This window comes from Salvia hispanica, chromosome 2, assembly GCF_029641045.1.
Source record: "Salvia hispanica isolate PSC_SH4W2 chromosome 2, Shi_PSC_v1, whole genome shotgun sequence".
Lineage (NCBI taxonomy): Eukaryota > Viridiplantae > Streptophyta > Magnoliopsida > Lamiales > Lamiaceae > Salvia > Salvia hispanica.
In genome coordinates, this window is record NC_142693.1 from 39496270 (window position 1) to 39568358 (window position 72089).

At 36.0% G+C, this 72089-nt stretch overlaps 5 protein-coding genes, 1 non-coding gene and 1 pseudogene across 10 annotated transcripts; 5 read left to right on the forward strand and 2 right to left on the reverse strand.

The window, feature by feature from the left end:
* Window positions 1-16619: 16619 nt before the first annotated feature.
* LOC125201667 (protein NUCLEAR FUSION DEFECTIVE 4-like) lies at window positions 16620-19500 on the forward strand. The gene is made up of 3 exons (XM_048099875.2): window positions 16620-17023; window positions 17106-17923; window positions 18755-19500. Exons 1-3 carry the CDS (start codon window positions 16694-16696, stop codon window positions 19227-19229), a joined length of 1623 nt encoding a protein of 540 aa, XP_047955832.2. The 5' UTR covers window positions 16620-16693; the 3' UTR covers window positions 19230-19500.
* A 1939-nt stretch (window positions 19501-21439) lies between these two features.
* On the forward strand, window positions 21440-24070 carry LOC125202051 (endo-1,4-beta-xylanase 5). Its single transcript, XM_048100368.2, has 7 exons — window positions 21440-21709; window positions 21786-21820; window positions 21957-22101; window positions 22216-22388; window positions 22507-22611; window positions 22675-23460; window positions 23561-24070. The coding sequence occupies exons 1-7, from the start codon at window positions 21643-21645 to the stop codon at window positions 23894-23896; spliced, it is 1647 nt and encodes a 548-aa protein (XP_047956325.2). The 5' UTR covers window positions 21440-21642; the 3' UTR covers window positions 23897-24070.
* A 7269-nt stretch (window positions 24071-31339) lies between these two features.
* LOC125201360 (auxin transporter-like protein 2) lies at window positions 31340-34294 on the forward strand. The gene is made up of 8 exons (XM_048099436.2): window positions 31340-31542; window positions 31610-31795; window positions 31877-31989; window positions 32047-32230; window positions 32475-32572; window positions 33214-33421; window positions 33515-33772; window positions 33890-34294. Exons 1-8 carry the CDS (start codon window positions 31384-31386, stop codon window positions 34175-34177), a joined length of 1494 nt encoding a protein of 497 aa, XP_047955393.1. The 5' UTR covers window positions 31340-31383; the 3' UTR covers window positions 34178-34294.
* A 1464-nt stretch (window positions 34295-35758) lies between these two features.
* Window positions 35759-37813, reverse strand: LOC125201362 (eukaryotic translation initiation factor 4B3-like). The gene is made up of 2 exons (XM_048099440.2): window positions 36731-37813; window positions 35759-35958 (listed from the first exon to the last, which is right to left on the reverse strand). Exons 1-2 carry the CDS (start codon window positions 37669-37671, stop codon window positions 35901-35903), a joined length of 999 nt encoding a protein of 332 aa, XP_047955397.1. The 5' UTR covers window positions 37672-37813; the 3' UTR covers window positions 35759-35900.
* Window positions 37814-43758: 5945 nt separating this feature from the next.
* Window positions 43759-46920, reverse strand: LOC125201361 (putative magnesium transporter NIPA6). 5 transcript variants are annotated; one of them, XM_048099439.2, is made up of 10 exons: window positions 46486-46615; window positions 45894-45963; window positions 45592-45648; window positions 45421-45511; window positions 45153-45313; window positions 44945-45072; window positions 44691-44828; window positions 44503-44595; window positions 44318-44435; window positions 43759-44226 (listed from the first exon to the last, which is right to left on the reverse strand). In XM_048099439.2, exons 3-10 carry the CDS (start codon window positions 45599-45601, stop codon window positions 44135-44137), a joined length of 831 nt encoding a protein of 276 aa, XP_047955396.1. In that variant the 5' UTR covers window positions 45602-45648; window positions 45894-45963; window positions 46486-46615; the 3' UTR covers window positions 43759-44134. The 5 variants fall into 5 exon arrangements, with proteins under 5 accessions (XP_047955396.1, XP_088920306.1, XP_047955394.1 ...); XM_089064180.1 differs by having other exon boundaries at window positions 45592-45724; XM_048099437.2 differs by lacking the exon at window positions 45894-45963 and having other exon boundaries at window positions 46486-46920.
* Window positions 46921-48296: 1376 nt separating this feature from the next.
* On the forward strand, window positions 48297-49812 carry LOC148932383 (uncharacterized; annotated as a pseudogene).
* A 14518-nt stretch (window positions 49813-64330) lies between these two features.
* Window positions 64331-64414, forward strand: TRNAL-CAA (transfer RNA leucine (anticodon CAA)). The gene has a single exon. It is a non-coding gene; the product is annotated as a tRNA-Leu (tRNA).
* Window positions 64415-72089: the final 7675 nt, after the last annotated feature.

Consider the following 72089-nt stretch of genomic DNA (forward strand, 5'->3'; position numbering starts at 1 on the left):
CATTAAAAGGGTAAAGCAGTAAAATAACACACTACACAATCAGTTTCGAAACGGCAGGTCCGAAATTTACGCGGCATTTTCATCGACCTCTCAACTCCCCTCTCTCTCACTCCATCCCATCAACTCTCTCTTCTAAAAAATTCTCCCCCAATTCCACAAAACCCTAGCCGCCGCCGCGAAATCAAGTTGAAATCAAGTTCTACCAACGCTGCCTGCCGCGAAATCTCCGTTGGTGGACCATTCCCGCCGTGGAATCTACGTCGGTGGACGATTCCCGCCGTCAAATCACTACGCGCTCTCTGTTGAAAAGCGAAGCGTCGCCTTCCAAAAAAAAGGTTTGGTTCTGTTTTTTTTGTTTGGTAGGCAAAAACACTCCTAAACATCGATTGAAGTCAGAAACACTCTTAAACAGCGATTTATAGTTTATAATCGTAATAATTCACAAAAGTGTTTGGCGCGATTTTGTTGGAAAAGATGAATTTGTGGTTATTAGAGTTAAGGTTTTGCTCATACTTGCTATAAAAATTCGTTAAAACCCAGTTGGATCTGGGTTTCATCGATTTAATTTACAGTTGGTGTAATGCACAAAAGTTGTTGTTTTTTTGTTGGAGAAGTCGATATTGTGAGCATTTCTATGTACTGAATGCTTGATTTCTGGCCAATATGTACACTGTTGGTCATTTTTTTTGGGCGATACCACACTGATATATGGTTGAAAACTAACCGATTTTGGCATTCTCGTCGCGCAGATATAGAATGAATAAAAGAGCTCGCGCCTACAAAAGCCAGCCAGAACCCAATCAAGGTTATGCATCATTCCAACATTTTTTATAGGTGATTGTTCTGTTCTGTAGGTTATTGTTCATTTTATTGGTTGGAAAAGGTGTTCATTTTCTGTAGCTAGTAATTGAGTAGTATAACTAGGTTTGTACATTAAATCTTCAGATATGTGCATTGTTGAATAGAGGTCGTGCATCACTTGTCTTTAGCTTAGGTTATGCATCATTCCAACATTTTTGGTAGGTGATTGTTCTGTTCTGTAGGTTATTGTTCATTTTTTTGGTTGGAAAATGTGTCATTTTCTGTAGCAAATAATTGAGTAGTATAACTAGATTTGTACATTACATCTTCAGATCTATGCATTACTTACTGTAACACATAGATTATTTGTTGTTAACCATTGTTTTTCCTGTTCTGGACAGGGTCTAAGCACCATCGGATTGAGTTCGAGCAAGCAGTTGACGATGTTATTCCCTTAGCATTAGCTCAGAAACTTCGACAAAGGTTAGCCGCGGAAGAAGCTGGAACAAGTTTACGCAATGAAAACGTGGATAAAAAGAAACCGAGGGTGAAGAAAGCCGACCACCTGTATTGTCGACAGAACCCCACCGAGTTCATTTCATGTAGACAGAAGCTGACTTCCCGGCAAAGTGAATGATGCATAAAATATAATATTTAATGCATTGATATAAACGTGGTAATGCACATTAACAAATTTATCCAGTAATGGAATATATAAATCGAAAGATGCATAGGATATAATATTTAATGCAATGATATAAACGCGGTAATGAACATTGACAAATTTCTGCAATAATGGAATGAATAAAGGAATTGATGCATATAATATAATATTTAATGCAATGATATAAACGCGGTAATGCACATTAACAAATGACTCCAGTAATGGAATAAATAAAGGGAATGATGCATAGAATATAATATTTGATGCAATAATATAAACATGGTAATGCACATTAACAAATGACTCCAGTAATGGAATAAATAAAGCGAATGATGCATAGAATTTAATATTTAATGCAATGACGTAAACGCGCAAATGCAATTTACGTACTAATGTTTCAACAGCGTTTTTTCTGGACGATGAAATATCTTCAACGGAGAAGAAGAGAGAAAAGATTGCACAGAAAATTTGGGTAGAATCGTTTATTTCTGTAGAAAAAACCGATACAATCATGAGAAGAGAAAATCAAGGACTTACCATAACTAACTATATTGTGTATTCCTAATCAGCCCTTTTCGTCAAATTCAATGATTAAAAATAAATAAATCAGCCTCTATTTTGGGCCATTAGATCTCTAAAATGGAAGGCCAAGATTAAAAAGGACAATAGAACATAATATTAGAAAAGGATATGAATACATCCCTATAAAAGTGAAACTCATATCTCATTAACTTATTCAACTCATTTTTCTTTACATTTCTTAAAACTCGTGCCATAACTAAGACGGATGGAGTAGTATTTAACTGTTTAAAGTTTTCATATTTAAAAATTAATTTAATTTTGACTATCCAAAATAATAAAACTATTCTATTTTTGTGGACGGTAGGAATTTAGAGCATCCGCAACGCTGCCTCGTTGCGGACTCGATCTCGTCTCGACGAGACGAGACGGCATCAAGACAGCGTTGCGGCTCCTGTCTCGTCTCGACGAGACGAGATGTCTCGACGCCCGACACGTCCCGGCGAGGCAAGTCTCGAGCTCGCGAGACACGCGCCCGGCGCCACGTGGCGCGCCCGGGCTGCTGGCGTGACGCCCACTCGCCGACCCCCGAGTGGGCGTCGGATTTATGACGTCATAATTCAATTTTTTTTTTTAAAATCAGATTTTTCAAAAAAAAAAAATTAAAATAAAAAACGGTAATATTACCGTTGAACGGTAATATTTTTTTTTTTTTTTTATATATTCTATATATACTCTTCTCCATTCTCCATTTTACACACAAACACACATTTATTCTCTCATCTCTCTTTCTTTCCTCTCCAATCACTTCTATAAAATCATTCCTTTATTTTTTTCTTCTCCCAAATTTAATCAATTATGGATCCATTTGAGCAAATGCGTCGAATAATGGAAGAATCGCTAGAAGCAGATCGACGTAGGGAGGAGGAAGCCGCCGCACAAGGACATACATCCACCGTAACCGGGAGGAAGCCGCCGCAAGGTTGGAACGTGATTACTTCAGTCCGAACCCGGTGTGGGGAGATATCTACTTCCGTCGCCGTTTCCGTATGTCACGCCCGCTATTTTTGCATATCGCGAATACATTGGCGGCACGGGAAGAGTTCTTCAGAGAAGGGTTCGACGCTGTTGGCCGTCCTAGCCACACGACGCTCCAGAAATGTACTGCGGCGATCCGTCAGCTTGCTACTGGACAAACGGCGGATGCGTTCGACGAATACCTGCACGTCGGAGAATCCACTGGGCGACTTTGTTTGTTGAACTTCTGCAAAGGCGTTCGGGCAGCCTTCACCGCCGAATTTCTGAAGAAGCCAACCACCGCAGTTTGTCAGTTTCTGCTCCGTCTTCACGAACAAGTGCACGGATTCCCCGGGATGCTCGGGAGTGTCGATTGCATGCATTGGCAATGGAAGAATTGCCCTGTGGCGTTGAAGGGGTCATACACGAGCGGCCACAAAGGCACCCACCCCACCGTTATACTCGAGGCCGTCGCCGACTACCGGCTATGGATTTGGCATGCGTATTTCGGGGTCCCCGGCTCGAACAACGACATCAACGTGCTCAACAACCCCGACCTCTTCGCTGAAGTTCTTAATGGTAAAGCGCCGGCCATCAACTTCGTCGCTAACAATCGCCAGTATAAAATGGGGTACTATCTTGCCGACGACATCTATCCAAAGTGGCCAACCTTCGTGAAGACGTTCAATAGGCCTACGGATGAAAAGCAGTCTCTTTTTGCGCAGAAGCAAGAGTCTGCTCGCAAGGATGTGGAGAGAGCGTTCGGGGTTCTCCAAGCTCGATGGAACATTATCAAAGCCCCGGCTCGACAGTGGTTTATAGAGAATATGGTCGACATCATGTATACGTGCATAATCTTGCACAACATGATTGTCGCCGACGAAGGACCTGAGGCCGGAAATTGGTTCGACCCTGAAACCCCGGGAAGCTCAACCGCAAGTAGTCCGCCTCGAACGGGAGTGCATCCGTCTTTGCAAGAGCGGTTGTCTATTCGGGCAAGGACACGTGATTCTACCGCCCACGCCCAACTCCAGGAGGATCTAATGGAGCACATTTGGGCAAAATTTGGCAACCATTAGATGATCGTCACTAGAGAACTCCTTCTTCTGCTTCTTTGCCTCCATTTTTTTTATTTGAGTTTAAGTGTGCAATTTGTAATTTCTAGTTTTTTAATTATGTCTTTTTTATTTTTTTATGTATTTTAAATTGTAATTTTATTTTATTTATAATGAAGTGTGTTTTTTATTAATTGAATTTGTTGGAATTAAAAATAAAAAATGAAATTGAATGAATAGTTAAGAGATGGTTAAGAGATGGAGGGTTGCAGGTGTTGTCTCTTAGTTAAGAGATGAGCTGAAAAATACAGTGGGGCCCATGAATAGTGAAGAGATGAGACGGTTAAGAGACGGATAAGAGATAGCGTTGCGGATGGCCTTATGCTTAACTATATTTTTCATTTCGTTTAATATTGTTGAAGCTAATTTTTGGTTTATAATATATTGCAAATGTAGAAATTAAATTTAAAAATATCTCTATTCAACTACAAGTGGCCGTAGTTGTTGAAACTTGAAACTGAATTTTCTTATAAGTTGTGGGTCCTATAAAATAATTAAAGACGATAAACAGCATATATCACCTAATAGGACCAGTGTCTTATCATCTCACTGTCATTATATCTTGTCCAAGTTCTCATAACTCGCTAAAACGACAACGGCTTATATTTTGGTGTTAAACCAATATCATTATGTCAACATTTTCTGCTTAATCAACCTACTAAGTACTAAGAATATTTCCATTATGCTATATTAACATTGAATTGCATCAACGGAGATACTCAATTTAATATAATCGAGTTTACAAATTTTATGTATAGTAAAATACTCTAAACAAATATCCTTAAGGCTTAAAAAATTATTCCTATATGGAGTAAATGCTATTGCACGTATCTTTTAAATAGAGATCTAAGATATTTTATTTTTTAAAATGCACAAAAAAAATACACCCTCGGTTCTATTTTAAGTGAAATACTTTATAGTATTCAGAATGAGATTTTATGTTGTTTTAAATTAGAGATACTTATATTTTTATTTAAAAATGTACCCCCTCCGTCTCATAATAGATGACACACTTGGGAATTTACACGAGAATTTAGGTAATGTTGTTTTGTGTGTTAGGTGGAGAGAGAAAATAATATATTTATATTAATGTGAGAGAGAGCTTTATCCAAAAAAAAGAAATGTAATATCTTTTGTGAGACAAATTAAAAAAGAAAGTGTAACATCTATCTATTATGGAATGAGGGATAAAATGTATCACTTATGTTGAGATAATGATAGTTACACTATGCACATGTACTTAAGAATAATTTTATATGTAACTTACATGTCAATAAGAACACTATTTTTTATAAAAATGATTTATATATTAAGATAACTAATTTCATTGTTACTGCATTGATTTTTTTATATCTTATGGTGATTTGCTTTAAAAAAAATAATGAAAAAATGAAATAATCTTTGGAATAACACAAAACATAAATAAAAAATAGTTATTAAATTATAAAACAACTATAACAAAATTTATGAAAATATATAGAGTACTAGTACTATATTAAGTTATAAAATAACTTTACAACTAAATGTAGTAAATAAGTTATGTAGTGTGTTACTTAATACTACCATAATTAATCCATAATCTAAATCAATGATTTTTTTTCCCTATCTAATCCTTCTCATTCTATAAATATATAAACTAGAAAAATAAATGCAAACATAAGCACCATTCAGTAAATATGCCAACATGGTTTTTTATTTGCAGGTTTTTTATGATATAGCAGTAATAGTACAATACATTAGATGACAACTTTAATTGACTGCGTGCAAATAATGATTGCACTGGACTTGAAAATATACAAAGCACCTGCGTAAACAACAGTGCGAAGTTGTTTCATTTTTACGAGTGGTACGCGGTTGCTGTGGGTTGTGGCGTTTGTGCTAGTGTAAGGTTGAGTAGGAGTTGTTTCTTTGTCTCGCTATTTTTGCTTGGTGTGCGTATATGCACACCAAGTGACTGTGATCTGTTATTTTGTTTTCTTTGTTTTTATTTTGTAACTCTCTGCTTGCCTCTTGGGGGGGAGGGAGGGTTGAACTGGTGCATCTAATGCACATATCAATAAAAAAAAGTGTGAAGTAATGGTATACTGAATTACTGTATATATATATGAAGAAAAATGACATTAGATGATGAACTCAATGTAAGTTTTGTGTCTCACATATGTGACATGTGATAGAATCCTAAATAGAATTGGATTTTAGTATAATATAATATTTGGTATAAGACACATTTTATCCTAATTAATTGACTATCAATTAATTATTGTCACATATCAATTAATTAAATAATCATATTATATTTTTCCAAAGAGAATATATGTTCATATATATATATATATATATATATATGCCGATTGATTGCCAATGATTGGAAAAGATTGATTACATAATATTTTTATGGAATGAATCTTCATTCCCCTGGCCATCAAGTAAAGAATCGTGCGTATATATCATTAAGATTTGATTAGAATGATCAAATAGTAATATTAATAGGCGGAAGATTATATTCTTGGTCAATAAGAAACGTATTTACTAATTATTTTGGGCCTCTTTGATGGAAAGGGCTTTTAAGGTTTCATAATTAGGGTTTGTCCTCTCTCTGCCTATAAATACAAGTGTGGTGATCCCATCAAATCACACACATTAAGAGAACACATAAACGAGGGAAAGAGAGAGAAACAAATCCTTGGAGTTGCGCCACCACTACGCCTGAAAAGGTTCAAGGAAATCGTCTCCTCCTTCCTCAATCGCTTCCGCTATGGATCGCCAAAGTATATTTCGATCCTATTATGCTTATGGTTTACGTGAAATACATATTGTTCGAAGATCTTGCTTTATTTATATTCAATTATGTAATCTTGAATATATGATGATAAATAATGTCCAACATGTGGTATCAGAGCATGGTTGAGAACTCATGTATTTTTGTATTATTGATACCATATTTTTTCAATTTATTTTTGATAAATTATTATGAATTGAATCGGTAGTTTTAATATGGTCAGCATGTTGCAAATTGAAATTAGTAAATTCAATTAATGTATTACGTGACTTTAATGAATTCATATGCTTAATTGAGAATTATGTATTATTGTATATTTGGTTTCGGTAAATCTCTTTCGGCATTTTAATGGATTGTGAATTCAGTTGGTTCAATTCGTGTATTACTTATTTTTATATGTCTAATTATGTACACTTATCAAATTGAAATTTAAATTGAATGCTGGTTATTTGATGCCATAGATTCGAGAGAATATGTTGTACAGTAAATGTGTATTTTTAATTCTCTTAATTTCAATTACCAAGAAAACAGTTTAAGAAAAATATATATATGTTTTCATATAATTATGCACGCATCATATGCATATTGATTTTGAGGATTTATGTTTAATCAAAATCTTGTTTTCATAGTTTTAATCATGGATATTTTTAATTGATGAATTGTCAATTTATATTTGTATGTTCCCTATCGTGAACTAATGGTTTCCCTTCCATGTTTGAAATATATTGTTTCCATATTGATTCTATTTATGTATGTGGAATTGATTTGGGTATTTTGATTGTGTATATACTTTATGTAAATTGAGTTTGAATATATGCATTGATGAACTGAGATTTCAATTAAATGTTTCATGATTATGAATCTACCGAGACGGTGGAATGAATGATTATATAATTCAATTCTCGTTTTAATATGTATTTTGATTATATTATGTTTATTTTGCAATCACCAAAGTGAGGCAAAATAAGGAGAGTCTATAATCAAACTCATATTAAAATTTGTTTAAGCAATTAATCTCTATATGTTCTTGATTATATTATGTTTATTTTACAATCACCAAAGTGAGGTAAAATATTAGGAGTTTATAATCAAATTAAGTAAAAACCTGCTTAAGCAATTAATCACTATACATTCTTGATTATATTATGTTTATTTTGCAATCACCAAAGTGAGGTAAAATAAGAAGAGTTTATAATCAAGTTGATATGAAAGTCCATTTATGCAATTAATCATCATGCCTGTTGTGGCTATTCATTATCTTAAATAGTTTGTTTGTCATAAAAGGTCTAGATTCCCAAAGGAAATAGTCTTTGCGACATAATGAACACTAATGGAGTTAATAATTTAAATCGGTGTCGATTACCCAAAGGTAACGCCAATTTATTATTACTCAATTATTAAACTAAGATATGAATATTAAAAGCATGATGTTCATTATCATATGAAGACTACCCAAAGGAGTTTTCATAGTTTCTTATGATATGGATTTTCAAATTAATGTTTGTGTTATTATTCAAAGCTTTTATATGTGAGCATTCATTTCTTAATTGCTCCTATAATGTAAAAAACATATATTTTTTGCTACTAGTATGTTTACCTCAAACGTTCCCCAACTTAATGGAACCAACTTCTTTGCATGGAAAGAGAAACTTAAGTTCACTCTTGAAATAATGGACTTAGACCTAACACTGTTGAATGATAAGCCAATTATTTTATGATCACAGTAGTTGGCTGATTACCCATAATGCTAGGGAAAAATCTAACAGAACTAAGTTTACAGTTCATTAGAATGTTCGTTGCAGATAAAACCTCTCAACGAATGACATTGCAAAAGAATGTTTGTAGAATGTTGAGCATCGCTTCACAACTGCATATAACTCTCTTGCAGAAAAACTTATGAAGGATCTCATAAGCATGCAATATGATGACTATGTACGAGCATGTGATGAACATAAATAACATCTCTTCTAAGCTGGAAAAGTTAGGATTACAGGTGGATGAAGATTTCTTTGTCCAATTCATCCTAACTTCCTTACCTCCTTAATATAAACCATTCCAAATTGATTCACAATACAAGATTAGTGGACTCTTAAAGAATTGGAAAACGTATTGGTCTAGGAGAAGCATAAGATGAAGAAGTATGGAATGGGTGCATCTCATGCTCATATTGCAACCGAAGGAGCGTCTAAAGGATAATATTCATTTGAATTTATCATTCTTATGGCATAAAGGAATTGGATCATACTTCTAGTGAAAGAATTAAGAGGCTTACAAAGGATAATATTCATTCGAATTTAGACTTTACAAAGCATTACCGTTTGTGTGGATTGTATTAAGTCTAAACAAACCAAACACAATAGTAAAAATGCCACAAGAAGCAATGAGCTCCATAAAATTATACATACAAATATTTGCGGACCTTTTGATGTCTCGACTTTTGGTGGAGAAAAATATTTTATCACCTTTATTGATTATTTTTTCCCGTTATGAATTTATTTATTGTAAGAAAAATCTCAGGCACAGTTGAACATTTTTTTTTTACAGTTGAACATTTCATGACTAAGGTTGAAAGGCAATTAAATAGAAAGGTGAAAATTATTCGATCTAGAGGTGGTGAATTTTATGGTCGTACCACTAAAATAAGTCAATTACATGGACCTTTTGCCAAATACTTAGAAAAGCATGACATTTATGCTTAATATACTATGCCAAGTACGTCTCAGCAGAATGATGTTGCTGAGAGACGAAACCGAACTCTCATGGAAATGGTTAGAAGTATGTTAATTCTACCTTGCCCTTATCGTTGTGAATTTATGCTCCTAGAACCGCTATTTATGTATTAAACTGAGTTTTTAGTAAGGTTGTACCAAAGACTCTCTTATGAACTTTGGACAGGTAGAAAACCCAGTTTGCAGTACCTTCATGTTTGGGGCTGTCTAGCGGAAACTAGAGTATACTCTTCGCAAGAAAAGAAATTAGATTTTGGACAGATAGTGGTTATTTTGTGGGTTACTAGAAAAATCCAAAGGGTATCGATTTTATTGTCCTAATCATAGCATGAGAATTATGGAAACTGGAAATATATGATTCTTTAAGAATGGTGAGATCAGTGGGAGTTTTAACACTCATAATGCGGTCATTAATGAAATAAGGGTATAACCTTCTTCCCTCATTTCCTCAAGAATTAAGTGTGCCAAATATTGTTGAACAACCTAACAATATTTGAATGACCAACCACTTAATGATGATGCCAAAGTCATTGAACATGGGTGTGGAAGAAGCATCTACAGAAGTGCCATTTCTGATGACTATGTGGCATATCTCCAAGAATCCGAATGTGATATAGGAATACATAATGATCCAGTTTCATATTCACTAGCCATTAAGTGTAATAATTCTAATAAATGGATTGATGCATGATAGATGAGTTAAAATCTATGTATTAAAGTCTGGGACCTTGTTGAATTACCCGATAAACAAAAGTGTATTGGGTGTAATTGGGTCTTCAAGACCAAATTCGACACAAATGGTTTAATCTAACGATTTAAAGCCAGACTTGTTGCCAAAAGTTATACTCATAAAAGATAGCATTGATTATAAAGAGACTTTCTATCAAAGAAGGGCCCACTTAGAATCATTTTGGCACTTGTAGCCCATTTTGACTTGGAACGACATTAAATGGATGTGAAAATTGCTTTTCTAAATGATGATTTGGAAGAAGAAGTCTACATGAAACAACTTGAAGACTTCATTAAGAAGGAAAATTTGGTCTGCAAACTTAAGACATCAATTTATGGACTGAAACATGCTTCTCGACAATGATATTTTAAATACCATGACACTATTACTGCTTTTGGTTTTAAAGAGAACACCGTTGATCGGTGCATATACCTCAAGGTTAGTGGGAACAAGTTCATATTTTGGTTTTATATGTTGATATATTGCTTGCTAGTGGTTACATTGGATTACTACATGACACTAAAGTTATCTCTCTAAAAATTCCAACATAAAAGATATGTGTGAGACATCCTATGTCATAGGATAGAAATATCTTGTGATCAATCACGTGGACTTTTGGATTGTCTCATAAAAGCTACATAGATCGAATCTTTTAGAGAGACATGGAATGAGTGCATGTTCTCCAAGTGTTGTTCCAAATCATAAAGGTGACATTCAGTTTGGATCAATGTCCAAAAACTGAATTGGAACGTAAAGAGATGGAAAATATTCCTTATGCATCTATTGTGGGAAGTTTGATGTATGCTCAAGTCTGTACTAAACAAGACATCAACTTTGCAGTTGGAATGCTAGGCCGTTACCAAAGTAACCCTGGTGTTGAACATTGTAGAGCTGCAAAGATAATAATTAGATAGTTAAAGGAAACAAAAGATTTTATGCTCACGTTAAGGAAATATGATCAACTAGATATGATTGGATTTCCATTAAAGCTAAATTTATGGCTTGCTTTGAAGCATTAATGATTGCAAAATTTTATTTCAAGCCTTGGTATTGTCTCATCAATATCCAAGCCCTTGAAATGTATTGTGATAATAGTGCAATCGTATCTTTTTCTAAGAATGACAAGTATTCAAAGGAGCTAAACACATGGAATTAAAGTTTCTTGTCATGAAAGATTAAGTTCGGGAACAATTAATATCTATAGAATGTATAAGCACACAACTTATAGTTGCTGACCCATTGACTAAGGCGTTACCGCCTAAGACATTTATGGAATAAGTTAACATAATGGGTCTTGGGTTTGGAAACGTCTAATTTTTATGTTTCCATGTTGGTTCAGACACTTAAGTTATGGATATTTTGAATTCAATAAAGTTGTTTCCACTTTTCCTGTATATACTTATTATTTGATATGCATATATACGTTTTTAGTATTAATGCAGGAGGTCTTGAAATAAGACAATTACGGACGCGGTGTCACTTATAGATTATATTAGAGTGGATATTGGTGATGTGGTACATGGAAGGAACTATATCGATTGAATGATATACGCCCGCCATGACCCACATTAGTAGTCTCTCTAATATAATACTTATGTTTACCAGTGATGAAAGTATTTATAAAGTCCAATATTATGCGCGCCTTATCTTTATTATGTCTATTTTATTGTGGCTCTGTCAAGTGTGACAAGTGGGAGAATGGAAAGCTTTGTGTCCCACATGTTCGCCAAGTGGGAGAATGTAAGTTTTGTGTCTCACATATGTGACATGTGATAGAATCCTAAATAGAATTGGATTTTAGTATAATACATTATTTGGTATAAGACACATTTTACCCTAATTAATTGACTATCAATTAATTATTGTCACATATCAATTAATTAAATAATAATATTATATTTCTCCAAAGAGAATATATGTTCATATATATATATATATGTGTGTGTGTGTGTGTGCCGATTGATTGCCAATGATTGGAAAAGATTGATTACATAATATTTTTATGGAATGAATCTTCATTCCCTTGGCCATCAAGTAAAGAATCGTGCGTATATATCATTAAGATTTGATTAGAATTGATTGTGATCAAATAGTAATATTAATAGACGGAAGATTATATTCTTGGTCAATAAGAAACGTATTTACTAATTATTTTGGGCCTCTTTGATGGAAAGAGCTTTTAAGGTTTCATAATTAGGGTTTGTCCTCTCTCTGCCTATAAATACAAGTGTGGTGATCCCATCAAATCACACACATTAAGAGAACACATAAACGAGGGAAAGAGAGAGAAACACTACGCCTGAAAAGGTTCAAGGAAATCGTCTCCTCCTTCCTCAATCGCTTTCACTATGGATCGCCAAGGTATATTTCGATCCTATTATGCTTATGATTTACGTGAAATACATATTGTTCGAAGATCTTGCTTTATTTATATTCAATTATGTAATCTTGAATATATGATGATAAATAACGTCCTAACAGTTAAAATTACTGAATTACTACTAATAATCCGCGCAGTGGAGTTGTTAAATTGTGTACATTTGGTTTTCCCTATCGACGCTATACAATCTCGTGTTAAGGATCAAAATTTTGTACTAACACAAATACACAATAACGTAGTTTTGAAGTCTGGAATGATGACACGATGATAATAATACCATGAAATAAATATGTTTTGTAATTTATTTGTTCTGTTTACATGTTAGACACGTTATTAAGTTAATTGTGAATCATAAACGACCCCAAAAATAAGAAAATGCATAAACATTATATATCGTGTTGAAATAGAGTTGGAATAATTGAATAACAATTATATAAAACTTTTTGTGATGATTAACCGAGAACGACAGAGAATGAACATTAACTGTAGAGCGAAACCGTACCTTAATCCATATTGAATTGAAAGTTAGAATTGCTTTGCAACGGTTATGAATTTTTCAAAAGACCAGAGACGTTCTTCGCAACAGTCTGTAGAGAGAATACAAAGATATCGAATTGTTCTTCTGACGTATGGGGACCATATATAACCCTATCTTATATTTATATAAATATAAGACCCTTTATTTCTTATTCTGTCCCTCAACAAATAGAAAATTTCATATAGTATCTACGTACATTTATTTCCGTCACAAATAAATACTACACTTTGACGCAAACTTTAATCTTTATTGGATCACTTTAATTAGACAACTGAAAAATAAGTGTACATATTAAATTAGTCATGTGGAACCCTAAATTTCTAACAAACGCACAATAATAACTCGATCTTATCACTTTGCTATGATAAGATCATCCATATGGAGTAGGTTTTTTCTTCATGTATATATTAGGTTAGAGTTATATATAATTACTAAAGAGTTTTTCTTTTTGTAGATTAACGCTCATTTATTTATATATATTCTCCTAACATATTGTACACGTACAATTAAGCCATTATTTAGGGATTATTGCCATTTAAAAGCTTTGGATTATTTTTAGTTAATCTTATAATTTTTAAAATCGAAAAATAAATTCTACATGAATAAACTATTCGATGAAGAAGTGAACAACATAAATTTACATGCACACAAAGCAAACACTATTAGTGGTGGCGGTAGCAAAAGGAAATTGAGTGAACTACAAAAATAGTCCATGTACTATGCGTTTATCTCGCCAATGAACCTTGGACTTTAAAAATATCCTCAGACAACCCTGGACTAAGCGTTTATCTTGAAAATGGTCCTTTTTCACTGTTTCGTGATGAAAATACCCTTTTGGGAGATTTGGGCAATTTGGTATTTTTACATTTTAAATCTGATATTATTTCAGTGATGTACTAAATATGATATTATTTCAAAATTATCATTCTTCTTCCCTTTTGTCATCCTTCACTTTATTTCTTTATTTTAATATTAGATATAATTTTATAAAATTCAATTTTAAATTTTGATTTTTAAATATTAATAAATTTTTTTATTATTAAAATTACTATTAAATAACAAATTAACAGTTTTAATCAATATTTGATAGTGTCTATTATTTAATCAATAAGGTACGACATACGCCTTAGTTTTAATCAATATTTAATAGTTTTAATCATAAATAAATCATATAACACGATTTATTCTGAAATAAATGTGCATCTAATGTAAGACTAATATAGTTTTCGTTTATTAATTTGAAACAATCAAAATTAACTAGAAAATTTCAACAAAAATTCTCTTATATCAAATTTTTAGTCAACTTCATAATATTTTTAGTCAAATTCTACTATACATTGGATACATATTTATTTCAGAATAAATCGTGTTATATGATCTATTTATGATTAAAACTATTAAATATTGATTAAAACTAAGGCGTATGTCGTACCTTAATGATTAAATAATAGACACTATCAAATATTGATTATAACTATTAATTTGTTATTTAATAGTAAATTTAATAATCAAAAATTTTTATTGATATTTAAAAATTGAAATTTAAAATTTAAGTTTATAAAACCAAATCTAATATTGATATAAAGGAACAAAGTGAAGGATGGCAAAAGGGAAGAAGAATGATAATTTTGAAATAATATTAGATTTAGTACATCACTGAAATAATATTAGATTTAAAATGTAAAAAGACTAAATTGCCCAAATCCGCCAAAACCCTCCAAAAGGGTATTTTCGTAACGAAACAGTGAAAAATGACCATTTTCGAGATAAACGCTTAGTCCAGGGTTGTCTGGGAATATTTTTAATGTCCAGGGTTCATTGGCGAGATAAACGCGTAGTCCAGGGACTATTTTTGAGTTCACTCAAGGAAATTAGGAATATTGGGGTGACAAGAGGTCATCCAATGGTCCGTAGAATGGTGGTGATGGCGAATCGCCGCAAGTGACATTTGTTGGCGATCGTCGATGTAGTATGTCGGACGGAAAAGTAAGTGTAAGGGGGAAATGAGTGCACCAACATGTGTTTTTTTAATCTTTAGTTTCCTAAACTAATACATAGCGCTGCCTCATTAAAATTCGTACACATAATTAAACATTGAAAATTACTGATTTAAATTTTGGATTTAAAAAATTACGGGACTGAGTCGACTAACTATATCAACCTAAAATTATGATATAAATGTCAAGTATTTATTTAATTTATTTGCTATATTAACGTTATTCTTTTATAGCAATCATGAAGTATACAACTATCTAGAATCAACGGCTGGTACCAGTTTAAGCATAGTATTATATATTGCAACTCGACGATTTCTCCTAAGGTGGTCCGCCACCAGTATTTGCAAGTTGCATTTTGGGTTTTGACTATACATAAAAGTTACTCCACTATAAACAATCTGTGTGTAAAGAACCCAAACATTTTTACGTGTGCTTGCTATTTCCTAGTCAAATAATATGTGAACGATGAAATAAACTTTATATGTATGTACGTTGAAACTTACAACAAAAGTCTACATTTATTTGGCTGATGATTGATATACACACGTTACGCGTATGTATAAATACCCTCATTTAAATCAATAAGATTGTAAAATACTTGTGGTATTTTTTTGCTTGACGCTTGATGAAAACTTAAGAAAAATATCAAATCAATCATTTTTTCAGTAAAGTCTTATCTGTTTATTTTGAAATTCTACTAGAAGACATAAACTACTACACTATTTAACAATCATAATCAAAAATTGAAAAAGGGTAACTAAAAGTTAGAAATAAAGTTGAAAATATCAATTTATCTAGGACGATTCCAAAGACATTTCTAAACTTCTCGAATAAAAGATGATTTTTCTAAAAAATATTATAACTCAAACATCATATTCTTGTGAAAAAGACCAAGGCAGCTTCCTTCCAAGCATACACACTCTAAAAAGCAAAAATATGCGCACATATAAATAATAGAGAAAAGATAACACATTACAAAAATGAAGTTTTACTTATTTTTTTAATTACCACCTCCAACACAGACATTCTCATGATGCAATCCCATATCTTATTCTTTAAGTTTCGCTGAGACGTAGTTTACGGAATAAAAATCTAATCTGTGTTCACATATAGAAAAATCCAACAACAAAGAATTATATAGAAAACTTATAAAATAAAAATACTGGTCAAATGTTTCCTGTTTTAATTTTTTTCATTTTGTTGATTATTCATTTTCTATAGCAGCTGACCCACTAGGCCACCATGTACGGCGCAGTAGTACAACTCCGATTTATTAAAAAAAATTGAAAGAAAAAGAAAAAAGGGGAATAGAAAAAAATGGAAAATCTCTTTAAATAAAGGTGCCAAACAGACATGTCTCACAGCATTCAAAACCTCGATAAATTTCTCTATCATTTCCAAAGAAATATTTCCCACATTCTGCCATGGGAATAAAACTCTCGCCGGCGTCCCCTGCCGGAAAATGGCTCGGCCTTGTCACCGCCGTCTGGGTTCAAGCGATTTCCGGCAACAATTACACCTTCTCTAACTACTCCGACGCCCTCAAAACGCTCATGGGACTCACTCAGCTGCAGCTCAACAGCCTCTCCGTCGCCAAAGACGTCGGAAAAGCATTCGGCATCTTCGCCGGCCTCGCCTCCGACCGCCTCCCCACCGCCGCCATCCTCCTCATTGGCTCCGTCGAAGGCTTCGTCGGCTACGGCGTCCAGTGGCTCGTCGTTAGCGGCCGAATTCAACCCCTTCCTTACTGGGCGGTAAGTGTGCAACCCTAATTTCACATTTACACCAAAATCCCCAAATTCTGACTGAATTTTTACTCAATTGATTCAATTGCAGATGTGTATCTTTCTGTGTATGGGTGGAAACAGCACTACTTGGATGAACACCGCGATTTTGGTCACATGCATTCGGAATTTCCGGAAGAATCGGGGCCCTGTTTCGGGGATTCTAAAAGGCTACGTCGGTTTGAGCACCGCCATCTTCACCGACGTCTGCTCGGCGCTGTTCGGCGACGATCCGGCGAAGTTTCTGCTGATGCTCACCGTCGTTCCGTTGATCGTCTGCCTGTCCGCCATGTTCTTCCTCCGCGAGATCCCGCCGTCGAAATCCGCGGCGGAGGAAGGCGAGGAGACGAAATTCTTCGGCATAATCAACGTAATCGCCATTGTAATCGCTCTCTACTTGCTCGCATTCGACGTCACCGGCGCTCACGGCCGCTTGTTCTCGCAATTCTTCGCCGCAATTCTCCTAGTTCTACTGGCTTCGCCTCTTTTGATCCCAATTTACCTCAGCGTGAAAAATTTCATCCGTTTGGGCAGCGAAGCAGTCGACGTGGAGCAAACTGTGACGGAGCCGCTCCTGGCGGCGGCGGAAGAGGCGGAGAAGAAGGTGGAAGTGGTAAACCCGGCGGAGAAGAGGCGGCCGGTGATTGGAGAAGAACACACAATTGTCGAGGCGCTGCAAACCGTGGATTTCTGGATCTTATTCGGGTCGTTTTTGTGTGGAGTTGGAACGGGTCTAGCGGTGATGAATAATACGGGGCAAATGGGTCTGGCTCTCGGGTATGCGGATGTATCCATATTCGTTTCACTCACCAGCATTTGGGGATTTTTCGGCCGGATCTTATCCGGGTCGGTTTCCGAGTACTTCATCAAGTAAGTTTTACTATTACGTCTGCTTTGCTTACTTGCTAAGTTTTACTACAAAAGTTCCTCCTTTTCCGCGTTATTTCGATATTTCGATACAAATGAGAAATTGAGATTTTCTTGAAATGGCTAACTTGTTAACTCATGAAGGCAAGGTATTAAAATGTAACACATGGCATTAAAATATTAACTAAGTTTACATTGATAATACAATGTGATCATGTTAATAATTTTAGTACACTCCGTTTGATGATTTAGCAACTTAAGAATGATTTAGCAACTTAAGAAAATTAACTCCGTTTGATGATTTAGCAACTTAAGAAAATTAATATCTGATCACGACTTTGTGAAATTGTGTTATAATTTAATAAAAAAAATGAGTCAGTTTACATGTAGCCTTCCAAAAAGAAATTAATAGTGGGACTGAGGGACTTTTTGGCCACATGTATGGGTCGTGCGAGACATTATACTACTAGTAGTATTTATTGACCATTGAAGGCATTAAAATTGCATCAATTGTGTTAAATTAAATACAAAGTCTCCCTTACTGGTCGTACACTTCAAGCACAGCTTGAATCTACTTTACAAAGCTCTACTTTTCTTTCCAACACCCAACTTAGTAGTATTTTATATGTGGAGTATAATTTTTGATCCACTAAAGTAAATGGTGGCGAAACTTCCTATTCTGTGTCGTTCTATTATAAAGAGTCAAAGACCCATCGTAGTCACAACAAGTGGGTTAATAAATGCTTAATCAAAGTAATTAATCTTATATCAGTGATAGTGGTTTGGTCATGATATTTGTAATGGTGTAACTTATAGAAATATTTGTAACTGTAGGAGGGCTGGGACACCTAGGCCTGTCTGGAATGCAGCTTCACAGATTCTAATGGCAGTGGGATATGTTGTGATGGCCATGGCTATGCCAGGATCACTCTACGTGGGCTCCATCGTGGTCGGGATCTGCTATGGAGTGCGCCTTGCCGTCACAGTCCCCACAGCGTCCGAGCTCTTCGGCCTCAAGTACTATGGTCTCATTTACAACATTCTCATTCTCAACCTCCCGCTCGGCTCCTTCCTCTTCTCCGGCCTGCTCGCGGGCTTCCTCTACGACGCTCAGGCGACTAGCACAGCCGGAGGTGGCAACACGTGCATAGGTGCCCATTGCTACCGGCTGGTGTTTGTGGTTATGGCGGTTGTGTGTGTCATTGGATTTGGCCTTGATATGCTGCTGTGTGTGAGAACCAAAACAGTATATGCCAAGATTTATGCTAGCAAGAAGTCTAAGAAATCATCATCTAATATTGTTCAATGAGATAGAGAGAGAGAGAGAGAGAGAGAGAAAGGGCTGACTGGGAATTTTAGTCTCGGAGATGTCCTATTGTCAAATTTGTGTGTTTGATTAGTATTTTTGGTGATGGGTTTAAATCAAATAGAGGGTGACTAACCCTTAGTATTTTGCTTAAAAATGTGATATTTTATTAAAATTGTCTTTTGCAATTGTCAATTTCATATACAGTAGAAAATTCATAGTATTGTATTGCCCCACGTATCAATGAATTAAGAGTATTGCTCAATTGTATTAATAGCATACGAGATCTTTTTACTTTGTGGTATAGTTTATAGTTTCTGATGTTTTCTGTATAGAAAAAAGTACTTTTCTATTTTACTAATAAGCATGCAAAATATGCAAGTATCCTGCAAGATGCACAGATCGCTTCATAAATGTTATCGCGGCCGAGCTAGGTGGGGTTAGGATCGGCCCACGCCACTGCCGGCCCTGGAGAACCCCCGGCAACGACCGCCACCACCAACCTGCGCCCCATCTACCGTGCAGATGTGCTGCCTGCATTTAATTTATCACTAGGCTTTAGTTTTGGGCTTGTCTTGTAAAATTCTTTCTAATTAATTTCAACATCCAGCCCAACAAATATATTGTACTACTACTATGTTTTACATAATTCAAAGTTTCAGATTTTTTGTAATAATGATAAATTGGAAAGTCATGTATTATATTCCTACTACTAGTACTATGTTTTACACATGCTAGACAATAAAAGCCATATAATCGACCGATCCGTCGTAGTGAATAAATTTAATTAATCGATCATGTCTTGAATATTGTAAATATTGATTGTGATGACTCGATTTTTATATTGATGGATAAATTTTTTTTGAAAAGATCTCAAGATTTTATCTAAAATTTCTTTTAAACAGAGCTCAAGATTTTATAGGTTTTTTAGCGATAGTGCTATAGTGTGTTAAACAAGAAGTACAACAGCTGGAAAATCCTTTGGTAATGATAAATTTGACGAGGTGAAATTGATGAGAATGAAATTGTTGTCTCGATCTCGGATACTATAAGATGTGTTATTTAAATTATAATTTATTTTTTTATAAAAGTAATCACTTGAAGCACATCGTTGTTTTTTCTTTTCTCGAAATTCCTCCTTGTTGTATCTCGAAATTCCTCATCACCAAGAAGCAGATATTTTTCTTTGTATTATTGATTTGTCAATAAATAGACTTTAAGAATCAAATGGCTGACTCAAGGAATTTTATGAGTAAAAGTGGTGTGGTGAGTGCCGATGAGGGGAGGAATTTCTCTATTATCGATAAACTTTAGGAAGCTTATATTTTCATACATAGAACCGCGTTTCAATTGTGCTATGAACCAAGAATTAGTTTTATCTTTATTTCAAAACGTATGATTTAATTTTGTTTTCCCCTTTATTTTAATCTCACCCCTAGTTACCCTCAGTCACGGTTTCCTGAATTTACTATCCTTGACAAAATACAATAATAATAAAATTCTATTTTTCAGAAACTAAATTTAAAGTCCGCTCTTCATTTTCTGGACTAATCCAAACCCCTAAAACTAAAACTCATCTCCCACTCCACCAAAATTTAGTAAATTTAAGTACATTGCTTCAACTTATAGTATAAATTTGGTGAGATAACTTTACAATATGAACCCAAAGTAATAAATTCTCGGTAATGACGGAGGTTTTCATTTTGATTTATCGTTAATAAATGCTTAATCACTCTATTATCAAAACTAGTTTTACTTTTAATTGAAAATTATTCCTGTAGATTTAAATTATTATTTGTAGATTTATACCGTTAGCTTGAGCAAGATTTAAATCAGCCCCTTTGTACTTATCCGTCACGGGAATGACACATCCCTTTTTGAAACATCAGATTCTTTTGCAATACAAGCATTCATTAGTACACACGTCCCATGTTTATATGTCTACTTATAATATAATAATGCAAACTTCCTTTCCTAGTGTCGAGGTACCACCTTTTTCAGTTGAGGGACAATCGAATGATTGATTAATTATATACAAAATTAACTAATTAAATTAATTGTTTAGTATCATTTTCTCAACTTAATTGCTGGGACATTTCAGTTGAGGGACAATCTAATTTTTGGTCCCACTCAATAACAGTAGTAGTAGACGTAGTAGTTTATCTAATCTAATACTGAAGATGCAAGAAAATAGAGCAAATGAATGAAGTTCTTACTAAAGAGAGATTAAGAAAGTAGTAATGAATTACTACGTCTGTATATAAGTGAAATAAAGGAGAAGAGTGAGAAATAATGAACTGTTTGGCTTGTGAATTCCGCTCCACTTAACTCTTTCTCATCATTCATTCCTTCTTTTTATTATTCTCCAGTCTCCACACAATTTTACATCTTTCTCTGCAACTCTTTCCTTCGAAGCATGTCTCAATCGCCAATCCTCGCTGCTCTACTTTTGTTCTTCATTTCCATCCCGGTTTCATCCTATGGTTCTCTCTCCCTTTCTCTTTCTCTTTCTCTCAATTTTCAATATATATACTGACGCTAGCTTCTTGTTTATTGCAGATGGGCCACTTTATGATTCATCAGCTTACACTAAGGTAGCCACCATTCTTTTAATTATTTATAATACGTTTTATTATATTCTAACTATGGCTACTTGGATGCTCCCTCAACATGCCTACACATTTTTTTTATCCACACATTTAGTACTAATTTGTTATGTATGTTGTACAGTGTAAAATACAACCTGAGCCACCTCTCTATAATGGAGGGATGCTCAAGGATCAGCAGCACACCATTCCAGACACCGGAGATCGACAAAAATCATCGTCGTTTTCTCTTAAAAACCTAGATGCTGCCACAAAATACTGCTTCTCCAGTTGAGTCTCGTATTTCAATCTCATATTTCATTTCATCGGTGCACACACATTTTGTCATGTCGGGTTACAACTTAAGTATCTCCGAATTTGAAATGTGATCGATCTTATTACAGTTTGGATCAGGATCAAGGATGCCGAATCAGCCATGATAACAGCCAGTCTAGTAACAGAAGACACACGCCTAAAATGCATCGGAACCGTGACAGCATATAAAGGATGCTGGTCATTTCTCAAGGGTGGATTTGTATTGTCTTCCCCTTCAAATTCATCCACCCTTTACATCAAGGTAACTAATTAGTAACTAACACATGCACGTCTGTTGTAGTCGACAATCCAAACAACATTCATTTAATATGATCATATCCAATCCTACTATACTAAGTCTTAACTAGTCTGCACTACAGAATTCAGACAGTAAGGATGTCGTCGGTATAGAAATCACCAGCGCTTCTCTGCAGCCTTTCACTCCACAGCAATGGAGACTCAATCAAGACACCAAGATCAATCAGGTAAGGCAACATCATAATCATTCATTTATACCAATATCATAAATCATCTCCTTTTATCTGCAGGCGAGAAAACGAGCCGTTACAGTTCATATTTCAGACAGGGAGGGCAGACAAGTGCAGGGAGCTTCAATAAGAGTGGAGCAGCTATCGAAAGACTTCCCCTTCGGATCAGCCATAGCCGAAAGCATCATAGGAAATCCTCCCTATCAGAAATGGTTCGTGGAGAGATTCAACGCAGCAGTGTTCGAAAACGAGCTCAAATGGAACGCAACCGAATTCATACAAGGCCAAGTGAACTACACTCTCCCGGACAAGATGCTAGAATTCGTGCAAGCCAACCAAATAACAGTGAGAGGCCACAACATCTTCTGGGAGAATCCACAATACATCCCCAATTGGGCTCAAAACCTGACCGGATCCGCCCTCGAATCAGCAGTGACCTCACGAATCCAGAGCCTTATGCACAAGTACAGAGGAGACTTCGTGCACTGGGACGTCAACAACGAGATGCTCCACTTCGACTTCTACGAGGACCGCCTCGGCCCCAACGCCACGCTGCGCTTGTTCAAGGCCGCCCACCAATCCGATCCCCTCGCCACGCTCTTCATGAACGAGTTCAATGTGGTGGAAACCTGCAGCGACGCAGAATCAACGGTTGATGCTTACGTTTCAAGGATGCGAGGCCTCCAACGGGGAGGAGTCACGGTGGGTGGGATCGGGCTGCAGGGCCATTTCGATGTGCCTAATCCGCCATTGATGAGAGGCGTTCTTGACAAATTAGCCACACTTGGCCTTCCTATATGGCTCACTGAAGTTGATATAAGCAGTGAATTCACCAAGGAAACACAGGTTAGATTACTTTTTTTTTAATAGGTAAATGAATATAAATTTAAAGGCCGCGTTAATTAGTTAAGTGAGTGTTGCAAATTGCAATGCAACCACCTAACAGGCTATGTACTTGGAGGAAGTGGTGAGGGAAGGGTTCTCGCATCCGGCGGTTAACGGGATTGTGCTGTGGTCGGCGTTTCGTCGGGGGAGGTGTTACCAGATGTGTCTGACGGACGGTAACTTTAGCAACCTTCCGACGGGAGAGGCGGTGGACAGGCTAATGAAAGAGTGGAGTAGTGATGGGTTGGAAGGGAGAAGTGATGAGCATGGTTCTTACAGCTTCTTTGCTTTCTTAGGTGAATACAAAGTCACTGCAAAGTATGGTGATAAAACGGTTGATTCCACATTTTCTCTCTCACAGGGCAGAGAGACCAGACATTTTAACATCCAACTCTAGCTGCTTTGCTTTGTGTTTTCTTTTGTAAGGCCCAACAGAAGGTGGTCTATACAACTCTTATGTTCATTGATTAGTTTCCACAATATATAATATACTTTTGTTCTAGAAAGTTTTTCACATTTTTTTCATTTGTATTCGTCCTACAAAATTTATTATTCCTCCCGTCCCATTGAAGATGGCTCACTTTACTTTTTAGTTTGTCTCAACAAAGATGATCCATTACTAAATATGTAAACACATTTCTCTTCACTTTATTCTCTCTCTCTTACTGTACTCTCTCCACTTCACACACAAAATAAAATTGCATAAATTCTCGTGCTGCTCAAGGAAGAGGTTATCTTCCTTGGGACGGAGGGAGTATTACATTTCAATATTTATCATTTTTAATAGTGGATCTCATATTTCACTAGCTCATTCCAACTCACATTTTATTATAAAATTAATATACTCCCTCCGTCCCTCTATAGTAGAGACATTTTTTTCGGCACGAGATTTAAGAAATTGTGTTAAAAATGAGTTAAGTGAAGGTAGAATAAAGTATGAAAGAAAAAAGTTAGAGAGAAGAAAGAGAGAAAAGTAAGAGAGAGTAAAATAAGAGAGAAGAAAAGTTGGTGTTTTTTACCAAAATAGGAAATGACTCAGCTACAATGGGACAACCAAAAAACGAATACGACTCAGCTACAGAGGGACGGAGGGAGTATAAAAGTAGGACTCACTCTCCACTAACTTTTTTCACTCACTTTCTATTACATTTCTTAAAATCCATGTTCGGTCAAAGTGTGACAAAATTTAAGGAACGGAGGGAGTAATGAATAGTTAAAATAGAGAAAGAGAATAATTTAAAGAAAAATATTTTCTACATTCTCTCTTATACTTTACTCCCTCCGTCCCATAAGCCGTATTTCCTTTTTTAATCCGTCTCATACAAATAGTCCATATCCATTTATGACAATTTTTTTCTCTTTTTTTTTACTTTATTATTTATGTGCCCCACTATCCATTACACAATTTTAATTATTTTTTCTCTTTCTCTCTTACTTTAAGAATTATACATTAAAATCCGTGTCAATACCAAATGACCTATTTCTATAGGACGGAAGGAGTACTGTTTATTCACTTTAACTATTTATTACAGAAAATGCAACACCTCTATTAAGGTTGTATGGAGTGGAGGGAGTATATATTTTGTAGACAAAGATAATATATAAAAGAAGAAACTACATTTTACTAATTTTTTAACTTATTTTTTGATATATTTCTTAAAATATATGCCCGATCAAAATGTGATAAAATTTATAGAACGGAGGGAGTGAGTACTTACTCGATTGGATGTTTCTACTTTCTATTGGGCTACTCTGTTCCCGGCCTAACTATTTGGGCCTTATTCTGTCAAACGCCCAAATTCAACTGCCCACAATAGTGGAGGTCTTAACACCTTCTACTTCTTTTTCATATTCTTTTTTTTTTTTTTTCTAATAATAATTATTACTGCTAGAGATACAAAACTTGGGCTCGATATGACTCAGACCCTGAACCTATTGATGGAAGAAAAGAAGTTTTGTCAACAGAGTTTGTGTTTTAGTTGCATTTATTAACCTCCTATTAGATTGCTTAAATAAATACTCGTTCATAAAAAATAATTTTATTTTATTATTTTAGGATGTTTATAAAAAAATAGTCTCATTTCTAAAAATAGAAAGATTTTTTTTCATACTATATCCATTTTTTCTCATCTCTCAGTTTATTCACTTTTTCTCCATTTTTCTTACTTTACCCACTTGTTCTCCTCCTCTCTTCCACGTTATTAACTTTTTATTAAATTAAAACTCATACCGTCCATAAAAATAGAACATTTTTTTGTGGAAGGAGAGAATAGATACAATAAGGTAAATATGACTTTCTACATTAATTTTGGTGGTTTTCGATAATCGTCTCACTCAATAATGGGCGCCTGATAAATTGATTTCATTTTTAAAATCTAATGCGGATCACCTATTTCAAATACACCAAAAGGTCACTCCGCAAGCTGTTAGAGTTGAGCGTAACGATGTTCATTCAATCTGATATTGATAATAAAAAAAATTTGTCTATGTACAACTTTCACTAAGCTTTCCAATTGCTAATACGATTATTCACTACTGAAAAGGTGACGATAGTCTAGATTGGGGAAAAAAAAACAAGGGGGAATACAATTTGATTTTATAAGGTGTGACATTGTAAAATGATACTCCTAATTAATACTCTATTGTGTGAGAATTCAACAATTGATGAAATGGAGTGGAGGAGGCAGATTGTATGATATGGTGTGTAGTGAAATGATAGAAAATACTCCTATAATAATTGTAAATGCTTATTTGAGGGCAACCACAGCTATAGGTAACCGAAATTCATCATCAGCCTATTCTCTCTATTGTGTGTCAATGGACCTGCATTTTGCCTTACCAATTAATGAAAATTATGTCTCTCCCACTAATTCATTATATTTTTACATTATTTTTTACTAAAGTATATAATTACACTCATTATCATAGTCGAAGTAATTAATTTTGTTTTTTCATCATTTCGGCACTAGTTTTTAAAGCTTTAACAAGCACTTTGCTCTATGGCACGCTTGGTCATTGTTGCAATTTGATTATTATGGATACAGTAAATATTAAATGGTTCTAGCTTACTAATTACATAAATTTAGTACTATTAATCTATTTAAAATTAAAATAGATCGATTACTTGGAACATTGGAAAATTAAAGAGAACGGCAATAATGGCAAGAAAAAATGAAACAGTAACTCGGTAACGCGGTAAATATCGTAAAGCATAAAGCTTGAAGGCTCTAAAAAAATAGCAAAGCTTCGGTAATTTCTACTGAAATCAAATAATAGTACTATAATCTATCATCCAATAATTAAATGCACTCACATTATTAGTGAATACTATCATAATTCTTGGTTCTATTATTGCTAGTCACAGGTCTTTTCTGACTCAAATAAGTAAAAATATATCACATGCATCTATCATGGTAATTGGAAAACTGTTTCCAAAGTATAGAACAATTGAACAATATGTACTTTGCCGCATGTACCTACATTTAATGAAATATGCCATCATGACCAAATTCACATACTACTATATATATGATCCAATTTTATTTCATTTTTACTTGAACTACTAATTAACATACATATTTATATACGAATTAATAAAACAATACTATACGGGTCCGTTTGATAAGGCAGTAATGCTAAGATAGAGATTTATATCTTAGCTTTTCTATTTGTTTGATATCATTGAAATACTTACCTCAAAGCCCAGTATAATGCCTAAACCCGTCTCGGCCCGACCAAATATACACATTTATGCTAAGTTATGTATCCTACCAATTTGGTGGGTTATATCACTTTTCTGTCAAGATATCCGATTCTACCCTCTCTCTCTAGCACTCTTCACCCATCCCACTCCCATATTCCAATGATTCTCCCCCTTTTCTCAATAAAGTTCATACCACCATGGAGCAGGAATGTTGACGACCGCATCTGGAGGCACGATTTCGATTGCCAGAGGGCAGCAGGAAAACGATGCAACGCGGCTGGAGAGAAATACAGAGGTGTGGCGTCCATCAACACCGTCGGAACATCGTTGGCTGACGTTGATTAATGGCTTGGGTTTCTACCATGGCTGGCAAATTCTTCGAGGCACGTCGACTGTGGGGTGCGATTCACTCCAATTTTGGTTCGAATGTGGGATGGGTTTCTCCCATGGGTTCTACGATTGGACGAATATGGTTCTAAAATCTGAATTGAGGGTTTCTTTGTTTCTTTTTCGAGATGATGAAAAAATCTGGGCAAAGATGTTCTTGTATGTTGACAGATTTTTCTCTTCGACTATTTAATTGGTTCAACTGATGTTTCTCTTTGATTGTCTGTGACAACTAGTATTTTCTTCTTCAGTTTTTTGTTAATGAAAGATGTGGCAGTGATGATTTTGTGTTGTATACCAATTTTTCACTTTGATTTTTTTCATTCAAATGGTCCCAAATGCTTCTTTGATTCTCAAAAGTAGTGATGATACTGTGGTTATATGAGCATATTTGATTTTTTAAACAAATTGCTCTTAAAAGGATTTTGGATTCACAGTGAGGTTTGCTACGTTTCTTTAGGCAAACTCCCACTGCGACACATTTTTTAAAAAGGGCAATTATGTTATTTCATGTGTTATCTAATACATAAGTTTAGATAATATCTCGCCTATCAAACAATAACGTAAAAATTTTATCTGGCCATATATTGACACAAAGCCCATATTACTTATCTTAATTTACATATCTTTCTATATCCCACCTTTCTTATCAAACGGACCCTACATATACACACGATAATTAACTCCAAAATATGAACAAAAAAAATGCTGAATTTTTTCTGTCGAATCATATGTCTTTATTTCGATGGGCTTCAAACATACAATCTGATTGCATAAACTGATGATGAAGGAATAAATTATTTCTAAAAGCAAGAAATTGGTCGTTTCAGAAAACACAAAACCAGTCAAAGGAGACAATATTTTCAGGAATGTAGCTGGTCCCAATTATTGTGAAACGTGAAGAAGAGTGACAATACTAGCTACTCTTTTGATCTCAAACAATAAATAAGTTTGCCTTCATTTATGCATTTCTTTGAAAATGTTTTGTTATGTTGGATATAAATTAAATTAATATTGTCATGCGGTGACTAATGAATTAGGTTGGAGGTCGATAAAAATACATGATGAGAAGAAACAAATAAAGATAAAGATTGGTAAAAGATTGTCTTGTTGTACTTGAAGTGGGGAAAAAGACAATGGTGGAATATAAATGATGATGCTGATCAAGTATGCTACAATAAATCATACAGCTTAGTAAAGTAAATAGGAAAAGAAAAATATTCGTTCTTCACTTTGCTCCATACACTATTCCCTTATTTTATTTTCTCATTTGGCTATGAAATGTAATTTTGGGTTGCATGGTTCAAGCATAGTATAGATCACAAGACTACAAGAGGGAATCACAAGTAAATTTTGGAGTAGTAGTATAAAATATTGGTAGATTTCAAATTTTTAAGTTACCTCTAAATAGAAAAGGATATACTCCCTCTGTCCCAAGAAAGATGACTCATTTCTTGAGCGGTACAGGATTTTATGTAATTTTATTTTGTGTGTTGAGAGGAGAGAGTAAAATAAGAGAGAGAATAAAATAGAGATAAAAATGTTTTTATTTTAAGTAATAGATCATCTTAGTTGGGACAAACTAAAAAGGAAAGGGAGTCATCTTCATTAGGACGGAGGGAGTACAATTATCTAAACTTTTCCCTATAATAGATTTAAAAGAGTAGGTGTAATAATTTTGCTCTACTTACACCACTGGCCAATGTACCATTCCAAGAGGATAATGTATTAAATTTATTCAATGCACAAATAGCTATTATTTTAGTATACAATTGACGTGCACCTAATCGGGCACCGTTTAATCATCGGAAATTAATTTCATTCGGAAATTGAACTTAATTCCTATGATATGCGTCGAATGAAAGATTAACAAAACAGGATAGCAATCCTTTTATAATCAAAACATGAATTTAGTTTTTCATCAAAAAAAAAAGAACAAGAAAAGGAAAAGGAAAAAGAAAAAACAATCAAACCAAATTTGGAAAAAGAAAACCTAAATGGCCGTGCAAATAATACTCCTATACCAATTAGCTAGAAAAAAATAGAATGCTATTAACCCTAAACTAGAACATTTAAATTTAATTTTTTTGCTAAAAATTCAACATATTGCGTGAGAAATATGAACGTAATAGTATTTTGGTTTTTAATTAGAGAAAATGAAACTAATTTCCCAAGAGAAGAATTTAAATTATATGTCGTGCTTTGATATATTTGGGAGGGTTTGGTATATAAGGAGGGCATGTGATAAAAGTGACTTTCTTCTTCTTCTTCTTCTATAATAAGCGACAAGCGGCCACGCCCATTATCATTTCCTCTACTTTTAATTATTCCATCACTTTTCAATATTGTAATTCATTTTATACTTTGCTCCATTTTCATTGGGATATAAGTGAATTAAATGTTTGATATATTTCAAATTTTTGGAGGAACATCATATGGATTATGGATGTTGAATAGTATAGGAACTCTTGCAAGTGCATATGCATTCATGAAGTGTGATTGACTCGTGATACCTTATTCCAATTAGTTGGAATTTACTAAGTATATTCCATCTACCTAAGTCATTCGTTCCGACTTAATTTCATTTATGAAATGATTTTTATTTTAAAGCCCTAGATCTTTCTTATAAAGCAAACAAATCATATTCCAATCACTATGTCCCCCTTAGAATAGAAACCACAAAAATACAAACAGAGAAATAGGTCTAATTCATTTTTTCGACAAAGGAGAAACACTAACCATCTAAAAACACTCTAAAAATCCTATGTAACATAAATTCTGTAAAAAAAAACATAGACATCAAAATAATAAGCAAATGTTGTGCGGGCACATATGTTACAAAACATTGGAGTTTCTCTGTGATCTTTTTCACTCAATTGACTTATTAAATTGTTTACAATACCCTTAGCAAATGAAGATATATATATACATCTGATAAAGCAGTGCAAAATCCCAATTAAATTAGTACTCCAAATTTTCTACAAACCACTGGTTTTTATATTTCTTTTGCATTCCTCGCATGATATTTGGCATGTCTATTATTAAAATCCCAAAATGTTATTTGTCAGATCTATTATTAAAACCCCAGTCCTCCCAAGAGAAGCAAATATGGTAATTTTCAATTGTAAGATAATGATTAAAAAGAAGGTTGGGTGGTAAGGGTGTCTCCAACGGCGCTCCTCCCGTTCGCTCGTCGGGGACGGGCAACCTGACGGGCGCCATAGTGGGCGGGAAGGGTGCCCACGCCCGTCCCGTCGACGTCCTACCTGACGGGCGCCACTGTGGCGTGGGTAGGACGTCCCATTCGGACGTCCCACCGATTTTTTTTTTAAAACTCTATAAATACGGCTCGTATCGAAATTTTAATTCCATAAATTTTAATTTTAATTGTGAATTTATTAATTTTATTGCGGAAAGTCCTAGTGGGTAAGGCTAGTGCAGTGGGAAGGGCTAGTAATATGGCAGTGGAATGGGAAGGGCTAGTGCTGACGTGGCATGGAAAGGGCTAGTGGGAGGGGCGCACCGGAGACACCTAGTAATAGTAATAATTTTTGTATAAACGTTGGAAATGGAGAAACCCAAGTGGTGCGTACAGGCCTCCCACGCTGCTATAATTACATTAATCTTAATATCAACCTTTTTCTTATTTAGCAGAAAAAGACAAACAAAGTTTAAGCAATCAACAAAAAGCGACTTCTCCTTCCCATCCCCCTAAAAGCGTGTTTCAAAAAGCGAGTATATATATATTGTATTGTATTCATGATTCATCTGTGCTGAAATTAGATCACGCAAAGATGGCGGCGTCGGACAAGGTGGTGGAGAGCGTGATAGCCGGAAGCTACGAAGAGATGGAGACCGACGGCAAGCCCCGAGACCTCCGATCCACCATTTCCAATTTCTTCTGGCATGGCGGCTCCGTCTACGACGCCTGGTTCAGCTGCGCTTCCAATCAGGTTAATTAATTTCTTAGTTAATTAATTGGAAGTTTGAGAGAGTAATTTGTTGGATTTTGAATTGCAGGTGGCGCAGGTGCTGCTGACGTTGCCGTACTCGTTCTCCCAGCTGGGGATGACGTCAGGCATTCTGTTTCAGCTGTTTTACGGCGTGATGGGCAGCTGGACGGCCTACCTCATCAGCATTCTCTACGTCGAGTACCGAACCCGAAAAGAGCGTGAAAAAGTCGATTTCAGAAACCATGTTATTCAGGTTTATCATTTACTAACAATTTAATTTTGTTAATTACACTTATATAGGAGTAATTTAATTTGAATGAAAAATGAAAAACAGTGGTTTGAAGTGCTGGATGGGCTGCTGGGGAAGCACTGGAGGAATGTGGGACTGGCTTTCAACTGCACTTTCCTTCTCTTTGGATCCGTAATTCAGCTCATTGCCTGTGCCAGGTACGCTACACCTATACAAATCCAGTTGAATTAATTTAACATCGACTTTAATTGCAGCAATATTTATTATATAAACGACAATTTGGACAAGAGGACCTGGACCTACATATTCGGAGCATGCTGTGCCACCACCGTCTTCATCCCATCTTTCCATAATTACAGAATTTGGTCTTTTCTTGGCCTTATTATGACTACTTACACTGCTTGGTACCTCACCATTGCTTCCTTACTCCATGGACAGGTAATTATTTACCACCAATTATTTGAATTAATTAATAGCTATAGCTAGAGTCACTGATTTTATTAGGATCTATTTTTAGGTTGTTTTATAATTTACTCCAATAATACCCCAACCGAATCCGAATCTATTTTGCGTTTTCATAGGACAGATCTCAACTCATTTTTTTTTAAAGAGTCAAGATTCGTAGTCAAAGATGTGATTGATTATTGAGAAATTAGTCTAATTAAGTGGATAATAATAACAGGTGGAAGGTGTGAAGCACTCGGGCCCCACCAAGTTGGTCCTATACTTCACTGGAGCCACAAACATTCTCTACACCTTTGGGGGGCATGCTGTCACAGTGTAACTCATTTTTAAATCCTCAATATTTTATTTTTATCATTGCCATGGAGTATGGAATTTAATTATCGAAATGTGTTTTATTATGTTTATATAAAATGGTAAAAAAGATAAAGAATTTCAAGTGTGAAAATACAAGCTTTATTGTTTTGCAGTACGTCGTAATGAAAGGGACGCAACGTTATGTATTATAGAGAATGACATTATCTGAGCATATAATGCAGTAATCCATTTTATTTGCTTGTATACTGCAAGAAATTGTCGATATGTCATTTTCTTCCATTATAAAAATACGTTTTCTACAGTGCCCTTTTAGGCATGCTAGAGCCAAAACAAAAGTTGCACTTTTTTTCATATCCTTTCTCTCACGTAGTCTACTAAAAGTGACATATCTCTACTTCTCTTAAAACGAAAACCATGTTTAATTTATTCCTACGCTTCATGATTGATAACATAGTCCCCTTTTCTTATAATAAAAATATGCATCTCCAATAGGCACGCTTGAGCAAAAAGTGGCACTTTTTGGTACCCTGGCCAAATCCTATAACGTAGTGTAATTCCTACCAAAAACATGTTGATTAGAAGAAATGAAGAGTTTAGTTGCAGAGTTGTTTATATTGATGAAATGGTTGAAAATTGGACAGAGAGATAATGCACGCAATGTGGAGGCCGCAGAAGTTCAAGGCAATATACTTGTTGGCAACAGTATATGTGTTGACGTTAACAATTCCATCGGCATCAGCTGTGTACTGGGCTTTTGGTGATCTCCTCCTCAACCACTCCAACGCTTTTGCCCTTCTTCCCAGATCACCCTTCAGGGATATTTCCGTCATTTTGATGCTCATTCACCAGGTCCATATCATACAATATTATTTAAAGCAATTATCAAATTCATTTCACTCACAACTTACCTAGCTACATTAATTAATTACTTGTTGCGCGCAGTTTATAACGTTCGGGTTTGCCTGCACGCCCCTCTACTTCGTCTGGGAGAAGGCCATCGGGATGCACGAGTGTCGGAGCCTGTGCAAGAGGGCGGCCGCACGCCTGCCTGTGGTGATCCCCATCTGGTTCCTGGCCATCGTCTTCCCCTTCTTCGGCCCCATCAACTCCACCGTTGGATCGCTTCTTGTTAGCTTCACCGTCTATATCATTCCCTCTCTAGCCCACATTTTCACCTTCCGAACATCTGCCGCTCGTGAGGTACGTACAAACTTTAGTATATAAATTCCATATAGTTTATTTTAATTAAATAGTTTTTTTCCTAATAAATAAGATATGGCTAAAGAGTCTAATTGTTGTGGTTGTATTAAATGGCAGAATGCGGTGGAGCAGCCGTCGAAATACATGGGACGATGGGTGGGGACATATACGATCAACGTATTCGTAGTAATATGGGTCTTGATTGTCGGGTTTGGCTTTGGTGGATGGGCTAGTATGACCAACTTCATCCATCAAATTGATACATTTGGCCTCTTCACCAAATGCTACCAATGCATGCCCCAGCTCCCGCCGTCGTCGCCGCCCCACTTCCACAATGCCACTGCTCCTCTTCACCCTCCGCCCGCTAACCTCACTCACGCGCCGCCGCATCTTCACGCCCTATGAAACCAAAGCTTAATTATGTCTTCAAATGTAATGGAATGTTGTAGTTTAGGATGTCTTAATTCTACTTTATGAAAACTATGGATCTTCTAATCAATGAAAATTTGTATCTATGTTTTATTTGTTTCTCGACTCAAGGAAAAGGATGCAAAATGGATGAAGCCTTTTTTTAGTATCTCAAGTGGAGTATTTAGATATATAGAATTATCTTCTCAGATAAAGTGTGTTTCAAACCGGCCTAAGTTCATTTTTGCTAAGGTTAATATCTAGGATTTAGGTATAGAGACTTTTGTATGGTATTACTAATTGCTAAGATGAACTAGCTACTCCATTTCGATGCCATTGATTTGATTTTTCTTTTTTCTATCGTGGTTAATTAATTACTGCACGTGTATTTCCTAAAGCCATGTCGTAATTGGTATTCACTCGAACTTGGATTATGTGAATTCAGTTATTTGTTCGCAATTATCCTTTAGCAAAAAAATAAGATCGCAATATGATTGGCTGTTGTAGTAATATGTTGTTCTGTATGAATAGACAACATTTTTTCTTTACGTATGGTGACCTACATATGGTTTCTCAACTATGATACATCAGATACAATTTCACTAAAAAATTAGAATAATTGTGAACAAATTCAAACTTCATGGTTTTTCTAGTTGATTATTTAAGTTTCGGGACATTCACTTCAATCATTTGCCCTGTTATATACTAATATCTACTACTAATGTATTCACCCCTGTGCAGCTGCAAAGTGCTTATATTTGTTAGAATCTAACTTTTTCATTCTTTCTCATACATCATCTAGAATGCTTAAAATCCTATCAGAGTATTTTATATTGATAGCAAAATAATCTTGCTCATCTCTCTGTTCTTCCTCTCTTTTTTATTTGTTTACCGCGTCAAGCTGATCAAGCTGCGGACACTTCCTTCTTGCCCTGCAGGTAGGTGGAAGATATCGATACAGAATTGTCCGTGAATTTGCTTTTGACCACAGCCTCGGCAAGCTCAGAACAGAAGACTTCACATTCTTTGAAGAACTTAGCTGAAATTTCCTTCTATTGTATTAAAGGGTGTTCTGCTATGGTATTTGCTCTAGTTCAGAATATTGTAGGATGTTTTGTTATCGCTGTTTCGACTAAGGATATTTTTCTTAGTGTTGAGTTTGACAATAGCTGATAGTAATAATGCTCAAGATTTTGGGCTGCTGCACACTGTAAAACACAAGCAAATTCTGAATATATTGATATGGTTTCGATGTAAATCCAGACTTCGATCTTACTAAAAGATAAAATCTTCTTTACATCTGAACTAATCTAAATCCGGATATAGATGTTGCAAAATGAGATAAATATTCACTATTGATCAATGATCCAATTTTTGAGTCGCGCACTTGGTAGAAATCAATTTTACATAAGTGAAATACAACATTATATGTTGAAAAATGATACTAGTATAAACATTAGACTTGGCATTGAAATGAAATATTGCAAACTGTAGTCGAACAAGTGAGAAAGCATTCCATCAACGTTGGCGATTGGCCGAATTAGCAAAAATAGTTAGCAAAGGAGGAACAATCTAACGTGTTACTAAAGTTGTGGCTTTATTATAAAGTTAGTGCACAAGGTAAAGGGAATTACACAAACTATAGTGTTATGTTTATCAGTGCATCATCACATCTCTTTATGACAAAACTCAAAGCCGATCCACCTTATTTCCATAAGCATCATATTTCACAATCCTTATTCTCAGAATCATCGTTGTCAGCTTCAGTTTCACCAGCACTGCAACAGAATAAATATCTTTATCTACAATGACAGATACAGCTTGAGGAACACGATACTCATACTCGAGGCATGCTAATGAGGATATTATTGATAACGATAAGGCCATTGTAGTAACATGAAGAAAACAGAGATGAAAGGAGTGAAGAAGCAGTTCAAATTCAATCATGCCCTCGCATCCATGGTTTGTGAAGACACTCATGCTAATTTTATTGGCCAGAAAAATGCAATGCATTCAAACTCACTACAACTCCCATACCAACACAAGTGACATGATTGGACAACAATAAGCTTTGGGGGTGTTCGGTTGCCAAAATTAAATCCCATGATTAAATATGTATCATGTTTGGTTCATGGGATTGAACCCTACAATTTAATCCTAGATTGATAGTCTCATGATAATTAGTCATAGCCTCCCCCCTCCAACTAAAATAATCTTACAACGTAATCCTAGATGGATAGTCTCATGATTATACGTGCAAAAGATAACAAGTACTCTACTGAAAGAACGAACAACTTGAAATGCCAAACGTTCATCTGCTCGCACTAAAAGCGCTAACCCTATGAGCAATTGCTTAGCATGCTCATAAATCTCACCAACTATTCAGTATGATGCATCAAGATTTCTGAATGCATCATCACAGAGACCAATTGAATTAAACATACCATCATTCATAGATATAATATACTACTATATGATTCCATGGCTAGTTATTATATCAAAATGTAGAAAATATATCAACAAATCATAATGAATTAAGCACGCACGAACCTCTGTGGAGGATCAACCGATCCCGGCTTCCTCCAAACGCTCTCTGCAGAATCAACGCTAACGCCCTCGAGCCTCTCCTCAATTTGCTTGATATCTTGAGCCTTGTCCTTGAGCACCTCCTCCCTCGGCCTCGCCTCACCAAATGGATTGCTGCTCCCCTTGGACTTCACAGCACTATTACTGCCTTCCTCATTCACTGGCAGCGTCCTTGGCTGCAGATTCAACCTCGGCCTATTGCCGCCGCTTTCTTCTCTCTTCCTCCCCCAGCTCTCCGGATCCGCCTCCATTCCGCCTCTTCTATCCCTCAAGCTATCAAAAGCTCCACCGCTCCTCTTCCCCCAATTACTCGAATCAGAACCACCATCACCCGATTCCATCCCCAATCCGCCTCTCTTCTCATACCTCCTCGCCTCCGAATTCTTATTTGTCGCCCAATTATCGACCTCATCCGCCCGCGATTGCGAATCCCCAAAGAAACCCCCTCGCTCTCTCCTCTCAGATCCAGAATTCGCAGAAGATTTCTTATTCGCGCCCCAATCATCAGTCTCGTCAGCCCTAGAAGGCGCTAATTCCCGATTGAAGCTCCCCTGACGGCGCGGCTGCTCATCCCTGCCGCCGTAGGATCTAAAACCGCCGCCGAGCTTATTCCGGTCGAGCTCCTCGGCGGAGCGCTCGCGCGGACCGGTGGGAAGCGCCGATAGCTCATCGTGAGTCAATCCCTTGGGCTTTCCGGAGCTGTAGGCCGAGAATTCCTGAAGCGACAGCGCCTGAGGCTTCTTCTTCTTAGTCTTGGAGGAGGCGCCGGCGGAGAGTGACGGAAAATCAGGCGTTTCAGCGGCGGAATGATCCTCCTGGGTCTGGTGGAGAAGCGCGGACTCATTCTGTTCGGCATCCAATGCCCACGCGCCAGGCTTTCCCCACGCGCTCACCGTTGCCGCCATATTTTCTACTACTAATGCAAGGAAGGAGGGCTGTTTGGGTTGCGATTAGTAGTGAGTGTAACGATTTGGTTTTGTGAAGAATTTGCGTTTCTTAAAAGCCAATACGAACATCTCTCATTCTCATCTAACGCCACCAATTTCATGCAAAAATAAAATGCTACGTCTACGGTTGTGATTTGGGAATTTCGCTAAACTTTGTCTTGAGGTGACGTTACATGCGTTAGCTGTTGCCACCTCTCATAGTAGTATTATAACAACTAACAAAAAAAAGCTTAGTGCCATTTACTATTTTAGTACTCCCTCAAGTCACATGTTAGTAGAATCATAATTTCAATTTTAATTAAGTTATTTTTATTTTTGTCAAATATTAATTTTCTTTTCCTTAAATTTTTAATTTATTTTTCTTATTTTATTCACTATTTATTTAACACACTATTATTAAATTCAGTACTAAAAACAGATGCATTTATTATCAAAGAACGAAGGGAGTACTCCACAAACTATTCACGGGTCTTTTTCATATTTAGGACATCCTTAATGGGGTAGAGTTGTCAAAATGTGCCGAGACCATCATCACAATGCAGCCCGTGTTGGGTGCATTGATCAATAATAACCTTAAATATGATAGTAGATGCGAGCCTTATATTGGCGGGTGAAGGCACATCTCCAAACACCAGGCAATTTTCGGAAGAGTTGGGATGCATTTTGCTCATGTTCATCACATTGGATGTGATGCACCATTTCATGTTCATCAAATTGGGTGTGATGCACCATTGACCTTCTCAAATATGCGTTGTGGAGTACTTTGATACCCTGCAACAAAATCGTTTTTAAGGCATTCTAGCATTATTATGTCAATGACGTGCAGATACTTGTTGAATTGATTTAGAGTCTCATCATACCCAAGCTGATGTATGATCGCCATACACCTTTTGCAACATTTAGAGTCTTCATCTAAGACCATGAGGATGATGGTGAAAATACTCATCATTTGGTTTGGTGGCATTGTTGTAGCTATGCACATGAATAATAATTTTGCGTACGAAACAAGTGATAAAATACATATGTATCCTATCGCTCACAGTGCATGTACGATTTCTGAAAAGTAAAGTTGTTTCTAAAACACAATAGGGCACTCCCAATGGTCCGGCTAAAAACTCTCTTATTTCTCCCTAACTCCTGCCACATCAGCGCCACATCAGCACCATAATTTATCCCCAGTTTTTAACCAACTTTTAGCCAACTGCTTCAATGGTTTCTCCCTTATTTCTCCCTTACTTCTCCCTAACTCAACATTTCATTTTTACATCATTACTAATTTAATTGTTTTATTTTTGTATATAATAAAGCTAGCTAATTTAATTTATAAGACAAAACAAATAATAGTAATAAAGTTCGTTGTATTAAACACGAGTAAACATTACAACGACGAAAATTAATAAAAAAAAATAGTACAGGAATGGAAAAAAAAATTCAAAGTAAAAAAATTCAAGGGCGGTGGGCGCGGTTTCTATTTGCCCACAATTCTTCGATCATATCGTGTTGTAGTGCTCGATGGGCCTCCTTTTGGTGTATGTCCATGAACGCCTTGAACCGTTCATGTTCGTTGTACGGTACATTCCGGCGGGCGGACTCGGACTCGGTTAAGACACCGTGACTCGATGATGCAACACTGGTGTCATTGGTGACGTTGAGGACGCCTTCGTGTTCATCCTCGATGATCATGTTATGCATGATGATGCACGCATACATGATGTCGGCAATATCCACCTGGTAGTAAAAGCGCGTCGGACCCTTTACCAGTGCAAATCGTGATTGGAGCACCCCAAACGCCCTCTCCACATCCTTGCGCACAGACTCTTGCGCTCGGGCAAAATACTTTCTACTATCTCCGATTGGGCATCTGATCGTCTTCAAAAATACGGGCCATTGCGGATAGATGCCGTCAGCCAGGTAGTACCCCATGTTATGCACATTGCCATTGGCCGTGAATTCGATGGAGGGGCCTAACCCGTTGACCCGCTCGTTGAAAAGGGGCAAGGAATTGAGAACATTTAGGTCGTTGTTCAACCCGGCTATACCAAAATAAGCATGCCAAATCCAAAGCCGTTGGTCGGCAATGGCTTCAAGAATGATGGCGGGATGCGTACCTTTGTAGCCGGTAGTGAACTGGCCTCGCCACGCGGTTGGGCAGTTCTTCCACTGCCAATGCATACAGTCGATGCTGCCGAGCATCCTCGGAAAGCCGTGGGTCCTCCAGTGCCAATCCAGCAGGAACTGGCAGTCAGCTGCGTCCGGCGAGCGAAGGTAGTGCTCCCCAAATATCTCTCGCACGCCCTGACAAAAATTCTTCAGGCACTCGTTGCCAGTCGTCTCGCCGCATTGCAGATACTCATCGAACATGTCGGCGGACCCTCCATATGCCAATTTTCGGATGGCAACAGTGCATTTCTGCAGGGGCAATAGACCGGGCTTCCCTGTGGCGTCTCGCTGGAGCTGGAACTCGGGGTAACGCGCGGACAACGCATTAACAATGCGCAGGAAGAGGGAGCGGCGCATTATGAATCGGCGACGAAATACATCTGCCGGATAACGTGGTTTCTCAGCAAAATAATCGGCAAACAGCCGATCGTGCCCACCAGCGTGGTCGCGGGGGATGTATCGGCGCCGCCTGCGGATTGGCCGTTGGGGTGGCTGCTGCATTCGAGCAAGCTCGCTTTGTATGAAACGGGAGATATAGTTGTTGACTGGGTTGTTGGCGAAACCCGCGACATCCCATCCGGTGGGAGCGGGAGGTACCTCCTCTTCGGAAGAAGAATGAGATATCTCCTCGTCGGACCGAGAATGAGAAGATGATTCAGAATTCATTAAATATAGATGGAGAGAGAGAGAAAATAAATGAAGAGAGAAAAGGGATGAGGATGAGGAGAGAATGAAGAGAGAAAAGGGATGGGGAGAGAATGAAGAGAGAAAAGGGATGGGGAGAGAATGAAGAGAAGGTATGTATTTATAGGGGGGAAATTAAAAAAAAAACATAAAATATTTTTATCGCCGAATTATCGCCCACAGTGGTCGGCGATAATTCGGCGATAATCCGGCGATGAATCGGGAGTTGGCGATGAATCGGTAGAATTAACGCCGAATTATCGCCGAATTCACCCCAACGCCCGGCGATAATCTGGCGATATTCGGCGATTTTTCGCCGACCCTAACGCCTAACCATTGGGAGTGCTCATAGTGAAAGCGTGATTTTTTTGTAACCACCACCAACTAGAGAAGAAACTAAACTGCGATTTCTTATAACCATTACCGTCAATTGTAACGTTTCTAACATCTTTTGTAATCAATTCACACTTGAATTAGTGTCATTCTCGTTCAAAATCTACATCAAAGATGATTCTTATCATATGCCTGTCAAATCGGGTACCCTCGGATACCCGATCCGAAATTTTCGGGTACCAGATCCCGAAATTCCCAAAATTCCATATCCGATATCCGATTCGATTTTTATTTCGGATATCCGTATACCCGACTCGGGTATCCAGTCCTAAAAAATCGGATACTTTGAAAAAGCTCTTAATTTTTAAAAAAAAAAATCTTTCGCATTTGTGCTCTTATCTTTGAAACCAAAATACATACTCATTTTTTTTTGTCTCTACTTAGTTAGCTCCACATAAGAGTTATCTACGAGAACCCAACTCTTTTAATTTATTTATCATTCTAATTCCCTCAAATATGATTCATTGGACGAGGCCGTGCGAACTGACCACTCTGCATGGGGAAGGATCCTCTACTGTGCATAGCAGGGGGTTGTGCTATTATGCACATACACATTAAATTATTTTATAATAAAGGATATTAATATTTTAATATTATAACTTAAAAATTAAAAAATGCAATGGGTGGAACAGTAGTCCCTATTGTGCTATCAGCCACAACAAGAGATCCAAATCCCTCTGCATGCCTTGCGTGCAGACGACTGCTACGCAGTCAGCAGCGCGGATCTATGCACCGCGACATGATGCCTCGACTTGCACCTCTTCCCGTCCCCATTGTATGTGGCCCTTACTTAGACAATCATCATCAGTCACCCTTACTCGACCCAATCCAATCAACTTTTTAATAAGATATTCATTTTTTATTCTTCCACATATACAACCCCCAATTTACTAATCTTTTACTTTCATTAATGACCCCAACGCAGTCCTATTAAATGGAGTAATTTTTATATAAATATTTTTAATCAATATAAATGTAATATTTTTTTCATATACTTTTGGAAGAATATATGGAGATAAATATAATAAGTAATAATTAAATAAATTAAATTAATATTTAAAAGTAATAAAACAAAAAAAAGTAATTTAGCGCAAAATGTTCGAGATTAAAAGTGTAAATCCGTGATGTATAATTATATACTTTTTGTTATTATAATATAAATATAAGTTCAAATTTATACAATACCAAAATTTGTATATACTTTACGAAGTAATAAAATAAATTAATAAATAAAAATATAAAAACAAAAATAAAAAAATTTGTACTAATAGGAAAAAGCCATGTGTACCTGCCCCCAACTTTTGCTTGGAGCGGCAGGGTGACACAAGAAGTAGAGGGGGTTGGGTTTATTTAGTTTAGAATTATATTTATTTATTAGTACTATTTTGTCTTATACGTGTGACCCTTACTTCATAGTCACCTTTGGAGGTGGTCTAAAAGCACCTGCATTGATGCTCGATGATAAGGCGGGGTGCTGTGCCGCTAGCGCGGCAAGCAGCTGCTCGCCGTTGTACTCTTGCCAGCGGCACGGCCCTGCTCGATGCATCGAGCACCGCCATGCCGCTAAGCAGACTCACGTGGCGCCTCCTGATTAGCTCGTTTTTATTCCGTTAAATTTTATTAAAAAAAAATTCATAAAAAATTAAAAATAATATCGAAAAAAGAAAAAAATATAATCGGATTCCCAAAAATATAGCCGTTTTTACCCTTTTTTCAAATTTTTTTGATTTTTTTTTAAAAAAAATTATGCCAAAATCATTTATAAATACCCACATTCATCATCCATTCTTTACATCAAATTATCTCTCATTTATACTTCAAATTTGTTTAGATTATGAATTTAATTATGTAATTTTTAATTTTTAGGATTTTAATTATGTAATTTTTAATTTTTAGTAATTTGTAATAGTATTTCGGGTATTTTTAATGTATTTTAATATTGTGGAAATATTTTTAGTAATTCAAGTATTTAAATTGAATGCTTGAATGGTGGGACCCTTGAGCATGCTCTTGTGAAATAGCGATGTGAGTGTTGTGCTCTTGCGGAAGAGCAGAGTGTAAAAAATGAATAAATGTGGATCCGGACATACATCCATACTCTTACGGAAAAGCACGGATGTGGATGCTCTAACCCCCACAACCGTATCCCATACTCATCATTTTCTTCTATTATTATTGGGTCTGTGATTCACTTCAAAGTACTAACATAATTAAAATTCCAAAGACAAAATGATTGAAAGCGGAAAATTGTTACATTCTCTATGCCTCTTATTTTTGTGAGTTCATAGCACCCCCCATTGTGAGTTTTGTTGTAGTATTAGTCATTTGTTCATCCCCTTACTTTCCCACGACCATAAGTTTTAATTTTATCTTTTATTGATTAATTTTTGATTGTAATTAAATTATAAGGATTAATTGTGATAAAAATGTTAGGTTTAATTGTCATCACATTGTTATTCAGATAGTACAATTATTCATCAACTTGATTGTTTCATAATTTATACACAGATTAGTTGGGGTGTCATATTTCTAACTTTTTAAGTTGCTAATTCATTAACACAATGTATTAAAAATGTCAACACAATGATATAAATATGTCTTAACAAATAATGTTAATACAATTTATTGAAATGTCAACAAAATATGTGTTCACATTTTAATATCATCGTATTTTTATTTTTAATACATCGCGTTTATGAGTTAACAGACTTAACAACTTAAGAAAGTTAGCAATTGATCACACCCCTTAGTACCCCTTAGTTCATATGTATCCAGTTTATATATGTATATGAGCGATCGACAACGAAATATGCACTCAAGTTACATATATTGATCAATACATACATTTTCATTTTGATGGGAAACTACAACCTCAGATGGGCAAATGTAGAAGCCACATTTGTCAAAAGAATTGAAGAAACTACAACCTCAGATGGGCAAACCAAGAAACCAAACCAATGACCACACAAACCTTTTACCAGAAACAAATATAGGAAAACATCAAGATATGTACAGAATCCGAGTCCTGTCGGATGCAGTTCCGAAGCCATTGCAAACTCGTCTTCTCCCCAGCGCAATGAAGATCGTGCAGTCTAGCTTCCAAATGCATTACACAGAGATGGGGGTGCTCAACGGCTGATATGGATTCATTGCAACGATATGATGATTTCTCATAAAATAATGATCAATCAAAGTAATCAGAATTATCCAATGTAATGAAATGAGGTTCCTCCCGAACTGCTTTCGACCGGTCTCCATCAAACCAAGTTACAGCTCCTGCACCGATTCAGCAATGTGATATCATAATCACAACAAAACTAATGATACTATCAACTGATCTGAGCGAATCTTGACCCGATATGCATACCTGTAGCATTAGGCTGTTCCTCTTCTCGTGTCATGTGAAGTATGATGGTTCCGGTGAGAACAGTAATGAATCCACATATCTCAGAGGCAATGCTGCTCGCGTCTTGACCCGACCAGTCCTGCAAATCGGGCTTAGTACTTCCATTCCACCGTTATTTAGCTAAAAACTGAGTGAATTGATGTTACCTTGAACATTATAGCACTCGCCATGATAGTCAGAGTGGTGAACATCACATAATATATAGGAGAAACAATTGCTGTATTGAAAGTGTCAAGTGCCTGAACGTAACATTTTGCAGAAGAAGATGAAAAGTTGAGAAACAGAAACATGAAAAGAAAGGATCAAAGGTGAAATTAATGAAAAACTTGGCTACCTTGTTCAAATAATTCAACTGCATGATCACAAAGATTACTGCAACTGAAATGAAGAACCAAGTCTTTGCATATTTAAATTGATTGATCCCCTCTAAGGTTAGCTTAATGGCGATCCCAATCGCCTTTATGCTGACAACCTACATGATTGAACTCATATTAGTATCGCATAGAAGAACAAATTTTCAGCAAGAACTAGCATAGAGTTGAAAATCGATTTAGAGTTCAATTGATGCATGTGAAGTAGAGCATCTACCGTAAGTGCTCCCATCAAAGAACAAATCCCCAGGTAAACTAAGATATTCGTCTGCCCATAAAGAGGCTCGAAATGCAGTATCAGCACTAGTGTGATGGATAATGTGGCTGCTACATATATAAGAAATGCTGTCGATAGAAGCAAAGGGCAAAAATAAGCAATCATGTGATTTAAGGTGGTGGAGATGGATACGGGAGGTGGTAGGAACCTGGTTCAGTAGCCAGCTTCCAGACTTCTTGTACCGAACTAGGAGTATGCTCTTCTGGCGCATGCAAAACAATGACGACGGACCCTACAATACATGAAACGCATCCCAGTATTCCCATCTGTCGCAAACGTTCCTTCAATATAAAGTGTGCCAGAACAGCACTTTTGAGATTCATGAGATGTGTCAGTGAAGAAGTGATCAAAGATGTCTGACCAAAAGGTTTTCACTCCATCTCCGATGGTAATAGTCATAACGTTTGAAGACATACCTAACAATAATACTTAATGCACCAAGAGGGGTCACAAGAACAGCTGGAGCATAAATATAAGCAACGAAATTGGCGACCTCTCCAACAATCACTGATTACAAAGATAATTGAGGATTACAAACATAAGAAATGGAAAGCTTGTATATGGAAAAGAGAGAGAGCACAACATACTCGTGATCATTCCTGCCCACCAAAGAGGTTCTAACAAGTACGTGTAGCCTCCACCTCCTGCAACAATAAAAGCATGGATGGCGAGTATGCAAAGCAGATAGACAGCCGCAAAAAGTTGTATTGACAGGGTATTCTGCTTAAGTAACAAGGTGTAACCATAAATTTTCACAAGCAATCGAACATACAGATCCTATCTAGTGTTGAATGCAAATGAAGTACAGTTCATCTAAGCAAGGATAACTATATTAATATGGCAGCACATTTCCTAAAAGAATATGGAAGAAGAGGTTAATCAAGCTTACCTCCTGCACTACTAGACTCCTTTAAGAAGGTTACACTTAAAAGTATAAACCAGAATTCCTACCGGACTCCCTATCATCGAGCAATCACAAAATAAATTTAATCAGGACTCAATGTTTCCACCATTGTTCCAACTTAAGCTTATTTTTTAACCAAGCAGATTTTGACAATAAGCACCACCACCATATTACTACTGTGGTATGTAACTGCAGACGATTATCACGATTGTCATTTCAGTTCGACAGCAAAAAACTCCTACTCTCAAGAACAAACAGGGCCTTTTCCCTAATCCCCAATGCCAAATCACGATCCAAAAAACACAACTATTCTCCTCAATGCCACACCCTCAATCCATAAATACACCTATCACAATCTATAATCACTTCCAATTGAATCAATTAAGCACATGATGATCAAGATTGCTACAACAAATCACAAATCAACAAGCTCTCTCCAATACAAAAAAAAAGGCCTTTCATGATAAGCAGATTAATCCAATAAAAAAACCCTACATGAGCCCAAAAGGCTGAAATTAAAAGCAAAAAACTGAATTCAAATCCAACATTGATAGATAAGTAAAATTGACATTCCCACCTGCGCGCGTGCCAGCTGCAGCGGCTCTCCTCAGACCTTTCTTCTTCAAGATGAAGCTCATCCCAACAAACAAACTCGAAACCACTGCCAGTATCAACCCCCTCGAATTATCCGAAACTCCCATCTCCTTAATCACTCTCTCTCTCTCTGATTACGTTTACGACTAATCCTAAGTGGTTTCGAACCAGTAAAGTTGACCCAACTACTGAAATCGAGTACGAATCTCGAAAAACAGAGTGAATCTAGGATTCCAACAGAGCAGAGTTCCCGCCAGTGATGAGCAAGACAAATTTGCAATCCTCCAATTGCCGGAAAAAGGAAAAAAAGGAAAACGAGTAGGATAGAGGGGGTGACGGCGAGCTGTCTGGGACCAGTGGAAGAGGGATAGAGCAGCTGTTAATGGAAATATACGACTGTGAATAGATGTTGACGTGCTACTCCCTTTTTCAACCAAATTATTTCACTCTCAACGAATCTATTACCCAATTAGGCAATGTATTTTCAACTTCAATGTGAATTTATAGTTTTCTACCGTAAAAAATAAAAATTTATATCAGGGGTACAATTTTCACTTTTTATGAGTGATGGTAATATTTGCATTTTTATTTATTAACAATTAAATTGAATTTGAAAATGTAATGTTTGAAAAACAGAGTGATAACATAAAAATTAAAGTAGAAAATAAAATGAGGGATTAAGTTTAGGTAAGATATTAGCTTTTGCGGCAATCTTCTCTTCCGTGTTGATGACGTGTCTGGTTTGTCGGCACTCAGCAGAAAAGTTAAAAATCTAGTCGGCTATATATCTGCACTAATCACTTCCAAAAAGTAAATCGGGAAATCCAAAACCAGCTTGAACAAATGGGTTTGGGTTTGGGTTTGGGTTTGGGTCAGCAATTCAGCAGTCACCAATTTGAATTTCAAAATAAAAGATGATTCCACATACGCATACTATTATAAGCAGTATGTTTTGAAATTTTGCTTTAATTATTCATGAGAAATATTAATTGAATAATTTGTTTAATGCCATATAAGATTGAGCGACAGTTTTTATCAGCCATATATTTTTTAGGGACATACGATTTGTCTCTCATAATTTTAGGAAAGTGACATTAGCATGATGCTATGATATAAAATATGAAACTAATTAAATACATGCCATGCTATGATATAAGATATGAAACTAATTAAACACATGCCATGCTATGATATAAAAAATGAAACTAATTAAATACATGTGCCGTAGCAAGTAAAAGATACTCCTTGCGTCCGTGAAATATTATTCCGTTCTGTTATTTTGGTTTGTTTTCAATCTGTTGTCCATTTTTGTTTTTTCCACTTTTGGTAAATGAATTTACTTTCTCCTAACTCATTACACTCACGTTTAATTATAAAACTAATCTCTATGTTCCATAGTAGTGGAGTCATTGTTTCATTTCGGAATATTCCATCATAATAGAGTCATTTCCTTATATAGCATAAAATAACATTTTCTCCATCACTTACTTTATTCTCTCTACTTTTCTCTCTTTGCTACTTTATTATCTCTTCACTTAATATACTATTTAATACTCCTATCTCTTTCTTAATATCTGTGCCGAAAAAAGTGACTATTACTATGGAACAGAAAGAGTAATATATAAATGTGGGACTTATATCACACTATTTTTTTTCATTCACTTTTCTTCACACTATTCATCCGTTCTCACCGCATCTTACTATGCAGAGATGTTATACAAGCACGAATAGCATGCCAAAATTCACTAAGGCCATGTTTGGTTTGTTTGATAGGTCAAGTTAGGGGTTTTAATAATGCCAATACAGGCGTTTGGTTTGTCTGAAACAGATTACGGCAAGCCCGTTGAACGGGCTCAAGCCCAAGTAAAAAATGTTGTAATTCGCCTATAGTGTATCTTGATGGGGGCACCCCGTTACTGCCTGTTTCGCATCAAGCAATGAAATGCTACTTTCGTTAATTACCTATTTGCCCTCAGATCATCATTCCAAAATTTGTTGTTCATTCCACTGGTTTCAAATTTTTACAAAATCCTCTCTCTACGAATATCTCTGAAATTGATTTCTTCCGACAGCGGAGGAGAGACGGTCGAAAGCCAGCAACCATTCCTCGACGGTAATTTCCTTTCACATCCACGAGTACACACCGATTGGTATTTGCCTCTGTGTGTCGGTCTGAATTTGGGTCTCTTTCCTAGGGTTTCCTTATTTTGGTTCTAATTGATGGTTTTCAATGTGTTCTTCCCTTCTACTTCATCTCTATTGTTCTTCTGCTTGAATGCTTTTTGGATCCAGTTGATTGTCTTCATTGAACTCGTCCTTTGTTTTTTCTAGTTTTATTATTTGTTTTGAATTTTTCCTAAAAAATAAATGTTTTTGCTTTCTCCACTAAGGCACTCATCATTCATAAATTTTGGTCACTCATGACTACAGACCAAACGTGGATTACTTGTGTTCAAATAAATTAGACATTAACCCCTGAATTTGTGGTTTAGGATGTAACTCCCAAAATGAAGTTGTATCTAATTTAATTGTTTGAATTACTTGATTGGGCAGTCATGATGTTTTCACCTTGATTAAAACAGCAACAATTCATGTTGTAGTGTTGCTGTTCGGTCTATTTTCATTATATAATTCAAAAGAGTTCAAGTTTGAGCTTATCTTTGTAGTTACAAATACTTATTCAAATTCATGTTCGTAGATGCCTTGCAGAACAGTTCACAGAGCAATCGGTAGTGAGCTTGTTAGAAGACATACTTCGGACATACTTTATATCGAGGGTATGTATATTGTACCTCATTTTCAAACGTTTAACCGAAACCAAGAAAAGGAAAAGGTTTGAATTTGTGCTTCCGTACATCATACTTGAGAGGGTACCAATCAGGAAAAGAATTTTGCTTTTCGCTTGTGTTATATTTTAAAAGATAAATCGTATGAATCGTTTAGTAGGTTTAACTGGTACTGATTGCCTTGTGAACCTTCGGATGAACAAAATGTCTTTGGAAAATTGTGTAAGATGTTTCGGGAGTTAGGTTACTTGCGAGATAAACGATTTGTCTGCGTCGAAGAACAAGTTGCAATCTTTATGGGAGTTTTAGCTCATCATAAGAAAAACAAACTTTGTGGATTTGATTTCTTGAGATCTGATCATACGGTGTCTGGTTATGTCCATAAAGTTCTACGAGTTGTAATCAAGATGCATTCACGATTCTTGGCGAAGCCGGAGCCTATTGCTGATAATTGTGTCGACTACAGATGGAAATGGTTCAAGATATGTTTTAATCATATTTATGAAGCAACTTTCCACCAATAGATTCAATATAAAAGTCCTAACGGTCTAGATAACTATCTACAGGGTTGTTTGGGAGCCCACGATGGTACATACATTAATGTCTTGGTGTCAAATGCGGACAAACCACGTTACCGGACACGCAATGGTCAAATATCTACAAACACACTAGCAGCCTGTGATCGACACATGCGGTTCACATATGTTCTGCCCGGTTGGGAGGGGTCAGCTGTCGATGCCCGCGTTCTACGTGATGCTGTTAATCGTCCACACGGATTGAGAGTACCGCTTGGTATGGCTATCCGTGCAGTTCTTACTTTTGTTTCATTACATCCCAATTTTTGTTTTGCTCACACACTTAATCGAATGATTCCCACAGAGAGCTACTACCTCTGCGATAACGGCTATGCAAACACTATTAGGTTTGGTATACTGAAAAGCATGTTTCGAGCAGTTTCGCGCGAATAGAATCTTGCTTGTATACGAAAAATTCTACAATTCACTTTTAACCCAATTCAGTATTATTCGACCAGTTTCGCACGAATAGAATCAGTATATTATTACATTGTATTTGCTTGTGCATTTATAAGATGTTTTATAAACATTTAAATGTATAAGAAGCAAACAAAGTCTAAGTCTTTTGCTTAGTAGACTGGCTGTGGGCGTCGTCCACTTTAAGGTAACACAGTCGGTTCTATGCAATGCTTTGCAAAAGAAAAAGAAGAATTTCACAACCCAGATAGGCTTAGACTATCTATCGTAAAAAGTTGCAATGTCAGTCCGATTATTTCTAAGCCTTTCTGAAATAAGATGATGTTGGTGTGGTATAGCACTGAATGGATCTAACAGCAAGACGTGTCTTTATGCTATCTACTGAAAGACTAGATTTTGATAAATAACTATTTCTTAATACATACGTTAGCATTGAGCATACGGTATTGATTATGCACTACTTTGACTTATCAAATGGTGCGGGTTTTTCGCAACCCAATAATCCTGATGTATTGGGTAGTGGAGATTAATATCTAGCGGTGCTAGGATTGCTATTATGTTGAATCGCGCACGAGGTGAGTCACGTTTGATAACGTCCTCAAGAGGAGCGCTGAACAAAGTTTTATTATTCGAAAAACTGGTCAGTTGGAGTTTTATTACTCTATGAATAATAAATAAATATTTCTTGCTAATTCCACTCTTGGAATTACTCCCTCCGTCCTGCTTAAGATGACACGTTTTCCTTTTTAGTTTGTCCCAACCAAGATGACTCATTTCCTTTTTTGGTAACTTTCTCTCTCCAATTAATACACTCAACCACTTTTTCTCACCCCTATTAAAATATTCATCTTTCTTTATCTCTCTACTTTAATACTTACACTCACCTTCTTTCTCTCCAATTAAACACTTTAACCAATAACTCCTAAAATCTTGTGCCGGCTAAATAATGTGTCATCTTAGCCGGGACGGAGGGAGTAATAAGATGTTAATTAATTAAGTCCATAGCAGGCATTAATTAATTAATGGACATTTATATCTTAAGCGTGGGAAATAAATAATAAACAAAATAGAAACCCGGAATACTTGTAATTTCGGATTTGGATGGGGAGGTCAATATTACTTTTGTAGTGGCTGCTCGTAATATTCCAATATAAGCTTGTGGGTTCAATTTAATTAGTAAAAAGCTAATTGGGGTGAGCCCATATCCAAAACCTTCCATAGATCCCCTGACTGTGACCAATAAAAACTTAATATAAATAGGAGAATAACTGAGACAGAAAATACAATTATTATTTCGTTGAAATTTTCGTCCCCCTCTGTTTGAAGAGGAGCTCGAAAATTCTTCAGCTCTCCTCCGTGAGAAAGTTATGTCTTCTTTATTCGAGTCCTAGTATTTTTATAAGATCAGCCCACCCTGATATCGAGATACAGTTCGGGAACCAGTCAGAAGATCTGTGGTCTAGTATTGAAGATCATCATGTGGAGAAGGCGCAAGCAATCGACGATTCTTTGGGGAATCAAATCAGTAACTCTAAACCGTAGAAATCATGTTTAGGATTTATATTTTCTAAGCATGAATTATTTGTTATCTAGCATGCAATTATCTGTTTAACATGTGAATTGATTAACCGCATAATCGGTCAAAGATCCGTGTCTGGTTTATTTGTTTTGTATAAATCTTCCGTCCACTGTTATAAAGATCCAAATACAGAGATGTTCGTTACCACTTGAAGGAATGGGGGCCGGCTGCACATAAGCCTAAAAAATGCTACAGAGTTATTCAATATGCAGCACACAAAGACTCGCAATGTTACTTCCTACTGCCCTATAAAGATCCAAATAAGGTTGATAACAGCTTGTTTCATATTACATAACTATATTCATTCAGTGATGGCGGTGGACCCATTGGATTACCTTCTCAATGGATGAGATGATAGTAATGACATTGGTGAGGACTCTCGTGCCACTGAATTTGTTGACACAGTTGAGGCAACTACCGAGTGGAGCATGACAAGAGATGCAATGGCACAAGCAATGTGGAATCGTGTAAGCCAAATTTTGATTATATACTAGTGGCTTAGATTACATAATGAACGACTAATTGATTGTGTAATCCAGATGAACAACGAGGCGGTGTGACGGGTTTGCTCATGGGTTGGCAAGGAGAATGATGTGATAGGCAGCTGGATTCAATGTCTTGCAAATTTGTGAAAATGTTATGAAAATTGTTTTAAGTCATTTGTTTGTGTTTGGTGTAGATGACTTCTGGATTATCATGGTTTCAAAACTATTTTTATTTGAGCTTAGCTTGGTTTTTATGTACTAATAGTATTTTTTGGCGTTAATTCCCCTCTGTTTGTTCATCTCTTTTTCTTTTCTGTCTGTACATGCAATCTTTCAAGATAATGTATATACTCCCTCCGTTCCCTCATAGTTGAGGCGGAACTTTTCGACACGGAGTTTAAGAAATGAATGTTGAGTGTGTTAAATAAATAGATAAAAAAGTAAGAAAGAGAAAAAGGTAGAGAGAATAAAGTAAAAAGTGAATAAAGTAGAGAGAATAAAGTAAGAGAGAGTAAAGTAAGAGAGAGGAAAAAATTACTATAAATGGAAATGACTCAACTATGAGGGAACTTCCCGAAATGGAAAAATGACTCAACTATGAAGGAACGGAGGGAGTACTAGAGTAGTGTTGGGATCATCGACTGCACATTAGTTTGATATTGTCCGCTTTGGGTTGAGCCAAGCCCGCACGGATTTGTTTTTGGGTCACCCCCAAAAGGCCTCAAACTAATTAGGGATGGATAGCACTTATATACTAATCCAACTTCCCTCACTCATCCGACGTGGGATAGGTTTGCATCCAACAAACTTCCCTCAAACCGAGACCACATCGGGAACACATAGTCGATACATCGAGACATTACGGGCCTAACTCAAACTAGAGTCATCTAGGGCCCCACTCGATCATAGGTCATCCAGGCTCGACCCTTTGGTCAGACAGGGTCCAACCCAAAGCCACCTTGGCTCTGGTACCAGTTGTTGAAGCAACAGAAGCTGAGTTTGTTGCAGCTACGGAAGCGTGCAAAGAGTTGTTGTTTTTGAAGAGGTTATTGAAAAAACTTGGTTATTCTCAAGAAAGGTATGTCTTACTTTGTGATAGTCAAAGTGCAATACATCTTGCAAAGCATCCTACTTTTCATTCCAAGTTTAAACATATTGATGTGAAGTATCATTGGATACGTGATGTGCTTGATGAAAAGCTGATCGAACTTGAGAAGGTTCATGCGGATGATAATGGGGCTGATATGATGACAAAGATTTTTCCGAGATGCAAGTTTGAAGTTTGTTGTTCTCTTGCCGGAATGGCAAGATCCTTCACACAGTTGTGAGGGGGGAGATTTGTTGGGTTAGGGCTCCCAACTTATGGAAAAAAGACCTAAATATTATTGGTCCATTTATTTACTTAAATAGGTCAATGGAGAACTTATAAATACCTACCAAGTGTATAGGAGCCGCCACAATTGAGAGAAGAGAGAGAGAAAAACGTGTAGAAGGAAAGAAGGGGGAAAAGAGTGTTCTCCAAGTTTCTGCACTGCGCAGTCTCGGGTTTTGTCGTGATCAGAGGTCCAAACGTTGTCCGGTCGACTTTAAATTTTAACTGTATGTAGAAGACTCATGGTTCTTCATTCTGAACGAAGGAAATTGAATTTGAACGGTTAGATCTTCAGTTATAAATTTCTGAACGTGACTGTAGTTTCTTGAGATGTTTATTTAATCTATTTTGAAGTTGTATTGATTATCTAGTGCCTTTGTTGTGTTGTTAAGGATTAGATATCATTGTAAACTTCTTGGTTGTATTCTCTCCTTGGTGATAGTGGATTTGGTGGACCGGTGGGTCTCGTGGTTTGTATCTCTTCACATTGAAGAGAGTTTTCCACGTAAAATCTTGTTGTTGATATTTTCATTATCGTTTCTCATTATCATATTATTGATTCGTTCACATTATGTACTATTATATTGTGCTCCTATCATATTCTTACAATTGGGGAAGTTTGTTTATCTGCTGTGCCTCAGAATTAGGCTATTCCTCCCAACAAGTAGGAGTATGCATTCACATCAGTAGAATAAATTGCACGGATTATGTAAAACCAATTTTTATATGATATATGTCCTCGTGGATAAAAGTACAATGACGTAGTGTTATTGCTAAATTTTTATACACAAGTTTGGCATTATTCCATTGTAAAATTTCCTAATATTAGAATGTTAATTGGTATTTTCCCTTAATCACTAGGAAATTAATCACTATTATGTAGAATAATAATTTAAATGACAATTTTCAGTTAAATTTTAATTGTATTGGGTAATTGTGAAAAATATAAAAGTCACTATGATCTACTTAATATTTATTTTAAAAAGTTATGACACTGACCAAGAAGTCAGCCAAAAATTATAAAATAAATGGCAATTTTTCCAAGTCTAAACTATTAAAAAAGATTGGATTACGTTCAGAAATCCTTTATGATCTGGCCGGTTAGCCTAAATCGTTAGACTTCATTTTTTAGCTGTAAACAATGTTAATGTGTTCCTATCAATATTAATAATAAATATATCAAATTAATTAATACTCCCTCCGTCCCAGATTTATAGTCACATTTAGTTAGAGCACGGGTTTTAAGGAATTGGTGAAGTGTGTAATTAATGAAGTGAGATAGTGGAGTGTGTAATAAATGAAGTGACATGAAAGAGTGTGTAATAAATGAAGTGAGTTGGTTGAAGGTGGGTCCCTTGTTGATTTTTTGGTTTTTTATTTTTGTTTTGGTTTATTTTTGTGTTGATAATGGCATTTGGGTGTAATTTTAGTGAATGATGGGGTAAAATTTTATGTCCAAATATGGAAAACTATAAATGTGACTATAAATGTGGGACGGACTTTTATGGCAAAATGTGACTATAAAACTGGGACGGAGGGAGTATGTTACTCATTCTGAATTAATTTAAAAATAGTTAATTAAATGTATATCTGCATAGTTATTTATAAAAGGAATTGAATGTTTATATGATTTCATTAAATTAAAAAAAATTGTGATTTTCTTTTCGGGCAATCCTTTTAGATTTGTATTTAATTTAAAAATAAATATTAAAAAATTTGTGATATTCTTTTCGTGCAATCCTTTTAGATTTGTATTTAATTTAAAAATAAATATAGACACGGGAAACTTTTAGGGAAGCGTTTAACATGAAGTTGTTTTCTTCAGCACAAATTTTGGATATTATGTAATTACGTCTAAATAAGTTATTCAAATAAATTGTTGCATATAATAGGATTCAATATGAAATGTCATAGCTATGAGAAATAGTTATAGAATAGAAGGGAATTGAGTCATCAACATAAAATATCTAAGCACATACGAGAGAAAGATGAAATAAAGAAAACGAGGGGAGTCAATTAACAAACAATAGCCTCGAATGAAGCATAATACGGCTTGTTAAACCCTAACAAAAGGATCACAACATAACTTCTGTCTCCACGATCGAAGGGTGCATCTAACACTCGACGTCCGAATCATCACTAGAAGTATCCCTAGCACGACGAAACTCCATTGCTAGGCCCTCTGCGGCTGCAAAATAGCTACCTATATTTTAAAACTTGATTTACTTATAACCCAATCAATCAACAAATAATAGTTAGGAACTATGAGTACTTCTGAGGTCTTGCATCAGCATCCACCCTTGATCATTGAATCGCGTTACTTGGAAAACGCCTTGGCCATTGCATAGGAAAACAAGATAATCATTTGGTTCTATCCGTGCGCCACGAACGAAGTCCGACCATCCCCCATCAAAGCGCCAAGTGACATACCGTGACTTAGTCACATGAACGGGCCATTGCAGTCCATTGGGAAGCTTCGACTGGCATGCGTCCGGAGTCATGTGCCCGTGTCGCGAGACCCACTCGCGAGGAATGTTCGATAGAAGAGTTGGCAGTATCGAGATTCATTCACACTTTACAAAAAAAAATTATGAGTAAAAATAAACTCACAATGAACTCTCCGTCATGGTAAACGGAGTAGTGCTTGCTGAACGCCAGTGTGATGTGCCTGCGAGAATTGAACTACAGTTAAATTGAGAACACTTCATGGGTATGGAGTATGTACGAACGCACACACACAAACGCAAAGACTGGCGTGGGAACGTAGTTGGAAGACATGGCTCTAAGGAAGAGATAGAAAGAGATTGTCAAAATGATGTGATTCAAATGAGTTGTAGCAGTAGCAAGTATAAATACGAACCCAATTCCCTTGATGTATCATATATGAAGGAAGAAGACAAAGAAAACCCTCACGTGAAGAGATATGATTGACAATCCATATCCATGCTAAAGCTTACAAAATAACATCACCAACAACTTAATTTTTATTCCATGCGCATAGAATGCAATTGACCCACCAACCTGGTTTTGCCAATAGTTGTGCCTTCACGTCAGGTTATAGGGTAAACGAATATGTAGACTATGAATTGAAATAAATGAAATCATAAATTAAATTTTAGATTTTTCACTCTATATAATTGATTTCATGGTATGCAAATAGGACAACAATTAAAAAATACTCACTTTCTACAACGTGTCGAAAAGAATACCAAGTCAAGAAACTTTCTTCTACAAGTCCAATTGGTCTACAGAGGTCGATAACTTTTTGCGAACCGTCATCATACGGCTGAAGAATAACTTCAAGGTTGATCGCAACGTGTTTCCAATTCACTTCTTCCAACAAGCTGCGACCGAGATAGCGGAGAAATTGGGTGTGCGTTTCTTGTGGCCAGAGTTATATGAGAGGTTCTAATCGTTCGAGCAACGCTTCATACTCTTCGATGATGTGGTTAACACTGCAGGAGTGTCATGGAACGTCAACTTCAACACTATGGCAGCTGCCACTCCAGTTTGGGAGTCGATACTGAAGGTATTTTTTTGGTATGGTTCTAAGTTGTTGTTTTATATTTATTTGTGTTTAATATTAGACGTTTACATCTTAGATAAATGCATTGGCCCGTGCTTACTACTATAATGGAGAGCCGGAGTTTCCCAAGCTAGCCATTCTGTTCAAGAGTAGTCCTATCAAGACTGAGTCTGTTTCTGCGTCGAAGACTCAAGTAATTCTGATTTCGGACTCTACTAATTCACCGGATGGTGGCAATCGTGGTCTCGGCACACACGCAAAAGCATGCACAAAGGCACATAAAGCAACATCCGGGGAAGGGAGTGACTCTGTCTGTTCACCACTCATAACCGGTCCACGTCGTAAGCTCTTCACTGAAGATGGGGAAAGTGAGATGCAGCGGCAACACGAAGCCTCAGAACCTGATGGGGCGCTTAGAAGGAGGCTCGAAATGGCTCCTCCTCCAAGGCCGAATAATTCGAAGGCGTCGCCGCATGGTAGCTCATGCGAGTCTTCAAGTCCGACGACTTGGTGGCGGAAGTATGGGCAGTAGCCCGACGTTTGAAGTTCTTTAATTATGCCACTTAATTGGCCGTTTATTATTAATAATTTGCAGAAAATTATCTATTTCCCGTTATGGTTGTAAAACGGCTATGCATGCTTGTACTTTCATTGTCCTTCCGAGGAACTATCCGTGAGAATTTCAATGTCCCATGGAGGTTATATGTTATGGTATGAATATTGCATTTTTAATAGGATGTTGGAGCCTATGTATGTCCAGTTGCACATGTCATTAAATAAATGGAAGTAACGAAAATAATAATATGTATGTCCAGTTGCACAACATTTAATAGTTAGAATTTTTAGAATTGAATTGAATTGAAGCCAATCACAAGTTGGTAAGAAATGAAATTTTCTAATATAAAATTGAGAGCACAAATTGGGATGTCAAATAATATCAGATAATACATGAATATACTTCTCCAAATGAATTGCAAAGTGTGTAAGATTAAGGTGATATAATAATTAAATATGATAGTTAAACACACATATTAGCTATTTCCTATTGTACTAATTTCCAGGCTGGAATCTTGATGGAGAAAATTCACCTGCTATAAGGGAGCTTTAGAGCCTTATTTCATTGTAAATTTTATACAGTAGTATTTTGTTTCCAATTTTAATAAGTTTCTATCAATCTATTTCATTGATTTTGCATCTCAAACAAGTGGCTTGAGGGGGAATCGGCTCTCTGGTCAACTCCTAGATGAGATTGGGGACTGCTCTGCTCTACAGAGCCTGTAAGTTCATATTTTTAGCCATGTAGTTTTGGATATAATATGTGCTAAAATGCTATGAATAATATGTAGTATTGAAGGATCTTGAGTGTATTACTTGCATGGACTTATGATTCAATGATTTGGTGATATTACCCGCTGAATTTAAAAACCGAAGCAACTGGAGAACTTGTTTGTCAAACTGACTCATTTCGATAATTTGTTGCCCAAACAATAGCACATTATTATAAGGCAATTTATAGGGCATTTACTATGTAAAAGCAATACAAACTTGTGTGAATAAATCAAAAGCACTACGTCAAAAACAACCAAGTCATTTCATAATGATATTACCCAAATCCACCTAAAATATCCTATTGGCGTATACAAGGCCGCCATCATAAACTAAACTAGAATTACCAAAGTCAGAAATACCATAGGTAGTACTAAATTAGTCTGAGAAGTGCTAAATAAACAATACAAATCAAGCAATACATGTTACAATGTGCTTGACAAAATATGCAAATACTTGGCTGTCATGGATTGGGCGAAGGAACAACATCAGTTGTGGTCGAAGTGCTCAAGTGCGTGAAGGAAATAATCCTCCTGATCTTCCTCCGGTATCCCTAGGAAGAAGTCCGGGCGATCCACTTTACGAAGTATCAGTTCCCCAGCATTGAACTTCTATGCCTTGCTCAAGGTCGGGAGCTTCCCAAGCATCTCGTACACCTCCTTTCTTACCTTGCTCAAATCAAATTCGTAGCCTATGCGGCGGCTGAGGACTTGGAGGCGTTTGCTGGTGTCATCATGCAATTTTGTAAGCAGCTGGAGACCGTCAATGTTGTTGTCCGCCTTCACACTGCTGCAACTCCCTACGACAGCCTTACGCTTCTTCCCAGTAGGTAGAGGTGCCCACGGTTCAGGAACCGGCGGTTACGGTTCGGAATCGCCGGTTCTAGTTTTGGAAATTGTTGAACCGGAACCGAACCGCGAAGGTGTTTCACGGTTACGGTTCCGGTTCAAAAACCGTTGGTTTCAGTTTCGGTTCCGAACCGGCGGTTTTTCAGTGGTTTTTTTACGGTTTTTCACGGTTTCAAACCGCCAGTTTTTTGCGGTTCTGGCTTAATTTCACGGTTTTCCGGCCATTTTTTGCGGTTTAGGTTTGAAACCGCCCGGAACCGGCGGTTCCGACATGGTTTCGGGTAAAAAAATTTTGAACCTGAATCGAACCACGATTCAAAAATCGACGGTTTCGGTTCGAGTAAATTTTCACGGTTTTGGTTCGGAACCGTAACCGGTGCTTACGGTTTCGATTTTAACCGCCGGTTCGGTAAACCTTGGGCAGGTCTACCAGTAGGGATACCACCTCCGTGGCTGAGTGAAGTGTTGTCTGCAACTTGCTCCTCAGTGCCATAACCATATCTAGATGCAGATATGTCCTCCAAGTTACACTTGAACCTCCATCATATTCAATCTCCGCCTCTTTGAGATCCTCAGCAACCACTCCGTTTGCGCGGTCTTTCCCAAATATAACTTGCAAATGCGGCCAGTAGGGCCAAGCTTTGTTGCGCATGAACCAGGCCTCGGGATCCACCTGTCAATGAGGAATGAAGAAAATGAAAACAATAGATACTTATCGATATAATCTCTGCATAAAATCAGTAAAAAAAGTCTAAGGAATAAGTCAAGTTACCCTCACAATCTGGGACCACTGCTCCTCTGTGGCATCTATTTTATAGTCCACATCTGTGTTGTATCCAACTTCAGAACGCGATAGTATACCTTGCAGCGAGTTGTAAGCTTTTTTCCAGGCAGTTATCTTGGACACAATGTGGGGATTCGCTCTGATATCAGAGTTGGGACAACGCCAACTGTCGGCTTCCTCGAGCTTCCTCGAGCTTACCAAGGTATCCAGCCGTTGTCGGCTTTCCACTCATGTGTTGACAGATCCTTCAGCGGGACAACCAGTATCTTCTCCTCTCGATCAGACCAACTACGCCTAGTTCGATCAGTCTTACGTCTCCGCACGCGACCAAAGTCTGCATTCACTGCAATGAAATAGCCACAACCAAAAATCAGACCCACACTCTGCATCAATCGTCAAACACAATAGACCACTCATACACACAACCAAGTTTTTCCATATGAGAACTGTACAAACACAAGCCCAGATAATACCGAAGTCAAAGGACCAGATCCCAATTATAATACGCACAAGTTTTTGATGATTAAAATCATTAAATTAACATATGCAAAGGGTATAATACACACAACGGTAGAGTATAATACTGAAGGCAAACCAACAAATGCAAAGGGTATAATACACATAACCTAGATTTTTCTACCACTTTATAATAATTTCATACCAGCAAATCTCCAATAATGACAACCTAATTTTACACATTAATACGCACATCGGTATGGCCAACCAAATACAAAATAAAGAGCAAGTATTAAAGTGCAAAACACAAAGCATCTCGCAAAAAGAATAAACACACGTTTAGGGTTTAACTCGACACTCATACATTAGTGCTCAGATGGACCAAAGTCAGAATGAATCTCTACCATGTCGCTAAAAAAATTTGTAAAATGTGAGACAAGGTACAGAAAAACCTGGTGGAATAAGAGTGCGGTAGAATGCTTTATAGCCGGCGAGACTTACCCGAAGAACAAACGGTGGTGAACGCTCTTGCAGAAAAATACCCAACTACACAGGGAGAAGGAAGCGGCGCAAGAATTGAGAAGAAAATGAGTGCACAAACTTTTATTTGAGAGCTAGGGTTTTCATTTTACCAATTTTGTAGTTAATTGGTAAAGTGGGGGTATGAATGACATTTTGGGTACTAAATGAAGGTGTAATATGGAAGACCAAACACCAGATAATATAAACACCCTTATTATTTACTGACAGACCAAACACACAACTCAATATAGGATATTAGAAAAAGCGGTCGCTTACCTTATCTGAAGGGCCTTTATCGGAACACTTACAAACAAATCAAACAAGTCCTAAGTAACAAGTAGAAATTCATACTATTAAAATTTGGATTTTGGATTATAACTAGATTCATGAAATTGGATAGCACATGACTAATTAACGGATTCGACACCCATAGCTGAAAAACTAATTTTGGCATCCAGAGGGTGTTCGGTTCGTATGATTGTATCTGGGATTAAATTTGTTGTGTGTTTGGTTCATGAGATTTAACCCACAACTCAATCCTAGATGAATAACCAACTAACCCCCTATGACTAAAATAATCTCACAACTCAATCCTAGATTGTATCGTGGTATTATTTTATCTTGCAAACTGAATACCACCTAACTAGATGGATAATCATAGGATAGTTACTCATAGCTAACCCTCTCCAACTAAATAATCTCACAACTCAATTTTAGATTATATTTTGGCTACTATTTTATCCAGGAAACCAAACGCGTCCAAAGATGATTAATTCAACTAAGAGGAAATGGGTCTACACGAAACAGGCCCAATGTAATTTTTTAACTCTGTAAACTAGGCCCAATATAATTTTTGACACTGAAAACTAGGCCCAATCATCCTAATTGTCAATATATATCTTTACTTTTGAGGGGAATTTAGCATGACATTAGTATCTTGATTTTATCGTTGTTGTGATATTTCAATTTTTTGTATAGGTAAGCAAATTTACGAGGGTGAACGTAAGTTTTAATCAATTTACAATTTATCATACAATTACAGACAAATGTCAGGATTATGAAATATATCCGGTTCATCATAAAGAGTGTTATAATTATAATTATGGTGAGTGAAAAATCGTTTCGATTTTCAAATCCACATTCACGTCATCACGTGCGACATTTGATGAAATTAAGCAGCTGTAGTATATGATGTTTGGTTTATACTGAAAATCAAGATGAAAACTAATGTAATGAAATTTATGATGATGTTTTTCTGTATATATAAAAAAAGATATAGTATATAGCATTTAATGATTATAATTTTAGAGTCAGTTAGTGGATGCTTAACACGTATTGAGCATCTGGGTTTTGTTTTAGCTCAATGCATTATTTGATAGTGATTGATTTTTTTACTGTTTGATAAACATAGTGTTTAGAACGAAATTTTTAAACATTGCAAATGGCCACATGCCTCTTTTCAAGACAAAGTCACATTACCAGCCACCACGCCTTAATTCCTCGAGTAAACGCCTGGCTTCGTATATTTGTTAATCATCAACTTCTTTAATTTAATTACAATAGTCCTATCATGATTGATGACAACCATCGTATATACCCGGAACATAGACATGTACATGCGTATATCCCCACATAAATTAAGACTAATATTTTGTGATGGCATTTAAAATTAAGTATTAAGAATCAAGTCAGTTGAATAATACTACTAGTAGGTATGTCAATCTAGCCCGAAACCCGCGGATCGACCCGAATAATCCGGTAATATCATAGGGTTAGGGCCGGAAAATCTCAACCAAATACAAAATAGGGCTACACGGGCTGACCCGTTCGGGTCAGCGGATTATGCGGGCTAGCCCGGGTGAGTTGCGGGTTAGCCCATGGGTTGAGCATTTAAAATAAAAATATAATTAAAATTTTGGGTTATATACTTATATGAAGTATATATGGTAATTACAATATTAAAAGCAAAATTGTTATGAAGTATATATGTTAATTATGTATTCTCGCTCAAATTGAAAGTTAGGGTCATATGGAATATAGAATGTCATTCAATTTCACAGAAGTTATTTTCTACACACTACTATCTATACTATCTTTTTTAACTACTTAGAATTTATTTTCTGGGTATATAATTAAGAAAGCCATTCAACTCCTTTTAAATGCATGATTTCCATTTAATTGTAGTCAGATTCACGTGTTCTACTAATTAGCAATATGTTTATGAATATTGTTTCAATTTTCAATTGTTATTATTTTATTTATCTTGATCATTTTGATAATACTTTTACTATTTGTGATAATTTGTAGATTTTTTTTTATAAGTTAGAATATTGAATCGAATAGAAAGTAACACATAAAATCACGTTTGGTCCGAATAGCCCGTGGGTTAGCTCGAAATCTAAAGATTTAGGGTTAGGGCCGAAAATTTATAGCCCGAAAAATTCACAACCCGAATAACCCGCACCCAAATAGCCCGACAACCCGAGTGGGTTGGCCCGAACCCGAGCGGGTTAGCCCAATTGACATCCCTAACTACTAGTATATGTTTAACTTATACTAAATTTTATCTAATTAATCCAAACCGGCACCCATGCTACAATAATAATCCTCTTTTCCTTTTTCGATGAGAATCCAAATTAATCCAGATTAATAATAAAGACACGCAAGAAAATGTCAGATATTAAAATGTTGTAATTATATATATTCACTAACAAGTTACAAGTTACACCTTAGTTAATCGGCGTTTAAATTTGAAATCATAGACCGGAAACTGAAAAGCAAACATTCTTTTCAAATTAAACATAACTGTTAATTTAAGTATACAAGGAATTTCAACCATTTGGGTGAAGTAGGCAACAATAAGGGAAAGAGTAGTCTTAATCAAATAATTTGCAAATGCCTGCATTTTGTGCTTAAGTTTGATTTTTATTAGACGTAGTGCAAATATAGGACGTGGCACTGGCACTGGCACACATATTGATTGTATCTATGCCAATAAAGTATTTAAGTACTAGTACTACTTACTCCTCTTATTAATACTACAATGGAATACACCTAAAAAAAAAAAAAAAACCTTTGATTAAAGGAGCTGTTACTCAATCCATCGAAATTTATACTGATTTATACATAAATTCCAACATCAGCAGCAACAAGTCAGGATGGCCGAGTGGTCTAAGGCGCCAGACTCAAGTTCTGGTCCTCTTACGAGGGCGTGGGTTCAAATCCCACTTCTGACACTTTTCAATATTATATTTTTGTTTATATTTAAGCAAATTTATTTATATTTTCTACAATTTATATTATTCCTTTGTAACTCTATTCGAAGCTTCACAAAAGGAAAGCCAAAATCCTCTATTACTTATTAAGTCAATTTGAAGTTTAAAAACTAAAGGTCAAAGAAAATCTTTCATTTATAATCCTACAACGAATTAAGGTGGAAATTTATATTCTCTCTTCGTTTTAACTGAAACAAAGATTCAACAAATTCTGTTGATATTTGGCTTGCCTGAGATTGAAACTTTTTTCCATCCAATTCCCAAATTTTAACGATCCTATAAATGAGAACTTGAAAATGAAGAATTCAAATACATGAATGTCAACAGACAAATACAATTCCTTCAAAAAAAATTTAATATGTAAAAATCTCGCAAAACAAACATGAATGGTATTACAACCAAAACAATGATTTTACTCATCATCATAAGAAATTCTAGAGAGAAACGAATCAGCCTTTGCAGATAATTTTGCCTAGGCTCATTCGCTAAAGAAATTTCCCCACCTTCCTTCTATAGAGAATGAATTATTTCAATTCTAAAATAAATCTCACCATACTATTATTATAATATGCTTTGAATTTCACAAGTATCTTACTTATCAGTGCGCACAACAGAAGGATAATCGAAACTTTCAGATTATTTTCATTTAATGTTAAATCTAGTTTCATTTAACTCATCTCATGCAATATTGCTGTCATCCATCCATATTAGTGAATCATACCAAAATAATTAATTAAGAAAATATTGCAGCTACCCATCCATATCAATAAATCAAAACAAAATAATCAATCAAGAAAAAGGTAGATTGCTTTTTCCTTTTTATTCAATTATTTCGAGAAGAAAGAGTTGAATGCTAATAGAGAAGTTGTGGAAATTTTCGACATTATCCGTGATTAACTAATAATATGGCCCATGAAATGATAGACGGTCGATCGATATGGATTATGAAGGATATGAATTTCAAATTTGATTGAGAAAATGAAAAGGTGATTGGTGAGATATTAAAATATAATAATAATTTCTCTAGTCAACAACATTAAAATTAAAGAAAGAGTTGATGGATATCATGTCATCTATATTTTTAGAAATGCTGAAATTGCGACTATTGTCGCTCACATGGATTTTGGGCCAAATGATTTGACCCACCAAACTGCTCTAATAAATCACCCAATTCATATATTTGGTCAACTCTGGCCCACTAGAGTAATCAAAACTTGCATTTTAACATTGTTACGTTATACTATACTCACTTACATTGGTTTAATTCCTCCCATCTCAATCTATAATACTATACAATATCCAATAGACCTCTTCAAATTTGTTTTTACTGGTTTTTCTTTTAAGATTCTCTTTCACATAAAGTTTTTCGATAATTAAACTTAAACAACTTAACACACAATGTGTTAAACCTTTAAATGGGACAAGTACGTACTCTATAATTTCATGGTTCATCACATAAATTGCAATCTATAAATTACATTTAGAATGAGCCACCACCAATAATTTAATTTTCTAAATTATAATTTTCTAATATATCAATTAGCATATTATCAATAATGTATGTACCTAGCTAAATATTGTTGTTTCATATCTAATCGTCACATGGGTGGTGCTTTCAGAAACAAATTGCAATCCCATAAAGTTTAGCTGTTCTCAACACCCCCACATAATTGCATCTTATAATTTTTCTTCATTATTGTCCATCATAATAATCATATGAATTTCAATTATTTAACACGACACGGAAACTCGACATAAACACTTACAAAGTTAATGGATTTAGGAAAAATGTTGGGTCCTTATCGAATTAACCCAATAAAAATCTGATGATTTCGAAATGAGTTAGGTTGACCACCTTATTGGATTGAGTTGATATCAGGTTGACCTGATAACGACTTAATCCACAATACTATTTGTCAGCCCTAAACGGATGGAATATATATTTATTTCTTTAATAGCGGCTCAATCCTACAACGACATCAATATCCTCAACCACTCTAATGTCTTCAACAACGTGATGGGTGGTAGGGCACACGTGATATAGTTCATGGCCAGTAGTTTCAACAAAGTCCAAAAGAGGTCGTTTTACATTGAAACATGAGTCGGTGTGAACGGATGTGGAACGAGAATGTAACATTCTCCAATCACAGTTTACAATCATAACATGTTTGTGGTGTATGCGGTACTATGACGTCCTTGCTCGAGCATGTAACATTCTCTAATCACGGTTTACGACCATAACATGTTTGGGGTGTATGTGGTAATATGACATCCTCGCTCGTCGGCTTCATGTGCGTAGCCAAATTGAAAAGATGAACACATGGGATACGACTTATTGAGAGAACGACGACGTCCTGAGCTCCTTGACAGCAAACAAAAATCCATCTTAAGGTGAATCCAAAAAATTTTAAAAAGACATTATATTAAAAATAAATTTAAAATGACATAATTGAAAGTTAAAATTACAACTTATAAAAAGCGATAAAATACATGATTTATGGACAATTTTGGGACGAATTAGTGGATAAAGAAATTAAAAATAATAACAATGAAAAAAACAGTTATAAACGTTAATATTTGGGGGAGTGAGATTCTTTTATACTACCACTCCGTCCATGATTAAGTCTCTTATATAGACTTAGCACGGGTTTAAGAAATGCAATGGAAAGTGGGTAGAAAAAGTTAGTGAAGACTGAAGTGTGAGTCCTATTTTTATATATTTCATTTGTCCCCTTAAAATAGAAATTCATTTCTTTTGGACTGTCCCCAAAAATATTTTTCTCTTTAATGAGATGTGACTCATTTTCCACTAACGCACTTTTCTTTCTATCTCTCTCTTACTTTACCAATTTTGTTATTAAAACTCGTTCATTTTCAAAAGTGTCTATTTTCAGGGGCCTGAAGGAGTATTGTTTCAAAATAAAATGTGAGTGGGATGAGTTAGTGGAATGTGAGGTTTATCACCAAAAGTAGTAAAAAGTAAATGAGATTCCCAATTGTGGACGGGCGAAAGAGGAAACTTGAAACAATTAATCGTGGATGTAGGGTTTGTATTTTTTTCGAATTTTTCTTATTTTTTTTAAAAAAAATCAATTTTTCAACGATCAAAACGACGCCCACTCGCACTACGTACAATCCATATCACGCCACAAATGGTGTTTCATTGGCGTCTCGTCCCACCGGGATGAACCATCTTAGAGCATCCTTAACCCCTTCCCCATTTCAGGCCCCAAGTCCCCTCCACGTCATCATTCTCCTAAATTTGAGTCCCAGTCCACAACTGCTCTAACCCTGCAGGCCCAATCCCGGGCCACAACTATTAAATTGCACTATTCACAATTTACAACCTATTTTATGATGTGAAATAAAATACACCGAAAAATTTAAAACATGGAAAAGTTGTTCTTCATTCTGAAATTGAAAATTACAACATAGAAATTTAAAAATACAAAAAAAATCATGAAAACATAACATCAATACTGGAAAATGTTGGTGCGTGTCCAAATCTCTTCAATTAGATCGGCTTGGAGGCGTGGTACCCGGATGTGTTGTTCGTTCCACGCTTGAATAGCAGCTTGGTAGCGTTCCACTTCGTTGTTGATTTCTCCTTGGATTGCCGATATCGCCGCCTCTAACATTCGGACCATTTGAGCTTCATTTGCTCTTTGACGAGAAGGCATTTTTTCGAATTTTGGAGAGAGAAATAAAGTTGAATAGATATAAAAATGGATGGAGTGGTATTTATAGATAAACTTTCGAATATAAAACAAATATACATATTTTGAAGTTGCGGCCCGGTCCGGCCCGAAAACCAATTAACGCTAGGCCGGACCGCGTCGCGGCCCGTCCCGATGCACTTAACCCTAAGCCCGGTCGGAACCTGGGCGGCCCGCGTCCCTGGGACCGGCCCAGGCCGCAAAATGCTCCTCTCCAACGCCGCGTGACACGGGCCGGGACCCAACTGGGGTCCGGCCCGCCGTGTTAATGATGCTCTTATCATGAAGAAAACCGTTGGTGATGCTCTAACATATGTTTAGTAATTTATTAGTGCGTAAAATGTGTAAATCAATTAACAAAGATAAAAAAATTTGTATTGGAGCACTTATCTAATGATATTATGTGTAATATTTGCATGTGGTTAAGGGGTCAGTGACATGTCACCTCATATGTCCTGCAACTTGCACGGAAGAATAGGACATAACTAGGGCCCATTGTCACGTGCATCAACCCCACACCAATTTTAAACACTTTCCAGTTCTCAACCTGGTTTATATATCGGACCCTCCTGCGCACACCAACCATCGTCTATCCATCCCCTAACCTTAAAATTTATAGTAGTATATGTGTTTCGATCTTTAAAAATTAAGATAATAGGAGTCGTATGGATTAGTAAGTAAGTATCTTTTAAAAATATACTTCCTCCTCCGTCCCTATAAATCATAGTCATTTTTTAGTTGTCCCATATTAGGCCGAGTAGTTTTCTTTTTTCGGCAAAAATTAACAATTTTTTTTTTTTTTTACTTTATTTTCTATTCATCTCTCTACCTTTTTCTATTCTTACTTTATTATTCATTTGCTTAACTCATTTAACATAATTTTTCTTAAATCTCGTGTCGAAAAGAAACGCCTCTACTACAGAGGGACGGAGGGAGTATCTTCTATCCTTTAAAAATACTCTTTCCGTCAACGAATAATCAATTCAATTAAATTTGGCACGGATTTTTAAAAATATAATAAAAATAAATGAAAAAAGATAATAGAAAATAAGTCCTACTTTTATAAACGAGATAAGAGAACTCACAATACCGCTTATAAATCCACCCTAAACAATCGACGGATATATGAGCTCTATTGCACGGAGTTGGACGATATATCCGCCTTTAACTCTCTCAAGAAAGCAAAAGATGAAACCCGTTTATTTCCCAACAAATCTTAACAAAATTCCAATGCTCACCGCCTTTAATTTATGTTATTTTGCTATTTCATTTTATTTGATAATATAAAAACTAAAAAAAAGAAAATAGTGGTGAAAATAGGGATAAACGGATTGTAAGGGCAGAATTTAGGATGCTATTGCAGGTGCACTGGAATATTAAAATGCTGACATGACAAGGGGAAAATAGGGATGAGCGAATTTATAGAGCGGGCACTATTGTGTATGACCTTAGTTTATTATAATAAAATGTGAGTGAGATATAATTAGTTGAATATGTGGTTCATCACCAAATGTAAATAAATGAGACATTCATTGGTGGACTAACAAAAATAGAAAAATAAAATGATAATTAGCGGACGAGTAGTAATTGTTTCCATTTTGGTCTGCCTTTTAAAATTAGAAAATTTTTAAAAAATATTATTTCTCAAATGAGATGATATTCATTCCTCTCCGTCTCTGAAAATTTGTCACTTATTTCCATTTTCGTCCGTCCCTAAAAATTTGTCACCTTTCACCTTTTCCATTTTTGGTAGTGGACCACATATTCCACCAATTCATTCTCACTCACATTTTATTATAATACTATATAAGTAGGACCCACACGCCACTAACTTTTTCAACTCACTTTCTACTACTCCCTCCGTCCCAAGGAAGATGACCCCTTTCTTGGGCGGCACGGGATTTTATGCAACTTTATTTTGTGTGTTAAATGGAGAGAGTAAAGTAAGAGAAATGGGATAAAGTAGAGATAAAAGGGTTTTCATTTTAAGTAATGGGTCATCTTGGTGGGACAAAGCAAAATGAAAAGTGAGTCATCTTTAATGGGACGGAGGGAGTACATTTTTTAAAATCCGTGCCGGATCAAATGGTGACAAATTATGGGGGACGGATGGAGTATTTTATAAAACTTTTTCTTTCTACACCTCCTTATTTTACCAAATTATACACTAAAATTCATGTTTTACAAAAAAATCTATATTTAAAGAATAAATATAATAGTACTGCATAAATAATATATATACTTTCTCATTATACATTTTATAGTCTGTACTTTGAAGTTTTATTGTTGCCACACGAAAATGTTAAAAGGGTTATTGATCTGTGTGATTTAATTCAGAACATAATTTGGAGTCATAAATTTTCAATAAGGGTTATTGATCTGTGTGATTTTAATTCTTCATTGAATAAAACAACTACTCTACAATAGAGAAAATCCAAAGCAAGGACTGCTCGGTTTGCTTTATTTTCCATGCTCAAGTCAAGATAGTAATTTAATGCTATAGCTAGCCTACAGTAAAATATCTTTATTCAATTCATAATCGATCCATGAAAAATTGTTGGTAAATAAAACTCATATAGATATACTATAAATATTCTGGGCTAAGCCTTGAAAGTTAAACCAAAATTCATGCAAATTAAAGAGTTATCAGATTATTAACTCTTTGTCCATCTAAAATGATCACAAACTCGTACAATATTAGTATCTAATATTATAATTCCATCGTATTTCGTTTCTTTTGCATATATATTATTGTTTCTATCTCTATTGGGATTGTTTTCTTTTCCCTCATAAGAAATGTGGGCGTACTCCCTCTCTTTTGAGTGTATCTACCTTTCTTCATTTAAATTTTTTAGCATAGCTATATATTAATGGAATCTCCTCCACAAAAAATCGAAAGAAAAACAAAAAGAAACCATGCCCAACATGAGTTTCTATTTTCATAAAGAAAAAGTGGGTGAAAGAAAAAGTAGAAAATCATAACTAAATTGCTTTAATTATAAGGGTGGAGGACCAGCTCAGTCCCTCCAATTTTTTGGTCCCAATTGAATAAGGTTGTTGTATCACATAATACCTACACAGTCTAACAAAATTAGATTCTTTTCTGGTCTTTCTTATTTTCTTCTCAAATTTTAAAGTGAATCTCTTCTTCTCGTTGCCTCTCTTTGCATAAATAATTAATAATTGGTTAGGCGCGCCATGCAAATTCTTGTTTAATCAATTATACGATCAATTTACGAATTGTTAGTATTAAGATTTAGAGTCTGACAAGAATGTACACTCGACTTATCACTTTCACCACCAACCTTGCCTTCAAAATGTCTGGTCCAAATTTTCAACTAATTAACTTATGTGACAATCATATGCACCATGCTATACACTTTTATTTGAACATCGACATTAATCCATATTACCACTATTTTTATTGTTTTATCAATTTGGTTTGATTCTAATATCTTAAAATTGTTATTGATGTTATTAGTTTTATAAATTAGATAACAATTAAAGCATGATTTTGTTCTTATATTCATTTATTTGAAGGTGTATCGATCTTGATTTTAATAGGAATATACATGTAAAATTAATGGAATCTCTAGTATTTTTTAAGATTTTAAACTCAAACTAAGTTGATAAAATGAAATAAAATTATTAACGTAAATTAATCGAAATCACATGAAGTATTAAATAAAATAATAATATCTCTCAGTACAATCAGAAGAATATAAAAGTAAAATTTACGTATCGATTCAAGTCAAATTAATAAGCAGTTTTGTGCACATTGGTTGAATAAAATAACAGCTATCCTTTACCCTGTCTCGCTTTTTATGTTATAAATATTCGTGAAAGTTTGGTTATAGATTCCAAAAATTGTTGTTTGTGTAAAACTAATAGTCTAATCTTAATCAATAAATCCTTAATGG

Bases quoted from the DNA above. Each gene is read 5' to 3' on its own strand.
- LOC125201667 (XM_048099875.2), top strand. From the start codon at position 16,694: ATGGGAATAAAACTCTCGCCGGCGTCCCCTGCCGGAAAATGGCTCGGC. The intron at 17,024-17,105 runs GTAAGTGTGCAA...ATTCAATTGCAG, and splicing joins AACCCCTTCCTTACTGGGCG to ATGTGTATCTTTCTGTGTAT. The intron at 17,924-18,754 runs GTAAGTTTTACT...TTGTAACTGTAG, and splicing joins GTTTCCGAGTACTTCATCAA to GAGGGCTGGGACACCTAGGC.
- LOC125202051 (XM_048100368.2), top strand. From the start codon at position 21,643: ATGTCTCAATCGCCAATCCTCGCTGCTCTACTTTTGTTCTTCATTTCC. The intron at 22,389-22,506 runs GTAACTAATTAG...TCTGCACTACAG, and splicing joins CATCCACCCTTTACATCAAG to AATTCAGACAGTAAGGATGT. The intron at 22,612-22,674 runs GTAAGGCAACAT...TTTTATCTGCAG, and splicing joins AAGACACCAAGATCAATCAG to GCGAGAAAACGAGCCGTTAC.
- LOC125201360 (XM_048099436.2), top strand. From the start codon at position 31,384: ATGGCGGCGTCGGACAAGGTGGTGGAGAGCGTGATAGCCGGAAGCTAC. The intron at 31,543-31,609 runs GTTAATTAATTT...TTTGAATTGCAG, and splicing joins TCAGCTGCGCTTCCAATCAG to GTGGCGCAGGTGCTGCTGAC. The intron at 33,422-33,514 runs GTCCATATCATA...TGTTGCGCGCAG, and splicing joins TTTTGATGCTCATTCACCAG to TTTATAACGTTCGGGTTTGC.
- LOC125201362 (XM_048099440.2), bottom strand. From the start codon at position 37,671: ATGGCGGCAACGGTGAGCGCGTGGGGAAAGCCTGGCGCGTGGGCATTG. The intron at 35,959-36,730 runs GTTCGTGCGTGC...ATTCTGTTGCAG, and splicing joins TCGGTTGATCCTCCACAGAG to TGCTGGTGAAACTGAAGCTG.
- LOC125201361 (XM_048099437.2), bottom strand. From the start codon at position 46,609: ATGGGAGTTTCGGATAATTCGAGGGGGTTGATACTGGCAGTGGTTTCG. The intron at 45,649-46,485 runs GTGGGAATGTCA...TTATTGTTGCAG, and splicing joins TGCAGCTGGCACGCGCGCAG to GAGGTGGAGGCTACACGTAC. The intron at 45,512-45,591 runs GTATGTTGTGCT...CTTTGTAATCAG, and splicing joins GTGGGCAGGAATGATCACGA to TGATTGTTGGAGAGGTCGCC.